At 38.1% G+C, this 72,089-nt stretch overlaps 1 protein-coding gene and 1 long non-coding RNA gene across 5 annotated transcripts; one reads left to right on the forward strand and one right to left on the reverse strand.

Annotated features, from left to right (window-relative positions):
* Positions 1 to 1,399: 1,399 nt before the first annotated feature.
* LOC309625126 lies at positions 1,400 to 49,318 on the reverse strand. Of its 4 annotated transcripts, XR_014242330.1 has the most exons (4): positions 16,328 to 29,556; positions 14,360 to 14,455; positions 8,519 to 10,084; positions 1,400 to 3,007 (listed from the first exon to the last, which is right to left on the reverse strand). It is a non-coding gene; the product is annotated as an uncharacterized lncRNA (long non-coding RNA). The 4 variants fall into 4 exon arrangements; XR_014242331.1 differs by lacking the exons at positions 1,400 to 3,007; positions 16,328 to 29,556 and adding an exon at positions 38,003 to 49,318 and having other exon boundaries at positions 6,062 to 8,594; XR_014242332.1 differs by lacking the exon at positions 1,400 to 3,007 and having other exon boundaries at positions 6,062 to 8,594; positions 17,646 to 29,556.
* An 8,426-nt stretch (positions 49,319 to 57,744) lies between these two features.
* Positions 57,745 to 59,729, forward strand: CLEC14A (C-type lectin domain containing 14A). Its single transcript, XM_082387652.1, has one exon. It carries the CDS (start codon positions 57,829 to 57,831, stop codon positions 59,302 to 59,304), a length of 1,476 nt encoding a protein of 491 aa, XP_082243778.1. The 5' UTR covers positions 57,745 to 57,828; the 3' UTR covers positions 59,305 to 59,729.
* The last annotated feature ends 12,360 nt before the right edge of the window (positions 59,730 to 72,089 follow it).

Genomic DNA, 72,089 nt, shown 5'->3' on the forward strand with positions numbered 1-72,089 from the left:
CATTTAATTATACAGATATTTACTGAGACCTTATGATGTGCCAGAAGCAGTTCTAGGCTCTAAAACTAGAAAGCACTTTAAATATCTTATGTGTAAAGACCTGTTTTCATTAGAAAGCCCTATTTAATAGTAACTCTTCTTTAGCTGTTAGTCTCAAAACATGTTTTTTAAATAACCTGTAGATGTTCACGACTTATAAAATATTATATCATCTATTGGATATAGAAATGGTTTTTCACTTTCAAAAGTCAGAAAGAACTCTACTACTTAAAAAAAAATACCTGTTTTGCTTCTCTTATTTCATGCAACATTCACAACATGAATGATGTTTGTAATGATTACATGGAACTTTCCCTGGAACTTCTACAACTTTATTTTTGTTTTAACTGCAGGCTAGTGATTCCTTAGGAAATTCCTATAAGGAAAGTAAAGGGTGGTGCCAGAATAACCCATTTACAAATGAGGAAGTGGTGGTTACTTATCCTACACTCAGGTTCAAATCGGAAAGTCAGCACAGAAGCATCTGAATCAGAGCCAATATAGCTCTAAAAAGGTAATGATTTCTTTTCCAGCATGTTTTCAGATTATTGATTGATTCCCAAGGTCATGTAATAATTTTTACAATTTCCCTTTAGCTTTGTGCCAGTGGCACTTGCTATTTGTCACTAGCTTTAGAAAGGGATTAAGAAGTTAGGAGGCATGTGGATATTTTAAGTGACCTGCAGGAATACTAATGATATAATTGTGTGTTTGTGTGTGTGCGCGCACGCACATGTGTATGCATTAACTAATCAAGAAGCTAAAGAAACTAACAAGAAGTTAAAACATTTACAATAAATTATATTAAATAGCTACAACAATAAATTTAGAGAACTGCTTGATTTTGTAATCTAAGACCTTTTTGAATTATTTTTTAAAAGTCATTATTAACATTTGAGGCTTGCTGCCTTTCTCTTTTAGTCACCCAAGGTAAAATGATACAAGATTTTAATATTAACATTAAATATTACCTTTAGGGAAAAGTTTTCAAACCAATAGCCTTTGTATCTATACTCCCCTGGAAATTTCTTTCATTTTTTTCCATATGTTCAAATTCCTGGCTGGAGATCTACTAAGAATAGATTAAGGAGCATATTCAGAACCGGGGATTATTAACAGAAACTTTAAGTCAAAAACTAGTGCTAGGTTGTGGGATTGCATTTTCAGGGAAGCAGCTTTTAATATTAAGGCATTTCACTAACTCAGTTGTCTTCCTTCAGTTTGCTGATACTCACTCTGTCAGTATTTAGCAACTCAGGTTTTCTAATATGGTTCAGAAATATGTGGTGCTGTGCTAAAGAAAGGACGTGGATGCTTTCGGGGGGGGGGGGGCCTTGGGAAAAGGGCTGTAAAGAGAACTTGGGTAGTTGTGATCTCTGGGTCCTCACTTTTATGGAATCACCAGTGTTATCTCCTCTTGGCCTCCCCAACCCAATAAGCACCTGCATTCTAAAAGAGATCTCTTCAATGATGTTGTCCATTGGTCCGTGAATCCCAGGTTAGGCCTGTGCAGGGCTGTCTCTGGCCTCTTGACCACATCCATTCCAGTTTTGGGCTTTACAGAATTTCATAGCCTCTCTTTTGTCCTAGGTTGTGGATAGAGCAAAACCTTGACTATAGTGAAAGATATAAAGGTGGCTTAGTGATCTGTACGTTAACATGGCTACCTAGAATCTACTCAGGAGTACCTCTCAACCATCTTTCCTGATCATTTGGGGCCAATCTCAATAGGCTGAAGCTCTGTAGTTCAATAGGGTGTTTAGAAACAGAAGCTCCTCAGGGGTCTGACTGCTATGTTACCACTGCCACCCAGAGTCAGGAGCTCCATCAGATCCCCAGCCTCCAGCCCAAGTTCCCTGCAAATGAGAGTCTTCCCAAAGATATTAATTTCCTATGTTCAAAGCCTTCTAAAACTACACTTTTAGTATCATACAACTCCCAGCCATTGGTACCATTTATCCTCTACTATTAGCTCTGTTATCTGATCTGCAGCTTGGAGGCTTGGCTGTTGTCAACCCACAGAGGAAAACTCAAAACTTATATAGAATTAGTAATTGCTTTTTCTCCACCTAGGAGAAACAGTTTTTTTGTTTTTGTTTTTTTCTAGGAAGTCAGTTATGTGTTGCCATGTGGATGAAAGGTAAGAAAAACTCTAACCAAACAGGAATATGACTTTTCATTTATGTATATAGCACTTTCACTTGCCTTGTGTAAAATTCATTCAACTCAACAAATATTTATTGAACCCCTGCTATGTGGCAGACATAGTTCTAAGTTCTTCATATTATCAGTGAACAAAAGAGTTGGACTACTTACCCTCATCAAGCTCATAGTTACTTCACAGGGGTGTTGCAGTAATTGAGACATGTAATATGTTTGGCATAGTGCCTGGCATTTAAAAACTACATAAGATGCAGATTATGTTTAAAAGAAAATAGGACAAATGGCAGTGTTCCAGGTAGAACTTAATTTAATCATAATTTGTCATTGCTATGATGAGTATTATAAAAATGAAAGATTTAGATTGATACTTTTTAAGTCAAAACATGAGAAAATATATCCTTCGAGTCAGTTGTAAAATGACATTAATCTAACAGTTGATATTCTGATTTTCACAGCAATATTCTAGTATGAGTATTAACTTAATTCTTGCATAATTTACAAAATTTAAATATTAGTTCTGTTACAGCTGCCTTTTTCCATTTTTGAATAATGCTGAGATCTCATCCCAAGGGTATGTTCTCTTTCCTGAGGAAAGACACACATTTGACGAAAAGATTTCTGTGAAATATTTTAATGTGCTTTAAAAAAGAGAAATTTAACAATACAATTTTCCATTATTAAAAAAATGCCTCAGTCTTTCAGGTAATACTTCTTCCGTTTTTTGTTTTTTTTTATTTGCTGCAGATGAGCCTTAGTTGAAAATCAGGTATTCAATTGCCTTTAGATTTTTCGAAGTTGATGATACCTAACAACATGAGGGATTATAAAGAGTTCCCTTTTTAAAAGTTTGACACTTTTAATAATAATCACTTTATTTTGTATTAAAATCCTCAATAGTATAATAAGAATATTATTCTTTATTATGGAAGTAAGCCCTTAAAGGAACTACAAAGGCCAGAAAGTGAATCATAGTTGAATGTTATAAAATTAGTAGCATTACCAAACAAGAAGAAAAAAAGAAGCCTAATAAAACTTAATTTTTTCCTAATGATTAGAATAGTCCAACTGCAATGCAATCAGAGGACATGCAATACACACATAGCAGGAAACAATCCACATTAAATTTTAAAATCTATTATAATATTAAGCATCAAGGAAAAAAATTCTTCATCAGATATAGTGTGACCTTATGAAACTAGCACTGGTACTATTTGGCAGTGATGGCAAACTTTCTTAAAATATTCTTCTTTTGAATGGATATATCTATCCATTAGGAAGCAACCTAATACAGAAAACTAATCATAAGTATTGAGACTTTCTATTCCTATGTGCTTTTCCTTTTGAGTTCCAGATAATACTTTTCTCAAAGATGATTTCATTTTTCTCTACATGAGTTTAGATTTGTTTTAAAATATCTCAACTCATTACAGACAATCTAGGATGACTCAGATTTGTGTTAAGGGCAGTGTCTTGAATTTTGGTGCCCAGGTTTCTAGACCTAGCCAGTGGTAGAGAATTTTGGTTATTCGTCAGAATCATTGCAAACCAACAGAACTTTCCTCCACAATCCATAAACCCTATGATGATTCAAAATGCATAAATGTGACACATATTTAAGACAAAACAGTTCCATTCTTTCTATTTATATCCAAACTCTTTATAAAGACTTTTGTAGTACGATGCAACATCTCATTAACCTCATTCCACAGATGGAGAAAAGGAGGAAGGAATTGTCTGTTTGCCTTTTTACTGTCTTCATGTTGATGTAATAGTTTGTGGTTTGTCTAGCAGAATCACTTCAGCAATTTAAAATAGGGTGTAATCTCTTAGACTCCTGTGAACAAGTACAAGCTGTGGTTAATGGAATTTCTTTCAAGGTAATTTGGGTGATCTAGCAAGCTTCTTCAGAGAAGCTTTAAAAAGTATCATTCTAGAAAGAGATGGTATTATAGCTAAGACTCTCAGATATTTTCTCTGCGATACCACAGTGGGGGTTATGATAATCATGAGGGCAGGAGGAATAATTTAGCATGTCTTTGGAAAGGTTTTCCTAGTCACACTGTCACATCAGGATACCTCAGTTCTCTGCATAGCACTTATTAACATTGATTTTTTTTTAATTTAATTAATTAATTTATTGTCTGTTTCCCTTTACTAAAATGTAAAAGGTGGCTGAGGAGGTGACATTTAAACAGAGATTTATGTGATAAGAAAGAGTCCAGGAAATATCAGAGGAAAGCATTTCAGCTAGAGTAAGAATAGCTCATCAAAGTCCTACTTGAAAATGAGTTTGGCATGTCTGAGGAAAAGAAAGGGCAGGGTATCTAGAGCCAAGCAGGATGGAATAGTGTGGAAAGATTTGGAGGAGGCAGACAAAGGCCAGGTCACAGGGAGCTTGGTAAGTCAGAAGTAGGAGGTTGTATTGTACTCTGAGTTAAATGGCAGCTCCTGGGGGCCATGGGAGGGGAGGGCATTCAGCTGGAGTGACACAATCTGGTCTACAAGATTTGACTTTGGCCCCTGTACTAAGAACAAAGTGAAGGAGGTGGGGCAGGAGTGGAAGCAGAAAGGCAGTTAGGAAGGCACTGGAATATTCCAGTTGAGAGATATCATTGGCTTGAACTAGGAAGGAAGTGGTGGGGATGGAGAGAAGTGGTAGAATTTAAGATATGTTTTAAAGGTAGAATCACTTTGACTTATAGATGGATTAGATATGCGAGATGAGGGAAAGAGACTACTCAATCTGCATTCCCCTCATTCTCTAGAAGCACTCTGTTGTTCTTGTATTAATTTCTTTGTACTGAAGTAAAACTTATTTCAGTAAAATAAGCAAATATTAAGTGTTCAGTCTATTGACACTTTGTATATGTATATGGTTGTTTAACCAACCACAAAACAAGATATACATTTCCATAACCCAAAAGACTACCTCAAGCCCCCTCCCAGGCAGTACCCTTAACTCTTATCCACTCTTGATATTCTTCCCCAACCCCTTTACTACAGTCCATTTTGCATATCTTTAATCTTCTTAAACTGTTGCTTTGTTCATTCCATTCTTCTATTTGGTAACTTTAATGGTGCCCCACTGTAACAAGATACCTAAATGTATTAACTTGTAATTAATTCGAATCCTTCCATTGACTCATCTCAACCCCTTTCTCCCACTTCTTCCTTTGTCATAGATAGAATATATTACTCATTACTCTTCCAGATAAGTCTTGCTTATTTCCATCTTCTAAAACTTTACATATATTAGTCTTTTAATCTAAAATATCTTTAGATTTAAAATCTTTCTCTCTTGGTTCTACTCATTCTTCAGGGCCTCAGTTGGCTTTCCATGAAAATACCAGGATAATCCTCCATTTGTCCAAGGTGTGTGGCATCTATGTTGCTTTAGTGTCTACACTGCAGTTTCCTTGTTTTTTGCTTTCTTAGGAAGTGTGGCATCTATATTGCTTTAACGTCTACACTGAATTCTCATATTTTGTTCTTCAAGAATGCATGGCATCCATTCTGCTTTAATATCTTCACTGCTGTCTCCTCTATTTTGTTCCTTTATGTATCCATCACCTCTAGCATAGTACCTGGTGCAAGTTTGGTGTTCGATATATATTTGTTGAATATATGATGAAAGAATTCATTAACATGCATCATTAGTTATCTTTGATGTATTTGTACTATCTCCTCATCTGGATGGTACGTTTTCTATAGCAAATTTCCCATGATATCTTTCATAATATCTAGCAAGGTAATCTAGAGAAAGTAATTGACTAAAAAGTTAGCAAACCTTGTCTTTCCTAAAATGCAACATTGCCTATCCTAATTGATTTCTCACCAATTCAGGTAACTTTGCCAGGTGTTATCAGTGGGTGATAATAGACATATCATCTGCACTCAAATTTGGTATCTCAGGTGTGGGGGATGTGGTTCAGATATCTGGTGAACCTTCTGGCAAACTCCAACCTAAATATGCATGTAAGAAATACTTTTTGTACCTGGAAATTTACCAAACCTGCTATGGTAAGTAGACTCTGCCTAGAAGCAAGAATGAACTATTTTTAAACACTTCTGATAAATGAGTATGTAATAGACATACAGATCATTTCTATGTAATAACATGAGATTAAGCATAATCAATTCAATGCTCTCAGAAATTTTGATGAGGGAACTAAATTGACTGCAAAGCAATTTGATTAAGTTTTTTTTAAAACTCAGTAGTAGGAAGCCAAGGTTTAGTGTAAAGGCAGAATATGAAACGGAGGACCTGAATTCAAAGGAAGTTCCAATTCTTTCATTAACTAGATGTGTGTCTTTGGATAAGTCTTTGGATAAATTATCTGAAATATAATTTTCTTATCTTTAAAGTGGATATGACCAGAAAGCCTTGAGAAGAGACTGAGATGGTGCATGCGAAGATCTTTTGTGGTCTACGTGCCATCTATTAATAACAAGATGGTAAAAACATAATTTAAGAGAAAAAGAAAATGTGTATATAGGTCCAGAAAATAATAACCATGTTGCATTGCTGTTTTCTGTTGCTTATCAGGCATTGCACCCCGCTAAGAAATTATTCTTTACTGTCTGGCTCCTTTCATATTGGCAATTGTTGTCATGGTTCTTGTCTCAGACTCCTGAGAGCTGTTCTGAATTGTCACTTAGATTCATCTGGGCATCCCTCCATTAGTGTTGGATTCCGGTAGTCATGGAAATTACAAGTTGTCCTGTTTAGTGTGGCAGCTGTTAAGCAAATAGCATCCTAAATTTTATGTCATAACTCGGTACTTGAGAATTGGCAGATTAAAAAATTCAATAGCATCATTCTCTAAATTGTCTTAACAACAAGCCATCAGTGAAGGGACCAGGAAGTGTACATCACATGCCTATCATAAAAGAGCAATTAGAATTTCTTCCTTAGAAAACAAAAAAATTTCAGTAAGTACACATTTGTTTTGAGTATGTGTAGAAAATAGGTTAGTAGAAAACTATGTTCCCAAGTATTAATTATATATATTAACTAGTAAATAAGATAATTCTATTAAGTTTAGAAAGGAGATCAAGGTTAATTTTATTACCAAGTACCCTTGGTCCTATTCATTTAATAGCGGAGGATATATAATCTATCAAAGTACAAAAAAAATTTTTAAAGCAATTTAAAATCTCTTTAACAAGGTCAGAAATTAAGTTTTCAGGCTTAACTCCAAGTAAGTATAATGTCATGACTTTAATAACAATTAAAAATAAATTTAGACTTTTGAGCAATTTTTTTTTTCTGAGGGAACACAGAACCTTGAAAATACCTTGGGGGAAATTACTACCTCTCTGGAAATTAATGAATCCTTATACTATCCCTGGAGGGTTATGGGATGTTTTCTAATTTTGCATTGCAGATGAGAAACCAAAGAGCCTGGCCAATAGTTTCTATTTTCAGGGATGGACTGACCAGGACTCTTGTAATGCTCTTCCCTCTTCGGTTTGTCCGTCGTTTGGCCTTGTCCTTTTTCTCTAATACAAAGTAGGCAGATAATAATATGTGTTCTTTGTTTTAGAGTCTTATTTCAATCTCTGAAAGCCCCAGGCATACTCTTTGGCCTATTTAGAGCTAAATGAAAAGCTTAGTTTCTAGTATGTAATATTGTACTTTTCTTTCCAATTATTTGAAGTCTAACCTATAGGATTATACATCCCACATATGGTCTTATGACACACTAACATCAGTCTGGGCCATGGGACTATTTGCCCAGTGGAATGTAAGCAGAAGTGGCATATAGTGTGTCCAAGCAGAAGCTTTGAGAACCACAGCATGCTTCAGCCATTTCTCCCTCCCTCTGCAATGACAGTGGCACGCCCAGATAGGCACTGCTCCTTTTAGCCTGGGTCCCAGAATGAGAAGATAGGTAGAGTGGAGCTGCAGGGGATCCACAGGTGACTCATAACATGAATAAGGAAAAAAATCTTTACCGTTATAAGTCATTGAGATTTTGCAGTTGTTTGTTAGTGCAAATAATCTAGCAAAATTTGGTAATACACAGTCCTTGCCACAGTGTGACAGATTTAAGATAAGTGACTCTCTAAGTACTAATGCACACAAGCAGGTATTCAGTTGGAAATTTACATAAAAACTTGATATTTGCATTTAGTTCATTGTCATTAGATTTTCATCATGTTAGTTACAGTATTGTCCAGGTACTTGAATAAAAGAAATGTGTCCCTTATAAAAGAGACAAAAGGTTAAGCTTAAGTATAGCACTCAACTATAAAAAGACAGAAAAAGTTCAGTAGACCCATGGCATTTATGGATTTAAAACTGACCACATACAGTGTTGTTAAATCTGTGACTTGAGGTGGTTTGTAGTTTTCTTGAAGCATCGGTTTGAATGGTGTTCTTGATGAACCTGTAGGGAGAGTTTGCCGCTGTGTATGTCACTGAGCTTGTGGGAGGGCCTCGCCCAATGCTCCTCAAAGCACAGTCCCTGGACAAGCAGCCTCAGAGTCACTTGGGACCTTGTTAGAAATGCAGATTCCCAGGCATCGCCCCAAACTTACTGAATCAGAAACTCCTGGGGTTGAGGCCTAGCAATCTGTTTACCCAACCCTCCAGGTGATTCTGGTGTTTGCTAAAATTTGAGAACCACTAGCCCTGTCATTTTCCATGAAGGCCTTTGCTACTCTCTATACCACATAGTGGTACAGGACCTAGAAATTGGCATTTTAAAAGCTTCCTTGTTATTCCTGATACAGGTGGCTTATTTTCACTGGCTTACATTTTAAGAGAGAATGTAGTAATGTTATTCAGAATATGCTTTCACAGTATAAGAGTAGACATTCAGGATAAAGAAATGGTGGTATATATATATATATATATATATATATATATATATATATATATATATATATATATATATATATATATATGCAATGGAATATTACTCAGCCATAAAAAAGAATGAAATAATGCCATTTGCAGCAACATGGATGGACCTAGAGATTATCATACTAAGTGAAGCAAGTCAGACAGAGAAAGACATGTCATATGATTATCACTTATATGTGAAATCTAAAAAAATGATACAAATGAACTTATTTACAGAACAGAAATAGACTCACAGACATAGAAAACAAACTTATGGTTACCAAAGGGGAAAGGGGGTGGAGGATAAATTAAGAGTTTGGGATTAACAGATACACACCACTATATATAAAATAGATAAACAACAAGGACCTGCTGTATAGAACGAGGAACTATATTGAATATCTTGTAATAACCTATAATGGAAAAGAATCTGAAAAAGAGTATATATATATATATATATATATATATATATATATATATATATACACACACTCTTTTATATATATATATATGTGTGTGTGTGTGTGTGTGTATATATATATATATACGTATTACTGAATCTCGAATCTCTTTGCTGTACTCCTGAAACTAACACAGCATTGTAAATCAACTATACTTCAATTAAAAAAAAAAGAGTGAACATTCAGAAAGAGCTTGGTATCCAGCAAATGTCAAGGATCTCATGTACATGCAATTTAAGGTAATAAATTGATGTTTAAACACTCATTATCATAACAAATATTGGCTTTTATAAGACATCAAACCACAGACATGTTTACACAGTGTCTCCTGACATCCACAATGAGGAGTGAAGCCACTGTAAAGAACACAAAGCATGAAGTTCCAGTCCCTGCTTTTTTCAGCTGCACACTTTACCTGCCTGCTCATCGTGTGGTGCTGGCGGCCCTGAGGAGGAGGGACTAGGAAGACAGGAGACTAGGAACCAGAAGTTTGGAAAATAGTTTCCCAAAGGCAGATGTCTTAAATTAAAACATGAAGGCAGAAATCTAAGTCAGATTGGGAAAGGTAGTCCTGGGTTGGGTGTGAGTCAGGATGAAGAGGAATATGAATAGGAGTCAAAAAAAAAAAAAAAACAGCAAGAAAGAAAAGAAGGAAGGAAGGAAGGCAGGGAAGGAAGGAAGGAAAAGCGTTGTTAATCAGCTTGTTTTAAGGTCTTACTCCACATCTTTTTTGCCAACATTATGCTCATATTAAGTCAACACCTGAGAACCATGACCTGCTGCTGATTTTAATGTAGCAGAACTGTTTCCTGTGGTTAGAATGTAAGTGCCATGGGATCAGGAACCATGTCAATCTTGTGACCATGCTACTCCAAACCCTGATCAATCAGTGAGACCCAGAGGCAGCTTTACTGTGAAGCTAAGCCTCCGGCTTCCTCCCTTGCACAGGTCACTTTTAATATACGTAATTTTATTTTTGTAATTTTTTATTATTTTTCTTAAAGAGGACCCTGAAAATGATATAACCTCCAGATCTCCTCAAACATGGATCCACCTCTGGTTAGGAGGTGAATAAATTGAGGTGAAATATGCTTGGACAAAGGTCAGTGAGAGCACGATGAGGGAAAAGATTAAATCAATATGTAGAAGAAAATCAGCTATATACCTGGTGATTGACTGGATTGTGGAAGGAGGAAAAAAAATAAAAAGTGAGCAATTCCGTTTCTTTCTTTGATGGTATTATTAAGTTCAAAGGTAAATCATATGTAACAACAGGCTATCTGGATATCAACTAATATATAAAAGTCACCTCAATGATTCAATTCTTGCCAAAATAGAGAAATAGCTAAATTCCACTATAATTAGGTGGACTACAAACTGGTTAAGTGACTGTACCACATGACACTGATAGAAGTTTCTAGGGGTGCATCAATTGCCTAGGTCTTTGTAACTCTTCTTTTCAATATGTTTGTCATTTGGACCTAATTATAAGCATATGACTAAATGTATTAGCATATGTTATGTGATTTGGAGAAGACCAGAAAATTAAGCTAAAATCTCAAAAGGATGCAGAATTAGACTCTGTAAATCCTTTTAATTGGAATACATGACTTGGCAGCAACATTGTTAAAACTGCCTGAGCTGACTTCATGTTGAGCATGTGATGTCCACCTATGAAGGCTAATGTCATCCTAGGCCACATTAATAGAAATGTTTTCTTGACTCTAGAATGAGAGAGGAGTGGTAGCCTCATTTGGCTTCACAATGTTCACTGTTGTCTTCAAACAGTGGGTTGTTGATATGTTCTATCTGATAAGACGGGTTCTATTTAACCCCTCTGAGGATAAAACTAGGGTCAGTATCAGTAGGTTTGATTTTTATTGTAATTACTTTTTAATAGAGATATCAAAGATAGAAGTGTGGTAGTGAGTGGCCCATTGTATGTGTTCAATCATAGGCTGAAAGACAGTCACTTAGTAGGCATTTTTAAGGGAGAAAAGCATTAGGTAGTCGGTTATTTCATGTAATTTAAGGTATCTTTTTAAACTCAATGTTTTCAAGATTCTGTTACTCTATGACTCCTTGATAATTTTTACTTAAACTCCATGTTGTTGGTCCAACTCCTTCTGAGTTGTTCTTTTAACTACTAGAACTGGCAGCAACCCACAGCATGTTCCTTTCTGCGTTTCCAGAGTTTCCTTTCATGGATCCAAAAGATAAATTCTTACTGAGAACTAATCTACTATTTATTTTTCTGTTCAAGAAGAATTCAGTTTATTCATCTATAGTAAGGCTTAATAAAGTGTTGTTTCTGGCAAAATTAAAAGGGTTAAATAAATTATCTTCACACAATAAAAACAATGGATAGACATCTATGGTGAAAGGCCCGTTCAGCTTATAAACTGTAACCTGATCGTTCTAGATTTTTCAGTTCAAGTATTTCTGAAAAAGACCTCTGTAGTCATATTCTCCAGAGTTCTCAGCCATGTACCTATTCAATTAGCATTAATAAAACATAAGATCAACTATCTTTTGCTCAAAGAGTTATGCTAGAAAATATTCTCTTAAAGATTATTCTTCTATTTGATGAATTAGCCAAATTTTCACAGTAAAAATATTTGGGATCTTGTATTACTTGGACTAGTAACACTTAGTTAATTCTCTTAAAGGTCAATGAATAAAAAGGACATTCAATAACAAAAGAGACAGTAGAATTAACTTTAATGAGCAGTTATCATTACCAAAGCATTTTTTTATAAAATAACAAAGAATGGTGACCAAATTTAGATTTAATTTTATAGTTTCCGTGAAACAAGCTAATTAATTCTTCAATATGATCACCATAATTAAAAGGGAAAAAACTCCTATTGATTAGTTGAACTTATTTAAATATCATGAACAGTCATGGGAAAAGGTAAAACAAAAAGTCAAGATGAGGAATCAATAATCATGTTCAGAAAATAATGAAATCAAATAGTGTATCTAACTGAATATAACCATTATAAAAAGAGATGAGAGAGAAAAGTGTTATAACAGTACTTGTATATTTTTTTGTCCCCCAGCATCTTTGTAAATTAGGATTTGCCCTATTGCTTCACTGAAGTCTTCACAGGAAACTTGGAAATATTAGACTGCAGTTGGCCTCTGGGTTACACCTGGCTGTTTATTCTTTGCAACTGAAACTATTCAGGAACACTTGCAATCTAACTGCTTTCAAAGAAACCAGTGGAGAAAGATATATTCAGTAAAAAGCAATAAGGTTGTACTTAAATGACTCAGTTTTAAAATTATCCATCATATATGGCATAGGCTGTTACTGAGCAGTGGTCTACCACGTTCTATTATAATCAACATGTGATAAAGTCTTAAGAAATCGATATTTACTTTTATAGAAACAATAGTAGGAAAATATGTGGAATTTTTGGTTCTTGTTTTAATGAAGTATATAAAACAAGAACAAATTCTGTACTTACAGGTTTTTAAATTTATCTTGAGTGCCTTTTATTATATCATCATCACCATCATCGTCATATACTATTATATTTAATTACTGTCGTGGAATCTAATGTTGACCTCACAATTCACCTGTAGTATTGCAAATCCAATAGGGTCTCAGTAATAGAAAGAAAGTCTTTTTTTTTTTTTCTTTTTTTTGGCCATGCTGCGAGGCATGTGGGATCTTAGTTCCCCAACTAGGGATCAAACCTATGCCCCCTGCAGTGGAAGCATGGAGCCCTAACCACTGGACCTCCAGGGAATTCCAGAAAGTCTTAATAGGTAACCTAAAAGACCCCTATTCGGATATAGAGCTTATGTTCACTATAACGCCATTAGCAGGGCGCAAGAATATCAGCTAGACAAATAAGAGCTGTAGGATTTAGTGAGTCATTCCAGAAAGAACCACAAATCAATTCAAGCACAAACTGGTTTCTCTGCTCAAATGCCACCTTCTTTGAGAAGCCTTTCCTGATCACCCGTCTAAAATAGCTCTTTCATAGTCACAGTCTAATCGTTTACATATTTTTTTCATAGCATTCATCTTTACCTGATGCTGTGTAACATGTTGATTTGTTTATTATCTCTTTCACCTGCTAGAATGTAAGCTCCATGAGGACCGAGATATTTAATTTGTTCATAGTCCTACAAACTGAAAAAATTGCCTAAAAATTGGTGACTTTCAAGAAATATTTATTAAATGAATGCAACTCAGGGGACGTCAAATATCTGCCAGTGGATGAAAAGTGAAATCCTTCAGTGAAATCCTTCTGTCTTGTAGACATTTGGGATACTGAACACCTTTTACCCAGACTAAAAGCTAAAAGCATAAAAATAATACAAATTTCCCTTAACCCAATTTTTCTCAGTGTGATAGTAGGATACATAAAGAGTCTAAAAAAACCTATAAAGCTTCCTTATGAAAAACAATTATACTCTAAATTTTGGTCATAAATAAGAGTCCAGATTTTTTGCAGTCTCCCTCTTCTATTGAACTGATTACGAGGGCACAACCACCAATGTTGAAACAATTGAATACACACAATCAGTACGTAGAATATTCTAAGCAATTAGAATGCAGTTATAGCCCACTGCTCTCAAGAGTAAATTAAAAAACAAATTTAGAAATATTCTGGGAATAATTAGTACCAGAGAAGTCGAGCTGAATGTAAAAGAAAACATTTATAATATATGAGATACTTTTAATATGTTCATGAAATTTCTTAGCATTTATGATTGTGTTGGGGTTAATTATTTTAGCAAAGGAAGGGATTTGAGAACTGTGGCAGTCAGATCAGTAAGCCACAGGAAGCTGTTTTACTCCATAACTTAGGGTTTTCAGTGAGTTTACCTAGTGCTTGTGGGACTAGCAAGCTTCAGAGATTTATCTCATGGGGTCCGGAACTGCTGGGAGAACCCACTGAGGAGAACTGTTGATTCTCACATCCTGTGTGGGAAGGAAAAAAAAAAAAAAAAAAAGACATTTAGCGAAAGTAGACATCGCACCAAACACAGAAAGATAATCTGATAGCAACTGAGGCAAAACCAGAGATATCCTTGCATTGAAGCAGCGATGTTTTTGGTAGCAGCCAATTTGAATTAAGAAATGGAAGTATCCGTACTTTCTTTCTGTGAAGGTAGTGGTACTGTTTTTGTTTTTCTTTCCCATTAGTTAGCAACCATAAAGCAGTAATTGGAAAAAACTTGGTAATAATCCTATGCTCTTAATTTTTATTTGAAAGACAAATCGCAAGTAATATGTCATTTTAAAAAAAACTGTGAGCAGTTCCCTGAGAAAAGGAATGTTTTCTCATAAGCAGTCAAATACCCTTAACGGCACAATTGCAGGACTCTGACACTATGGCCCATTTTGAAATTTCATGAAAATGGCAAGTTAGTATAGAGAATGTAAATTCCAATCAAATTGTCATTACTCTGTTTGTTTGGTTATGTTTACTTATGCCTTTTAGCTTTTTGCTGTTAAAGCACTGGTATTTTCATCCTTTCTTAGTTCCATTTAATATTTTCAGCACTCTGCCCTTTTGTTATATGCAAGAAATGCTCACTCCCCTCTCCCCACCCCACCAACCCCATATCCTATTTGCTTTGCTGTCTTATTCAGCACCGAATAAACAGCCTTGTTTGTAAAAGAAGAACCCAAATCAATGTTTGATACGCAATAGGCAGTTTCTCAGTTCAGATGTCCAACACTTGCTTCTAACATTCTTTTCTTAACATTCCCTATTTTATACAAAAATAAGCTTCAGCTGCATAGCACAGGGAGATCAGCTCAGTGCTTTGCGACCACCTAGAGGGATGGGATAGGGAGGGTGGGAGGGAGATACAAGAGGGAGGGGATATGGAGATATAAGTGTACATATAGCTGATTCACTTTGTTATAAAGCAGAGACTAACACAACATTGTAAAGCAATTATACTCCAATAAAGATGTAAAAAAAAAAAAACTTCATATTTAATATCAAATGGGAAAAAGAAAACCATACTATGGAATAGCATTATCATGAAAAGGCATTGTTATAAAAAGACATTATTCTTAGAGTTTTAACTAGAAAGCACTAATGCCTGCCCGTTTTCATACCCAAAGCCTGAAAAATACTCTGCATATTTAAAGAACATAGTAATAAAAATCTTGCTTTGATTTTCCTCCTTGCCTAATTTTTCAACACATTCTAACTGATTTTAGCATACTTTGTTTTCATTTTAGGAGAGTTATTTTAGTCCCGTCTTTTATTTGACTTCATACTTCATTCTTTTCCTCCCTTTTCATTTTCCTGATTGAAACTTGATATATTCAAAGCAGGAAATGAATAAGAATAGCCTTCCAGGTTATTTCCTGAAGATAAAACTCAGCTTCAAATCCAAGGAAAATAAAACTGAATTTCAATACCTAATTAAGGATTCTGAATAACAGAACGATTTGAAAAAATTTTTTTTTATCAAGTGTTTTACAATGCCTAATTATTCTTCAAGATTTGGTATCTGGCGACTCAACTAATGCTCTGTACTCTTCAGATCACTGAGTGACTTTTGCATTTTATCAACTGAAGATTGATAAAGGTTTTGAGCATTGTAATTTTTCTACAGCACTGCACTTTGGATTACGGGAACAGCACTATTTGTTTTGCCATGGGTTTCAAAACTTATCTTTCTTTTATTTTAATGAGGCGACACACATCTTCAAGCTGTCATGCTACTAAGCCTAGGTCAGCAGGCCACTGCTGGCTTTCCCTCCCTGGTCCTCAACTCCTCCCCATCCCCCATTCTCCCTCTCAGCTCCCTGGCAACCTCCTTCACTTACTCACAAAGCAGGGATTCAATATGCAGTGCTTTGATATTGGTTAAAGACCGTAACTTCTTGCTGTTGAAGACCACAATATTTAGCTTGTTCACACAGTGACATCAGGCTTCCTAAGGTCTTGCAGACTCCATGGGATGAAAGGGGGCAGCGGCAAGGAATATTAAGAGCCCTTATCCACAACCACTCAATGAAAAGGGTACATTCTTAAGGAAAAAAATGCTTCCTCTTCAAAGGGTTATGGGGTAACAGATAAAACACAGAATTAAAGGCTTGGAAGGATGGGGGATGGCAGAATGGAGAAAGGAACCAACCCTGAGAAGCTAGTCAATCTAACATGGTTCGGGAACATATACTATCTCCAATCCTTTTCTAAGTTCTATACCTTCTGGTCAAGAAGGGTTATATATCAATTTAACATAGTTATTTTCAAATAAAATTTTCTTTCCTGGCCTTAGGAATTATTGTCAACATGATTTCAGGGCCAAAATACTAAAATTATTGAAAAATATTAACATCTAGTTTGTTTTGTTTTATTCTAAAAAATATTGGACTAAGACAAGTTAGAAGTGTCTGAACATTACTGAAACATGAGATAATGCTTCAATATGTCTTAGACATTTTGAAACTGGTGCTTCTGAAATTATCTAGAGATTGAGTTGCCATCAGGCAAAATAAAAAGTCCAGGGCTATTTTATCCTCCAAGTGCAGAATTGTTTCACAACAGAAAAAAGGAATGTGGTGTGATTTGTATACTTAACAGAGAAGGCACATGTCAAATTGCTTTACCAAATTCTGGAAAATAAGAACCGTGTTCTATTTTTTTTTTTCCTCTTGCTAGGGTCTGGGAGAAATAGGTTCTGATTCATTCATTTATTCATTAATTCATTCAAAGAACCTTTGCCCAAATTATAGCTGCCTACCCAGTAATGCTTGTTGAGCAAGTGAAAGAATCAAGAATTATTTTATCATCTGAAAAATTCTTGGTAAATTTGGTAAAGGGCTTGGTAAAACACATTGCTGGGCCCTTCTCGTCGCTAAGTTTGAGAGGAGGCCAAGAATTTGCATTTCTAATAGTTCCCAAGGCACTGATACTGCTGCTCTGGGGAATCATACTTTGAGAACACTAGTCAACGCCACCAATGTTTGTTATACAGATTTTGTTTGAATTGGTGGAGGCATTTACTTGCTGTAACTGAATTTTAAAAAAACCAAAAAAAGTGTGGTTGTTTCTCCCAAAAGAAAAATGTCTATCCTTCTCCAGATAACAGTGGGGAGTAATCAGTCAAGTAGAACAATTCTTGTTAGCCTTTTAGGTTACCTGCTGTGGTAACACTTCACTGCAGGGGCTTCCCCAAATTTGGCAGATGCATTGGGATCTAGCTCAGGTGATGGATATAGGTGGAAAGGTCAGTGCCTTCAAGGCAGGAAGCTCTTGGGGAAATGAGAGTTCTGTGAATTTAAAGAAGTACTGTTAGATGAGAGCTGAGGGTTACTCTTCCCTAGTTTGCTGTTTTTTCACAATCTCTCTCACAGTCATTTTGTATTTCCCTTTCTTGTTGCTACCAGCATTCTCACTTAAATCTTAAACACTTAAACTTAAAATCTTTGCCTGGATAGTTGACTTCTCGATAAATACTCATAAAGAGGTAAATTTGTCTCTCCTCGTCCCTTCATGTTAGTCTTGGGCAAGTTCAACTCCTAACCTGCTTTTCTTCTCACTTTACATGTTCTTCCTGGGGCATCTCACTTCCTAAAGCAGCATCTAACATCTACAAGGTCCAGCACGCCAAGTCCACTTTCTCTGGCACAAATTCATTCTAATTTCAGGTAACTTTTAAACAATTTCATTTAGATGTCTCATATACATCTCAGCTGGTCAGCGGAAACCCCGTTGGTTGGCTGCCTAGATGTTTCCCAGGGTGGAATGGGGTGAATTTATCATAGTTCAGGTCCAGGCCTCAGCCTTTCAGGTTCATGAACCTGATCTTGTCTAATGCTCTAATGTCAGCTATAGATAGGGGAACTGAATGATTCCAGTAAGTTTACAAGAAACATTAAATTCCCAATTTTCTAATTTATAATACAAATAAAAATTTTCATATGGATCAGTGTATCTGCAAAAACACCCCCCCCCTTTCTCTCTCTTTCTCTCTCTGTCTCTTTCTCCAGATATCAATAAAAGAGGCCACATGATAAGCAGAACTAGAGCTCTGACCTCACTGGAGATATTATATCCAGGCCAAGAGAGACCACATCTATGCCCCTTTGAGGGGCTACTTCTCTAATAGTATGTTAGTTGCCATCTCCATATTCTGTCTTTCTTATCAATGGAAAGTGCTGAACACACATCACCACCTCTACTGTGACAAATTATCTTCTAAAGTTATCCTGTTTCAGACTGGCACAGGGAGTTGTTAGACTATCCCAGAGCAATTATATATATATGCTAACATAGCTTGACCTTGTCTGTACTTTACAACTCTGGTTGAGAAAATGTTACATCTAGCATATATCTAACTAATCTTATTCATGAAGTGTTACTTTACACATTGACTCTCAGGTTCTGGGGCATCCTTGTCTTACCCTTGTATTTTCTATCTTGGTTAATGGAATCAACATGTACTGTCACTTAGAATCTCAGAGTCATCCTTTTGACTTCTTCTGTTCCCCTGGCTACCACATTAAATCAAACACCTGCAAAACCTCCTAACTCTCTTCCTTTTTCCAACCTTTCCAATCCATTCTCAATACTGCTGACAGTGTCAAACACAGCCTGCCATTTCCTTATTCAAAGCTTTCAATGACCTCCTATATTTTTAAACTTCTTAGTATGAAATACAAGCTATTCTTCATCTGAATTCTATAGACTTCTTCAGCCTCATCTCCACCACTTATCCAGATGTGCATCCCATGCTCCAGCCATACTAAATTACTGTCAGTTCCCTGAATTGCCATAATCTTTCACCCATGCTTCTGTACCTGTGTTCACCCAGTCTGGAATACTCAGCCTCCCACTTTCTTTTTAAATCATGACAGAGTAGAGTCAATTACTTATGCAGAGCCCTTTTATTTATTTCTGTTTTATTTGCTTATTGAGGCAGATACCACATTATTTTTATTTTTATAACTATGTAATAAATTCTACTTTCCTCTTTGCTCTTCATTTAAAAATGGTTCCTCAGACTTCAGACTATACTCCAAAGCTACAGTAATCAAGACAGTATAGTACTGGCACAAAAACAGAAATATAGATCAATGGAACAAGAAAGAAAGCCCAGAGATAAACCCACGCACATATGGTCACCTTATCTTTGATAAAGGAGGTAAGAATATACAATGGAGAAAAGACAGCCTCTTCAATAAGTGGTGCTGGGAATACTGGACAGCTACATGTAAAAGAATTAAATTAGAACACTCCCTAACACCATACACAAAAATAAACTTAAAATGGATTAAAGACCTAAATGTAAGGCCAGACGCTATCAAACTCTTAGAGGAAAACATAGGCAGAACACTCTATGACATAAATCACAGCAAGATCCTTTTTGACCCACCTCCTAGAGAAATGGAAATAAAAATAAAAATAAACAAATGGGACCTAATGAAACTTAAAAGCTTTTCAACAGTAAAGGAAACCATAAACAAGATGAAAAGACAACCCTCATAATGGGAGAAAATATTTGCAAATGAAGCAACTGACAAAGGATTAATCTCCAAAATTTACAAGTAGCTCATGTAGCTCAATATCAAAAAAACAAACAACCCAATCCAAAAATGGGCAGAAGACCTAAATAGACATTTCTCCAAAGAAGATATACAGATTGCCAACAAACACATGAAAGGATGCTCAACATCACTAATCATTAGAGAAATGCAAATCAAAACTACAATGAGGTATCACCTCACACCGGTCAGAATGGCCATCATCAAAAAATCTACAAACAATAAATGCTGGAGAGCGTGTGGAGAAAAGGGAACCCTCTTGCAGTGTTGGTGGGAATGTAAATTGATACAGCCACTATGGAGAACAGTATGGAGGTTCCTTAAAAAACTAAAAATAGAACTACCATATGACCTAGCAATCCCACTACTGGGCATATACCCTGAGAAAACTATAATTCAAAAAGAGTCATGTACCACAATGTTCATTGCAGCTCTATTTACAATAGCCAGGACATGGAAGCAACCTAAGTGTCCATCGACAGATGAATGGATAAAGAAGATGTGGCACATATATAGAATGGAATATTACTCAGCCATAAAAAGAAATGAAATTGAGTTATTTGTAGTGAGGTGGATGGATCTAGAGACTGTCATACAGAATGAGGGAAGTCAGAAAGAGAAAAACAAATACCTTATGCTATCACATATATATGGATTCCAAGAAAAGAAAAAAACTGGTTCTGAAGAACCTAGGGGCAGGACAGTAATAAAGACACAGACACAGAGAATGGACTTGAGGACACGGGGAGTGGGAAGAGTAAGCTGGGACGAAGTGAGAGAGTGGAATGGACATATATACACTACCAAATGTAAAATAGATAGCTAGTGGGAAGCAGCCACATAGCACAGGGAGATCAGCTCGGTGCTTTGTGACCATGGATAGGGAGAGTGGAAGGGAAACACAAGAGGGAGGAGATATGGGGATATATATATACATATAGCTGATTCACTTTGTTATAAAGCACAAACTAACACACCAGTGGAAAGCAATTATACTCCAATAAAGATGTAAATAAATAAATAAATAATGGGTAAAAAAAATGGTTCCTTAGTTATTCATTAGTGTTTATTTTTATAAATATATTTTATAATTGTTTCTGGCTTCCTCAATAATCTTTATGAAACTTTTATTAAAATAACATCAAAATGGTAGACTTATCCTTTAAATGTTAAGTCATCTCATTCATACGCATAATTTACCTCTCCACTAATTCACATTTTTTTTTATATTGTTTAATAAAGTTTTTAAAAGTTCTCCATAAAGGTCTTTTATTCTTCGTGTTACTCTCCAAAAATTTTATACCTTTTTTGTTGCTACTATTTCATTTATATTTTAATTTACAGTTGGTTATTGTTGATAGAGGGAAACATGGTGGATTTTTTAAGTTGATATTTTATTCAATAAACTTGCTAAACTATTAACTAATAAGTTATCTATTGGTTTTGTTGGTTTTCTATGTGGATGGTCATACGTTTGCAAATAATAATGGTTTTGTCATTTTCCTTCAAGTGTCCTTTCCTTTTTTATACCGAATTGCTACACTATGTTGAAGTTTTGTGGAGACACCAAGTACCCTTGTCTTGTTCCCAAACTTAAAGGCAATGTGTCTAATATTTTTTTGTTGTAAAATTTACTGTAGGCTTTGGTTTAGAGGTCTTGTTAAATTAAGGAATTTCTCTTCAATTTTTCACTTTTGAGATTTTCTTCTCTTAGTCTCAAGTATTAAATTTTATCAAGTGCCTTTTCTACCTTGTTTTCTATATTGAGATACATTTAGTAAATGAAATTGATAAATTTCCCTCATGTTGAATCATCCTTGCATTCCTGAGATAACTCCTCTTAATTATACTGTGTTATTTTTAACATCCTATCAAATTCAGTTAGCAATAATTTATTTAGAATTCTCATATATGTTAATAAGTGAAATAGACTTATGGATTTAAAAAATTTTTATACTATCCTTATCTAATTTGGAAGTCAAGGTTATACTAGTCTCATAAAATGCTTGAGCGTCTTTCTCTTTTTTTAATTATCTGAAACAACTTAAAAAATATAAGGATCATCTGTCCCTTGAATGTTTAATGGAAATCATCTGCAAAACTTTCTTGGTTAAACGTATCTCTTTCTTCTTTCCTTCCTTCCTTTCTTTCCTTTTTCTTTTAAGAGTTGGCAACATCTTTGAATATTATTTCAAAACCTTTAATAATTACTAATCTATTCTTCAACTTTTATAATTTATTCTCATGCTAATTTTGGCATCTTTCCTTTTTCAGAAAAAGTACTTTATGTGCTCATATCTACTGAGGAATAGCACTATATCATATTCTCTCTTATTATATTTAATTCTACATTATCAATTCTGTAATATTTGTATCTGTGTTACTATATAATTGTAGCATGAACAGTGTTTATTATTAAATGGTCTTAAAGCATTTTTTTAGTTTCTCGTATTCCAACCATTGGATATGCCCTAATTTATTTAACCAGTCTGGTAGCAGATTGTATTTCCCAGAGGTAACCACAATCTATGTCCCATCCCACATGCTCTTGACACTCCTTCCTTTAAGAGACTAGGGTGACCCAATGGGTAGGGCTGGAATCTTCCACATTTTTCCTCAAAGGATTTCCTTTAGTAAAAGATACTCCCAAATTTGGCAGCCGTCTGCTTCATATTTGGGGTTCCCTACTTCCATATCCTATCTCTATGGCAATGTTAAGACTAAAAAATAGACAATGAAAACCTGATTTATCAATGTATCTCAGTGGCTGTTGCAGCAGAGGTCACAGAATAGAACCCAAATCAATGGACTAATTTTCTACTATCAGTGTCCTCTTTCAGGGCATAGTGGTTCCTGATTTCTTGCACCCAAACCAGTTCTCTGGCTTTTGATTTCTAAGAAGGAACTTTTCACCTAATGTTTGTCATGAACATTAACCTTATAAAATGCTTAAGCAGCTTTTCCTTTTTTTAATAATGTCTCTCTCCTTTTTGATATTTTGCTTCTCATCTGTAAAAGAATGTTAAACTGTAGGTATGTACTTCAGAAATTGTGAGGAGAGGTACAGTCTCATTTAGGAGTTTTATGGTCTTAGATTCCTATAACAAAGAGTATAATCTCTCATGCAGGATGCACTTAAAAGGGTTCTCATCTGAGGCAAGGAAAAGTTCCTTGAAATAAAAATTAGAGGATATGAACACTTTGGAAACTCTTATATAATTGTCCTTATAAAAGGCTGCTTCTATTACACGTCCTATCTAAAGGTCTAATTTTCCCAGAGACAGGTATTTAGAGCTGAGCATAATTATTTTAAGATGGGCCATGCTGCCATTTTTTCAAGAGATAAAAGCATAAAAAATCCTGCACAGAAAAAAATCTCCAGTTCAAAAGATGAAAGCTAATTTTGTTCATCCCATTGTTACACATTATTTTGTTATAAAGAATTTAAAGAAACAATCGAGATACTGTTTAATACTCATGTAAATTTGGACCTATATCATAAATAAATGCAGACTCTAGTGACTTTGAAAACAATGTACTTTAAAAGTGATATGATAGTTAAAGACAATATTCCAGAATGATTATTCAAGAAACAATTGTCTAATAAGAGTTGCAGTTATAGAATTCACACCAGCACATGCTTAGATTGACGAGTTACCGTAGTCCTAACCATCTAGTGAAAAAGTTTATTTCTTAAGGATATTCTTAACTCTTTCCAAAGTTACTTTGTTCCAAGATTTGTAATTTTCTTAATATCATATTAGAATCTTTGTCGTCATCATTAGCCAATGTGTTTATTCAGTCGTTGTTTGAATAGCTTTGATCTGAAAGTACCAAGATAAGCTTCCTGGAGACTTAACCTTCTCTCCTTAAAAAAAAAAAAAAAACTTTCCAGTAAACATTGAGAGTTGTTTTGGAGCATGATCCAACTGCTTTCCTCTCACGTACTCTGTGCTTTAATGACTCATAACACTCAAATAAACTGAAATTTAAACAGGAAAGTTTTATGAATTTAGAATAGTCTAGTCAGAGATCATAGGCAAATCTAAAATCATTACACATTCTGCATTTATTCTAATTTCTGCCCTGGTTTCCCATGAAATGAGAGGAAATGGATATGGATATGTGAATTTATTTTTCCTTTCTAAAGCATCTGCTCTAACTGGGTCAATGACAGGGTTACACCTGTTAAAATGGTGGGTTGATCATATGCATTAGCTTTCATTCCATCCTCAAATCCGAGTAACACAACAATAAAAGGATTTTTAAAATAGCATAACAAGGACAAAGATAATTGGCGAGAACGCAGTGGTGGCAAATTATGGGAGACTGGAAAGCAGATGGACTAGAAAGTTAAATCTTAAATTGGCAGTGGGTATTTGAAGAGCAACTTAATTTTATGCAGAAGAATTCTCAAAAGATTCAAATTAATGATACCACTAACCTCTGGGGGAAGGTTGGGGCTGAAAATTAAATTATAACTGTTAGTCTTTTTTAAAAAGACAGTCTCAAGTCCTCTCCCCTTCCCTGTGAATCTGGATGACAGCTCCTCCTCATTCCAGGAGTTTTAATCTCTGCAAAGTTAAAATATACTGTCTCCAGACTTGAAAGACTATACATTAAGATAGGGGATGAGCAGCCAGACATTTGCCCTCCAGGTAGGAGATTAGAAGCACCTTCTGTGAGGGCTCTAACTAGTCTAGTCCAGAGGAAAGAATATCAAATCCTGACTGACACTGGAGGTTCTACTGTAGAAAGGCCCTCAGATAGCAAGTCACATACTTACGCACACAGCTTTCAATACACTGTTTAGTTCATTCCTCCTAAATCCAAAAGAGCAGAACGGATACCTATAATATTCAGAGAATAGGTTTTAGAAGCCAAAGTTGGGGACAAAGAAGATTCTAAAAGTAAGCAAGAAGAAAAAACAGGTTTCATAAGAAGGATTAAGAAGAAGAATGTCTTGGATATCACAAAGACAACAGGAATGTAGAAAACAATTGAGTAATGCCTCACAATACTAAGGGAACATTATTTTCTTCCTAAAACTCCAGACCCAACAGATACCCACTAAATGCAAGAGTAAGCCAAAGTCATTGTCAGACATGCAGAGTCTCCCTGGAGGATGTGCTCCATAAAAATAAGGGAATAAACAAGAGAGAGACACAGACAGAGAGAAAGACACATACAGACAGAGAGACAGACACAGGTTCCAGGAGGCCAGAAAATAGCACAAGAGAGATACAATGGTGAAAGCAGTTCCCAAGACTGCAGAGCTCTAGCAGACTCAGAGATGCATCAAACTATGTTGGGGAACATTTAGACTCTAAGAGACCTCTTCAACAAGGAAAGGCTAGGACAACAGGGTACTTAATGAACAAAGAGCAGAGTTAATAATATGGGAAACGAGTGCAGGGTATACTTGAACTCTCTGTACTATCCTTGCAACTTTTTTGTGAATCTGAGGTGGAAGAGCCAAGTTCAGGACATTGGTCCACCAGAGACCTCCCGGCCCCATGTAATATCAGATGGAGACAGCTCTCCCAGAGATCTCCATCTCAACCCTAAGACCCAGCTCCACTCGACGACCAGCAAGCTATAGTGCTGGACACCCTATGCCAAACAACTAGCAGGACAGGAAAACAACCCTGCCATTAGCAGAGAGGCTGCCTAAAATCATAATAAGGTCACAGACACTCCAAAACACACCACCGGACGTGGTCCTGCCCAACAGAGAGACAAGATCCAGCCTCATCCACCAGAACACAGGCACCAGTCCCCTCCGCCTGGAAGCCTACACAACCCACTGAACCAACTTTAACCACTGGGGGCAGACACCAAAAACAACAGGAACTACGAACCTGCAGCCTGCGAAAAGGAGACCCCAAACACAGTAAGTTAAGCAAAATGAGAAGACAGAAACATAGCAGTTGAAGGAGCAAGGTAAAAACCCACCAGACCAAACAAATGAAGAGGAAATAGGCAGTCTACCTGAAAAAGAATTCAGAGTAATGATAGTAAAGATGATCCAAAATCTTGGAAATAGAATGGAGAAAATACAAGAAATGTTTAACAAGGACCTAGAAAAACTAAAGAGCAAACAAACAATGATGAAAAGCATAATAAATGAAATTAAAAATTCTCTAGAAGGAATCAATAGCAGAATAACTGAGGCAGAAAACGGATAAGTGACCTGGAACATAAAATAGTAAGAATAACTACCACAGAGCAGAATACAGAATGAAAAGAATGGAGGACAGTCTCAGAGACCTCTGGGACAACATTAAATACACCAACATTCGAATTATAGGGATCCCAGAAGAAGAAGAGAATAAAGAGGGACTGAGAAAATATTTGAAAAGATTATAGTTGAAAACTTCCCTAACATGGGAAAGAAAATAGTCAATAAGGTACATGAAGCACAGAGAGTCCCATACAGGATAAATCCATAGAGAAACACGCCAAGACCCATATTAATCAAACAATCAGAAATTAAATACAAAGAAAAAGTATTAAAAGCAGCAAGGAGAAGCAACAAATAACATACAAGGGAATCCCCATAAGGTTAACAGCTGATCTTTCAGCAGAAACTCTGGAAGCCAGAAGGGAGTGGCAGGACATATTTAAAGTGATGAAAGGGAAAAAACTACAACCAAGATTACTCTACCCAGTAAGGATCTCATTCAGATTCGACAGAGAAATTAAAACCTTTTCAGACAAGCAAAAGCTAAGAGAATTCAGCAGCACTAAACCAGCTTTACCACAAATGCTAAAGGAACTTCTCTAGGCAGCAAACACAAGAGAAGGAAAAGACCTACAATAACAAACCCAAAACAATTAAGAAAATGGTAATAGGAACATACATATCAATAACTACCTTAAATGTAAATGGATTGAATGCTCCAACCAAAAGACATAGACTGGCAGAATGGATACAAAACAAGACCTGTATATATGCTGTCTACAAGAGACCCACATCAGACCTAGGGACACATACAGACTGAAAGTGAGGGGATGGAAAAAGATATTCCATGCAAGTGGAAATCAAAAGAAACCTGGAGTAGCAATTCTCATATCAGACAAAATAGACTTTAAAATAAAGACTATTACAAGAGACAAAGAAGGACACTACATAATGATCAAGGAATCAATCCAAGAAGAAGGTATAACAATTGTAAATATTTATGCACCCAACATAGGATCACCTCAATATATAAGGAAAATGGTAACAGCCGTAAAAAGGGAAATTGACAGTAACACAATCATAGTAGGGGACATTAACACCCCACTTTCACAAATGGACAGATCATCTGCAATGAAAATAAATAAGGAAACACAAGCTTTGAATGATACATTAAACAAGATGGACTTAACTGATATTTATAGGACATTCCATCCAAAAACAAGAGAATACACTTTCTTCTCAAGTGCTCATGGAACATTCTCCAGGATAGATCATATTTGGGGTCACATATCAAGCCTTGGTAAATTTAAGAAAACTGAAATTGTATCAAGTATCTTTTCTGACCACAATGCTATGAGACTAGATATCAATTACAGGAAAAAATCTATAAAAAATAGAAACACATGGAAGCTAAACAGTACTCTACTGAATAACCAAGAGATCACTGAAGAAATCGAAGAGGAAATCAAAATATACCTAGAAACAAATGACAAAGAAATCATGACGACCCAAAACCTATGGGATGCAGCAAAAGCAGTTCTAAGAGGGAAGTTTATAGCAGTACAATCCTACCTCAAGAAACAAGAAAAATCTCAAATAAACAACCTAACCTTACACCTAAATCAATTAGAGAAAGAAGAACAAAAAACCTCAATGTTAGCAGAAGGGAAGAAAACATAAAGATCAGATCAGAAGTAAATGAAAAAGAAATGAAGGAAACAGTAGCAAGGATCAATAAAACTAAAAGCTGGTTCTTTGAGAAGATAAACAAAATTGATAAACCATTAGCCAGACTCATCAAGAAAAAAGGGAGAAGACTCAAATCAATAGAATTAGAAATGAAAAAGGAGAAGAAACAAATGACACTGCAGAAATACAAAGGATCATGAGAGATTACTACAAGCAACTGTATGCCAACAAAATGGACAACCTGGAAGCAATGGACAAATTCTTAGAAAAGCACAATGTTCTGAGACTGACCCAGGAAGAAATAGAAAATCTAAACAGACCAATCACAAGCACTGATATTGAAAGTATGATTAAAAATCTTCCAACAAACAAAAGCCCAGGAACAGATGGCTTCACAGGCGAATTCTATCAAACATTTAGAGAAAAGATAACACCTATCCTTCTCAAACTCTTCCAAAATATAGCAGAGGGAGGAACACTCCCAAACTCATTCTACGAGGCCACCATCACCCTGATACCAAAACTAGACAAAAACGTCACAAAAAAAGAAAACTACAGGCCAATATCACTGATGAACATAGATGCAATAATCCTCAACAAAATACTAGCAAAGAGAATCCAACAGCATATTAAAAGGATCATACACCATGATCAACTGGGGTTTATCCCAGGAATGCAAGGATTCTTCAATATATGCAAATCAATCAATGTGATAAGCCATATTAACAAATTAAAGGAGAAAATCCATATGATCATCTCAATAGATTCAGAAAAAGCTGTTGACAAAATTCAACACCAATTTATGATAAAAACCCTCCAGAAAGTAGGCATGGAGGGAACTTACCTCAACATAATAAAGGACATATATTGACAAACCCACAGGCAACATTGTTCTCAATGGTGAAAAACTGAAACCATTTCCACTAAGATCAGGAACAAGACAAAGTTGCCCACTCTCACCACTATTATTCAACATAGTTTTGGAAGTTTTAGCCACAACAATCAGAGAAGAAAAAGATATAAAAGGAATCCAAATCAGAAAAGAAGAAATAAAACTCACTGATTGCAGATAACATGATACTATACATAGAGTATCCTAAAGATGCTACCAGAAAACTACTGGAGCTAATCAATGAAATTGGTAAAGTAGCAGGATACAAAATTAATGCACAGAAATCTCTTGCAATCCTATATACTAATGATGAAAAATCTGAAAGAGAAATTAAGGAAACACTCCCATTTACCACTGCAACAAAATGAATAAAATACCTAGGAATAAATCTACCGAAGGAGACAAAAGACCTGTATGCAGAAAACTATAAGACACTGATGAAAGAAATTAAAGATGTTATAAACAGATGAAGAGATATACCATGTTCTTGGATTGGAAGAAACAACACTGTGAAAATGACTATACTACCCAAAGCAATCTACAGATTCAATGCAATCCCTATCAAACTACCAATGGCATTTTTCACAGAACTGGAACAAAAAATTTCACAATTTGTACAGAAACACAGAAGACCCTGAATAGCCAATGCAATCTTGAGAAAGAAAAACGGAGCTGGAGGAATCAGGCTCCCTGACTTCAGACTATACTACAAAGCTACATGTAATCAAGACAGTATGGTATTGGCACAAAAACAGAAATATAGATCAATGGAACAGGATAGAAAGCCCAGAAATAAACCCACACACATATGGTCACCTTATCTTTGATAAAGGAGGCAAGCATATACAGTGGAGAAAAGACAGCCTCTTCAATAAGTGGTGCCCAGAATACTGGACAGCTCAAGTAAAAGAATGGAATTAGAACACTCCCTAACACCATACACAAAAATAAACTCAAAATGGATTAGAGACCTAAATGTAAAGCCAGACACTATAAAACTCTTAGAGGAAAACATGGGCAGAACACTCTATGACATAAATCACAGCAACATCCTTTTTGACCCATCTCCTTGAGAAATGGAAATAAAAACAAAAATGAACAAATGGGACCTAATGAAACTTAAAAGCTTTTGCACAGCAAAGGAAACCATAAACAAGACGAAAGGACAACCCTCAGAATGGGAGAAAATATTTGCAAGTGAAGCAACTGACAAAGGATCAATCTCCAAAATATACAAGCAGCTCAATATCAAAAAAACAAACAACCCAATCCAAAAATGGGCAGAAGACTTACATAGACATTTCTCCAGAGAGGATATACAGATGGCTAACAAACACATGAAAGGATGCTCAACATCATTAATCATTAGAGAAATGCAAATCAAAACTACAATGAGGTATCACCTCACACCAGTCAGAATGGCCATCATCAAAAAATCTACAAACAATAAATCCTGGAGAGGTTGTGGAGAAAAGGGAACCCTCTTGCACTGTTGTGGGAATGTAAATTGATACAGCCACTATGGAGAACAGTATGGAGGTTCCTTAAAAAACTAAAAATAGAACTACCATATGACCCAGCAATCCCACTACTGGGCATATACCCTGAGAAAACCATAATTCAAAAAGAGTCATGTACCACAATGTTCATTGCAGCTCTATTTACAATAGCCAGGACATGGAAGCAACCTAAGTGTCCATCGACAGATGAATGGATAAAGAAGATGTGGCACATATATAGAATGGAATATTACTCAGCCATAAAAAGAAATGAAATTGAGTTATTTGTAGTGAGGTGGATGGATCTAGAGACTGTCATACAGAATGAGGGAAGTCAGAAAGAGAAAAACAAATACCTTATGCTATCACATATATATGGATTCCAAGAAAAGAAAAAAATGGTTCTGAAGAACGTAGGGGCAGGACAGGAATAAAGACGCAGACGTAGAGAATGGACTCGAGGACATAGGGAGGGGGAAGGGTAAGCTGGGACGAAGTGAGAGAGTGGCATGGATATATATACACTACCAAATGTAAAATGGCTAGTGGGAAGCAGCCTCATAGCGTAGGGAGAGCAGCTCGGTGCTGTGTCCACCTAAAGGGGTGGGATAGGGAGGGTGGGAGGGAGACGCAAGAGGCAGGAGATATGGGGATATATGTATACATATAGCTCATTCACTTTGTTATACAGCAGCAACTAACACCCCATTGTAACGCAATTATACTCCCATAAAGATGTTAAAAAAAAAAATGAACCACATTGGCAGAGGAGAGTTAGGACAGTATGCACGTATGTAGTTGGTGGTGGTTGAAGAAGAGTTAAGCCTTCATTTTTCTTCAGTCTCAAATCAGAATATCAAGAAGTTAAAATATAAACATATTACTTAAAGATATGGAGGTCAATATGAAAATACAAAGATGTGGGAAGTGGGATGTGGGAAATAGGGATCAGTGGTCAGAGGAGTGCTATCTTAGTAACAAGTCTTGCTTCACTGTTTGACACTAAGTCATATGCATGTATTACTTGATAAAAATAGAAAATAGATTTAAAAGAAAAAGGCGTGGTCCACATATATTATCCAGATTTTCCAATGCAATTTTAATGTCCAATGATCTTTCCCATTCCCCCTCCATATTCCCTTGTTAAATCATAGCTATGATGCTTCAATTAATAATTTGATTTGGAAAACAGCCACTCTAAGAGGAGAAACACACCCAACAGTTCTGTGTAATTTGCATATTTATTATTTGGATATAAATAACACTACTGAAATTATGTCCAAAAGTATTATTCTATGTCCTGAGGTTAAAGAAAATTGTTTATTTTTTACACCAAGTACTTACTTCCATTTTCTAAAAGTGCATGTTATATCATGTCCCATTTTGTAAAAGCAAGGTAAAGTACAAATTAAAGAAGTTTTAATGTATCTTCTTTATTTAATCAGATAGTCCGGGATACATGACATAACTTGTGTTTATACTTTTCCAAATACTTGCAAATATAAATATTCTAAAAATACTTGAAGATGGATCAAGGAAATGTTTACAGTAACAATATTTATTCCGTAGCTATTGTGTCACCTTTTGACTATCATTAAATTATTTACATATGGCTAAAAGTGGGGATCTATTTATGCCATTTCTCCTTCATAAGCAGCAGGGCGTATAGTTGAATAGGTCCTACTCATCTTTAAAGTATCTATGATGCTTCTAGAAAGAATCAAGTCCTCATCTATATATATTGCACTTAGAATTTTTTCTCTGGTTGGTATAACTTGAATCTTTGTCACTTTTATGCCAGAAAATAAGATGTTTCTGTTGAAGTGCCATTTTTCTATGTCAGTAGGTTCCTTCATCTATTCAATGGGTCTGGTAACAATATGCATATGTCTCACATTGATTCAAATGTGTTTCAGTAGTTGTGCCCTTGAAGTGTTTTTGCATTATCTCCAACATGCCTGTCCCCCTTCAGTTCACACCACACTGCATCTGCCTTGATATCCTGCTGTCATCCATCCACCTCATATGACTAAACCAGCAAGACTGAATTGTAATGGGTGGATAGAAACTGGGTGGGATAAAATGGAGATGAATTTTAAGTCAAGATTAAATTTCATTCTAGGACTGCAAAGGAATCAATGGGTCTATGACCTTAAGATTTTTTGTTTAAACATCTACAAATGAACTACTTTGATTGAACTATAAATTGTGCATAAGCTTGTGGATAATTTTTGGAAATAAATTTTTATTCAAATGATAATTAACAAGAGGGTTTTGCAAATTAATTTATTTCTCCAAATTTTCTTTCCTTAATGAGAAATTTGACAATACCTGAAAAGAAATGCATCTAGACTATTTTCTAGACCTCTCAGAATACAATCATGCCCAAATGATTGTGGTTCCCTCTTACTGTTTCCTTTATTATTAAAGGAGAGATTTATCATGAATCTGGATCACATATAAAACAATCTCTGTCCGAAAGGTTCAGCTATTGAGAAAGGAATAAAGGTATTTAGTTTAGTCATCTTGTTCTAGGCCTATAGACTCATGAAATCATGTAAGAGATGGGAAAGAGTTAGGAGAAGCCTGCCTGAAGATCCAGTTTTGGATATAGCCTGCCAACCCCTTACCACTGCCTTTCCCCACATTCAGCCCAGATCTTTCCCTCCATACTCATCTTACACTCATCTATGTCTCATAGAGGAGCCCTCATTTTGTTCTGACCAAATTCTCCCATATTTAGAATGTTTTTCACTAATATTCACTAAAACTGGTAATCAAAAATAATAGCTATAACTTATTAGGTCCTGACTTATATGCATTATCTCATTTTATAACCCTATGTGTACTATTATTATCCTATTTTACAGTTGAGGAAATTGGGTCTTGAGAGATTAATCAAATTGTCCAAAGTCAGACCACAAGCTGGGGCCTGATTCAATGAATGTCAACACCTGTGCATTTAACTTCCATGTGCTAGGCCTCTGGTCATCCCAAGTCCGTACTCCTCACTCACACCACTGCTTGCTTATTGCCATTGTTCTCTGAGAGCCAGGTCAAAGCTCTGAAGAGATTTTATCTTTTGGGGAAGACTCTTCTCTTACCAGCATCTTCAGGGGGACTCTTTTGGTCTGATTGCCTAATCTCAATCTCCTCAATTTGAAGCTCTTCCTTTGACTTCCATGATACATTTTAATGGAATCTTGGCTTTCCTTCCCCTTTGACTTTTTTTTGCCTAGATTATCTTCCTTCTCCTTTTTGCTATCTGTAGGCATTCCCCTAGGTTTATCCTTAGCTCCCTTTCTCTGGTCACTACATTTTATTGCTTCCAGATGAAACTTACATAAGCACTGAAGACAGATCATTTCACATCTGATCTTCTAATATGTTTGCTATCTTTTTTGAGAATATTCAATTCTGCTATAAAAACCTCAAAACAAACAAGATGGATGAAATGCACAAGAAGTGTTAAGTATAGAGAGTAAGTTGGTAGCTTATGACATGCAGGGAAAACTCGTGGCATATGCTACATATGGGTAATGAGTAAACAAGTAGTTTGTGAGACATAGGCAGAATGCATACAAAGTTAGTCAGTAGCCTGTAACACATACTAACCATAGAGTTAAAGGAATTTATAATGGGACAAATGAGAGTGTTACGAATAGACAAAAAAGGATGAGTAAGCCAAGTTATAATCATGCCCCACCCACAGCTCCAGCAGAAGTACTGATATTCCTTTGGAAGCTTTTAGCATTTTATTTGAACCTCATGTTTGCTACCTTTCCTGCCATGTACACATCCTATTTCCACATCTAGACTGAAAGCTCCCAGAAGGCAGGCCCACTGACATATGCATCCTTTAATATGGGGGACATTTGGCATCCAGAGCTGCTGCCTAATACAGTTGAATAGATGATAGCATAACCTGGACACCTCGGCTAAAAGTTAACTCCTTCTCTTTTATTGTCATTTTCATAAAACTGTCCATCTGTGAAGTAATTGATATTTTAAAAATGATCATTTTATCAAGAGTTAATGTTTGCCAGTTTTCTCAGTAGTTAAATATGTGTATCACCCAGGTAGAAAGAGTTTCTTTTCCTTTTACTGAAAGTAAACAAGTAAATAAATAAAAATAATTTACACACACATATGCTGATGCATTATACATATACCTTATTTTGGATGTAATAATAATACATAACACAGAGGCAGTACAGTATAGCAGGAAAAAGCATTGACTCTGGAGTTCAGTGCCGGGTTTTGAGACCTGGATTTGTAACTTCCTATGTCTGCAACCTCGAGTAAGCTTATTTTTTACCTACCTTCCCCAGTGTCCTCATCTACTAATGCTGGGAAAATAGAAATGGTACCTAGTGCATAGGGCTATTGTAAGGAATAAATGAGCTAAAGCAGGCAAAAATTGCTTAGAATAGTGTCTGGCAAGTGGTAAGCTGTCAATACATCATAGCTCTTATTATAAGAGCTACAAATCCTACAAAGCCATTTTAAACAGACTTCTTTCTCTATACTCTGTGTGAATAACCTTCCAGCCAGAGCTGTTTGCCTTTCAAAACCAGATTCCAGTGTCACATCCTCCCTAGATAAGTGAATACATGCACACTATTATCAAGGCCAAGAAGAGCTGCAAATAATGCTGATGGTCATTAACTCTAATAATACTCCCTTTAAGTTTGTTTTTTCCTGTTGAGTTTATGAGCCATTTCACATTCACCACATCACTGGATTTTCACAACACCTCTGTAGCAAAAGCTGCCAGCTATTATTTCTCATTTTTGAAAAATAAGAAACTAAAGCACAAAGGGGTTAAAATGGCTTGCCTTTGGTTACCTGGAGGATGACCATGAACTCAGGGCATTGTAACTCCTGACCATGGACCTTCTTTCTGCCCAACACTGGTAGAGTGGGTTCTACTGACAGATCTTAAGAAGTGGAATAGCTTCAAGCCTACAATCCGTGTCCCCCACACTCTTTTTCTTTTCTTTCTAAAAGAAAAAGAAATACCTTATTGTTTGTTTTACTCAAGAATTTTGCTACTAGGGTCCTCCTTCCTTCAAGATGATCTTCAAGTTCTGAGAAAATGGAAAGTAGAACCTCCTCACAAAAACTGGTGTTTCCCTCATTCATATCATGCTGCTTTTAAGCCTAGTGGCTGCATAACAGGAATTTGAGCAGCACTTACTCAGAGATGCATTGTCTGGGTTTAACTCTTCTTTGCCACTTACCAGCTTCATGACCTTAAGAAAGTTACTTAACTTCCCTATGCCTCAGTTGCCCCATCTGTAAAATGGGGATAATGTATTACCTACCTCATAGGGTTCTTGTGATGATTGTAAGAAATAATATGTGGGCTTCCCTGGTGGCGCAGTGGTTGAGAATCTGCCTGCCAATGCAGGGGACACGGGTCCGAGCCCTGGTCTGGGAAGATCCCACATGCCGCGGAGCGACTAGGCCCGTGAGCCACAACTACTGAGCCTGCGCGTCTGGAGCCTGTGCTCCGCAACAAGAGAGGCCGCGATAATGAGAGGCGCGCGCACCGCGATGAAGAGTGGCCCCCGCTTGCCACAACTAGACAAAGCCCTCGCACAGAAACGAAGACCCAACACAGCCATAAATAAATAAATAAATAAAAATTTAAAAAAAAAAAAAGAAGAAATAATATGTGTAAGGTACTCAAAAGAGCACCTGACAAAATAGATATGTGCTCCTGTTATTATTATGTGTGAGAAAATAGTCTTTAATTCTTTCTCCTTTTGGCTGGTATTGCTCCAGCTATCTAATGTAAGAGCTGTCATTGTGTGAACCAAAACAACCAGATCCTATAATGCTCAAATGCTAAACCAGTGCACTGCTTTGCACCTCTCACCTCAGATCTTTGACTCCCCCAGAGCTGCTCTCCCTCACATACCTTGAATTAAAATATCCGTGATCTCATATTGCCCCAAAACCTATCTCGACAACTCTATTTCCTGACTTTTACCCTCATCGCCATGATCACCCTCCAGTTTTACCTAAGGAATATGTTGCTGTAGCAACACTCACCACCCACAGACAACAGTCAAATTTCATTTCTCAGATACAACTATTAGAAAATAAATGGTCCATGTAACAGTCTTTGTGGTTTGTTTCCCTGTTCATTTGTGAAATCTCCTACCTGTTTGAGGCATTCATAAATGTAATAAAATACCCTTTTAAACATTTGAGCAATAATTTGTTAATTCAACCAAAACACTATTCAGGTTCTCAATGTTTTAAAAGTAGCTTTCTCTCAACATAAAGTAAAACAAAACAAAGCAAACAAACAAAAAAAAGCACAGTCATAAGCTACTTCAGTCCTAGATTTTGTTTAGTCAGACTGCTTCTTATTTTGTAACAGAAACATGAAATGAATTGTAACATATTATTTGCTGAAAAGAATTCTGCCTCTTTTATTTTTACACCCCAGGGCAAAAATGATTTATTTAACTGTTTCAGAAACAAGAAGAGGATGGAGAATTTCTACCTCTCTTCAATAGCCTCCCCACCAAATCCATTCTTATTCCCCCAATCTAAGACAAAGTAATAACACATGGTATGTGTACCAGCAGTGGCCAACACCACACATCTCTAAGATACTTTTCCAGGTGCATAGTCAGACAAAACCCAGTCCAGGCCCCAACACTGGGCTGTCACGTGTCAGTAGCAACCCTGTTCAAATCCTTTCCCACTCTCCAGCCTTCTTAGGATGATTCCTTAGTAAGTGATGATTGCAGTTGAGTCTGCCCAACTGTGGAGGCCTGGGAATGGAGGTAAGGAGGAAACATTGCTCTATCAATGCCATCTCTCCATCCTGTTGGGAGATAGAGCAGCAGATGAATAAGCAGAACCCCACCCCCACCCTTCCCTTTATTCTCCCACTTTTCCCTATCTCACAACCTCCTCCAATTCTCCTCTCCTATCTCTGATAATACCCCAAACTGATGATTATTAATCATAACCAAAACAGCATTTGACAAGAATATATATAGATATAATATCACCCGAAATTTAAGAAAAGAGTAAAGCTAAGAAAGATTTAGGACAATGCTCTTATAAGAACTTTTTAGAATAAAACTCTCAGGAATTTTGATCACGTGCCATTAAAAATCAGTGTATAGGGGCTTCCCTAGTGGCGCAATGGTTAAGAATCCACCTGCCAGAGAGATTGATTCAAGATGGCAGAGTAGAAGGATGTGCACACACCCCCTCTTGTGAGAGCACCGTAATCACAACTAACTGCTGAACAGTCATCAACAGGAAGACACTGGAACTCAGCAAAAAATATACCCCACATCCAAAGACAAAGGAGAAGCCACAATGAGATGGTAGGAGGGGTGCAATCACAATTAAATCAAATCCCATAACTGCTGGGTGGGTGACGCACAAACTGGAGAACAATTATACCACAGAAGTCCACCCACTGGAGTGAAGGTTCTGAGCCCCACGTCAGGCTTCCCAACCTGGGGGTCTGGTAATGGGAGAAGGAATTCCCAGAGAATCAGACTTTTAAGGCTAGCAGGATTTGATTGCAGGACTTCGACAGGACTGGGGGAAACAGAGACCCCACTTTTGGAGGGCACACACAAAGTAGTGTGCGCACTAGGACCCAGGGGAAGGAGCAGTGAACCCAGGGGAGACTGAACCAGACCTACCTGCTAGTGTTGGAGGATCTCCTGCAGAGGCAGGGGGGCAGCTGTGGCTCACCGTGGGGACAAGGACACTGGCAGCAGAAGTTCTGGGAAGTACTCATTGGTGTGAGCCCTCCTGGAGTCCGCCATTAGCCCCAGCAAAGAGCCTGTAAGCTCCAGTGCTGGGTGGACTCAGGCCAAACAACCAACAGGGAAGGAACTCAGCCCCACCCATCAGCAGATGAGCAGATTAAAGTTTTACTAAGCTCTGCCCACCAGAGCAACACCCAGTTCTACCCACCACCACTCCCTCCCATCAGGAAGCTTGCATAAGCCTCTTAGATAGCCTCATCCACCAGAGGGCAGACAGCAGAAGCAAGAACTACAGTCTTGCAACCTACAGAACAAAAACCACAATCACAAAAAGATAGATAAATGAAAAGGCAGAGGACTATGTCCCAGATGAAGGAACAACATAAAACCCCAGAGAAACAATTAAATGAAGTGGAGATAGGCAACCTTCCAGAAAAACAATTCAGAATAATCATAGTGAAGATGATCTAGGATCTCGGAAAAAGAATGGAGGCAAAGATCGAGAAGATGCAAGAAATGTTTAACAAAGACCTAGAAGAATTAAAGAACAAACAGAGATGAACAAAACAATAACTGAAATGAAAAATACACTAGAAGGAATCAATAGCAGAATAACTGAGGCAGAAGAATGGATAAGTGATCTGGAAGACAGAATGGTGGAAATCACTGCCGCAGAACAAAGAAAAAAGAATGAAAGAAAATGAAGACAGCGTAAGAGACCTCTGGTGGGACAACATTAAACACACCAATATTTGCATTATAGGGGTCCCAGAAGAAGAAGAGAGAGATGAAGGACCTGAGAATATATTTGAAGAGATTATAGTCAAAAATTTCCCTAACATGGGAAAAGAAATAGCCACTCAAGTCCAGGAAGCACAGAGAGTCCCAGGCAGGATAAACCCAAGGAGAAACACGCTGAGACACATAGTAATCAAATTGACAAACATTAAAGACAAAGAAAAATTATCAAAAGCAACAAGGGAAAAACGACACATAACATACAAGGGAACTCCCATAGGTTAACAGCTGATTTCTCAGCAGAAACTCTGCAAGCCAGAAGAGAGTGTCATGATGTATTTAAAGTGATGAAAGGGAAGAACCTAAAACCAAGAATACTCTAAACAGCAAGGATCTCATTCAGGTTCCACAGAGAAATCAAAAGCTTTACAGACAAGCAAAAGCTAAGAGAATTCAGCACGACCAAGCCAGCTCTATAACAAATACTAAAGGAACTTCTCTAAGTGGGAAACACAAGTGAAGAAAAGGAGCTACAAAAACAAACCCAAAACAATTAAGAAAATGATAATAGGAACATACATATTGATAATTACCTTAAATGTGAATGGATTAAATGCTCCAAACAAAAGACAGAGACTGGCTGAATGGATACAAAAACAAGACCCATATATATGCTGTCTACAAAAGAACCACTTCAGACCTAGGGACACATACAGTCTGAAAGTGAGGGGATAGAAAAAGATATTCCATGCAAATGGAAATGAAAAGAAAGCTGGAGTAGCAATACTCATATCAGATAAGATAGACTTTAAAATAAAGAATGTTACAAGAGACAAGGAAGGACACTACATAATGATCAAGGGATCAGTCCAAGAATAAGATATAACAATTGTAAATATATATGCACCCAACATAGGAGGAGCACCTCAATACATAAGGCAAATGCTAACAGCTATAAAAGAGGAAATTGAAAGTAACACAATAACAGTGAGGGACTTTAACACCTCACTTACACCAATGGACAGATCATCCAGACAGAAAATTAATAAGGAAACAAAAGCTTTAAATGACAGAATAGACCAGATAGATTTAATTGATACTTATAGGACATTCCACCCAAAAACAGAAGATCACACTTTCTTCTCAAGTGCACATGGAACATTCTCCAGGATAGATCACATATTGAGTCATAAATCAAACCTCCATGAATTTAAGAATATTGAAATCGTATCAAGCATCTTTTCCAAATAAATTACAGGGAAAAAAGTGTAAAAAACACAAAGAGATGGAGGATAAACAATACACTACTAAATAACCAAGAGATCACTGAAGAAATCAAAGAGGAAATCAAAAAGATCCTACAGACAAATGACAACGAAAACAAGACAATCCAAAACCTATGGGATGCAGCAAAAGCAGTTCTAAGAGGGAAGTTTATAGCAATACAATCCTACCTTAAGAAACAAGAAAAATCTCAAATGAACAATCTAACCTTACACCTAAAGGAACTAGAGGAAAAAGAACAAACAAACCCAAAGTTAGCAGAAGGAAAGAAATCAAAGAGCAGAGCAGAAATAAATGAAATTTAAAAAAAGAGAACAATAGCAAAGATCAGTAAAACTAAAAGCTGGTTCTTCAAGAAGATAAACACAATTGATAAAGGTTTAGCCAGACTCATCAAGAAAAGGAGGGAGAGGACTCAAATCAATAAAATTGAAATGAAAAAGGAGAAGTCACAACAGACACCACAGAAATACAAAGAATCCTAAGAGACTACTACAAGCAACTCTATGCCAATAAAATGGACAACCTGGAAGAAATGGACAAATTCTTAGAAAGGTATAACCTTCCAAGACTGAACCAGGAAGAAATAGAAAACATGAACAGAGAAATCACAAGTAATGAGATTGAAACTGTGATTAAACATCTTCCAACAAACAGAAGTCTAGGAACAGATGCCTTCACAGGTGAATTCTATCAAACATTTAGAGAAGAGCTAACACCCATCCTCCTCAAAGTCTTCCAAAAAATTGCAGATGAAGGAGCACTCCCAAACTCATTCTACGAGGCCACCATCACCCTGGTACCAAAACAAGACAAAGATACTACAAAAAAAGAAAATTACACACCAACATCATTGATGAACATAGATGCAAAAATCCTCCACAAAATCCTAGCAAACAGAATCCACCAGCACATTAAGAAGATCATATACCATGATCAAATGGGATTTATCCCAGGGATGCAAGGATTCTTCAATATATGCAAATCAATCAATGTGATACACCATATTAACAAACTGAAGAATAAAAACCATATGATCATCTCAATAGATGAAGAAAAAGCTTTTGACAAAATTCAACACCCATTTATGATAAAAACTCTCCAGAAAGTGGGCATAGAGGGAACCCACCTCAACATAATAAAGGCAATATATGACACACCCCCAGCAAACATCATTCTCAATGGTGAAAAAGTGAAACCATTTCCTCTAAGATTAGGAGCAAGACAAGGATGTACACTCTCACCACTATTATTCACATAGTTTTGGAAGTCGTAGCTACGGCAATAAGAGAAGAAAAAGAGATAAAAGGAATGTGAATTGGAAAAGAAGTAAAACTGTCACTGTTTGCAGATGACATGATACTATACATAGAAAATCCTAAAGATGCCACCAGAAAACTACTAGAGCTAATCAATGAATTTGGTAAAGTTGCAGGATACAAAATTAAGGCACAGAAATCTCTTGCATTCCTATACACTAATGATGAAAAATCTGAAAGAGATATTAAGGAAACACTACCATTTACCATTGCAACAAAGAGAATAAAATACCTAGGAATAAGCCTACCTAAGGAGACAAAAGACCTGTACTCAGAAAAGTATAAGACACTGATGAAAGAAATCAAAGATGGCACAAACAGTTGGAGAGATATACCATGTTATTGGAAGAATCAATATTGTGAAAATGACTATACTACCCAAAGCCATCTACAGATTCAGTGCAATCCCTATCAAATTACCAATGGCATTTTTTACAGAACTAGAACAAAAAAATCTTAAAATTTGTATGGAGACACCAAAGATCCTGAATAGCCAAAGCAATCTTGAGGGAAAAAAACGGAGCTGGAGGAATCAGATTCCCTGACTTCGGACTACACTACAAAGCTACAGTAATCAAGACAATATGGTACTGGCACAAAAACAGAAATAGAGATCAATGGAACAGGATAGAAATCCCAGAGATGAACCCACACACCTATGGTCACCTAATCTATGACAAAGGAGGCAAGGATATACAATGGAGAAAAGACAGTCTCTTCAATAAGTGGTGCTGGGAAAACTGGACACCTACATGTAAAAGAATGAAATTAGAACATTCCCTAACACCATACACAAAAACTCAAAATGGATTAAAGACCTAAATGTAAGACCAGACACTATAAAACTCTTAGAGGAAAACATAGAAAGAACACTCTATGACATAAATCACAGCAAGATCCTTTTTGACCCACCTCCTTGAGAAATGGAAATAAAAACAAAAATTAAAAAATGGGACCGAATGAAACTTAAAAACTTTTGCACAGCAAAGGAAACTGTAAATAAGATGAAAAGACAACCCTCAAAATGGGAGAAAATATTTGCAAACAAATCAACAGACAAAGGATTAATCTCCAAAATATATAAAAGCTCATACATCTCAATATCAAAAAAACAAACAACCCAATCAAAAAATGGGCAGAAGACCCAAGTAGACATTTCTCCAAAAAAGGCATACCGATGGCCAAAATGCACATGAAAAGCTGCTCAACATCACTAATTATTAGAGAAATGCAAAACAAAACCTCACACCAGTCAGAATGGCCATCATCAAAAAATCTAAAAGCAATAAATGCTGGAGAGGGTGTGGAGAAAATGAACTCTTGTACTGTTTGTGGGAATGTAAATTGATACAGCCACTATGGAGAACAGCATGGAGGTTCCTTAAAAAACTAAAAATAGAATTACCATATGACCCAGCAATTCCATTACTGAGCATATACCCAGAGAAAACCATAATTCAAAAAGACAGATGCACCCCAATGTTCATTGCAGCACTGTTTACAATAGCCAGGTCATGGAAGCAATCTAAGTGTCCATCAACAGAGGAATGGCTAAAGAAGATGTGGTACCTATATACAATGGGTATCACTCAGCCATAAAAAGGAACGAAATTGGGTCATTTGTAGAGACGTGGATGGACCTAGAGACTGTCATACAGAGTGAAGTAAGTCAGAAGGAGAAAAACAAATATCATATATTAACGCATCTATGTGGAATCTAGAAAAATGGTACATATGAGCCAGTTTGCAAGACAGAAATAGAGACACAGATGTAGAGACAAATGTATGGACACCAAGGGAGGAAAGCGGGGGCGGGAGTGGTGGGTGGGATGAATTGGGAGATTGGGTTTGACATATATACACTTATATGTATTCAGTAGATACCTAGTAAGAACTTGCTGTATAGCACAGGGAACTCCACTTCACTGTACAGTAGAAACTAACACAACATTGTAAAACAACTATACCCCAATAAAACAAAAACAAATTCATATGCAGAAATACAATATAAATATTTTTATAAATGTGCATATGTAAATATGCACAGAGATTATGCATCAGAATGTTTGTTTTGAGAACAATAGAAAAATAGTTTGTTGAAGTCTTATAAAACCTACTTTTTAATAGCCAACCTTGGAAAGGTAGTGTCAGCACTCTTTGAAAGTCTAAAAATATTGCTACTGCTATTAAATAAACATGTTCAAAAATTAAAAAAAAAAGAATCCGCCTGCTTATGCAGGGGACATGGGTTCGATTCCTGGTCGGGGAAGATCCCACATGCCACGGAGCAACTAAGCCCATGCGCCACAACTACTGAGCCTGCACTCTAGAGCCCTCAAGCCACAACTACTGAAGCCCGCATGCCCTAGAGCCCGCATGCCATAACTACTGAGCCCACACACCACAACTACTGAAGCCTACACGCCTAGAGCCAGTGCTCCACAACAAGAGAAGCCACTATAATGAGAAGCCCGTGCACTGCAACAAAGGGTAACCCCCGCTCACTGCAACTAGAGAAAGCCCACATGCAGCAACAAAGACCCAACGCAGCCAAAAATAAATAAAAATTATTAAAAAGAAAAATCAGTGTATATAAATATAATAGGTGGTTTTTATTTCTCTAAACCACCAGGCCCCTTTGGTATTTTAACTTTACTAGGAAAATTCAGTTGAGTCCCTTAAAACAATAAAAACTCATTTATATATGTGGACAAAGGAGACAAGGACAACTTGCAGGGGCATATAAACTAGAAGACGTTTGAAAAATCTGGCCTTATGAGATTATAAATATGGTATAAATAATAAATGTGCTGATTTAGTCTGATTCTGTGTTAAGAGATGCACTCTGAATTTCAAAGGCAGATGCTTTTTTTTATTTTAATTCAGAGAAATGACTTAGGGATTCTTCCCAAAATTCTAAATATCAGACAAGTCCTTCCTGCCGTACTGACATTCTCTATTAAAAGTGAGTAAGTATTACTGCCAAAAATTGAGAAAGTAATTCCTTTTGAAGAAGCAGTGTAGGTAGGTGGTAGAGAGATGATGGGTATATATCAGGAAAACAGACATCACAATAGACAGCATAGGGCCGAGGTACGCCAACTGCATGGAATGAGATGATTCCCTATTGTGGAAAGTCTAGCTTTCCAGTAATGGAGGTTAGTGGGTGGTTCCACTATAATTGGGAAAGAACAGAAAGATTTCTCGTATTGAAAGTTGTTTCAAGGGAATTTTTTAAATACTAGGTGAATATAATTTTCAACCTGTAATAACTGTTTCTTTTATTGTATCTAAGGCATTATATCCTCTGGTAATTATAATTTTAAGCAAGTTAAACAGCAGTTAAAAGAGATAAGGGAGGGAGTTCCCTGGTGGCCTAGTGGTTAGGATTCTGGGCTTTCACTGCCATGGCCCGGGTTCAACCCCCAGTCAGGGAACTGAGATTCCGCAAGCCACACAGTGTGGCCAAAAAAAAAAAAGGAAAAAAGAAAGTGAGATACGATTTAAACATAATGCAAAGAAAAAATATTTCCTCCTCATCTTCAGGTTGGGAAGAAACTGAAGCAATTACCTGAGAAGAGGTTGTATATCTATAAATTAAAGGGAATTTCCTAATGGTGAAATTCAAGCTAAACCCAATTTTAGCTAAAGAGTATCTTGATTGTTATCCTAATGAGTCTCAGGTGGAGATAGTTGTTGCCAAATTCAGTAGTTCCTAGTATTTGGCTTTCCTTGTTTAAGACTTCAGAATATTTGAAATTAATAAAAGGTATTAGTACAGTATACCCCTGATGACTATTTAAGATAGAGTGTGGAAATTCACCAAAAGCTTTGCAGGCTTGGAATTAAGCCCTCAGAGTATGTTAGTGGAAAGAAGAAAAAAAGCAATTCTCTCTCTCGCCATGTCAATGGAGGATATGTTTTCCAGATTCTTCTTGTGTCCAGCACTAATAAGAGGGAGCTCCACTTGAATTCCTTTGAGAGCATACACAGTTTAAATCTGGGCTCATGTTTAAGTTGTCTGCTTTATACTCAGAGAACTAAAAGATTTACACCTTGAGGCTAGCTTTCGTCCAGTTGCTTTGAAAGGAGAGCACGTTAGCGCATTGAACTCTGTGAGCAGTGTCTGATGTAATGAATGGACGATTTAACATGGGATTAACACTTTCCTCACAAAAATACCTCCAGTGTGTACAGACCAAGGTCTCAAAACAAAGGCAGCTAGCCTCCACAGGCAACCAGACATTCTGATTGGTCAAATAAAGCCAGTGTTTATTATTTTTATTATGAAAGGGAAAATCATGGTTCTGACCAGCCTCTAGCAATAAAACAGGACCCACGAGCTTCCTTTATTAGCTTTTGATATTAATCAGACAACCTGCTTATTGCTATTCTAGTTGCTCTGGAGGGTACAGATTCAGTCCCAAGTATTCAAGACTTCAAGAAATGCAGTTGGGAAACCAGGACTATCACACAGGAAACAACAGCAAATAATATGAGGCGGTATGTTCATATAGCAAAGGCTTCTGGTTCTGTTAGAGAGAAATAAGAAGCCACGTAGAATTTTTCAAATTGAGAGCAGGCGTGGGGAGAGGAAGGTGACCTAAGTGGATCTGTGCTTTGCGATAACCTTGGAGGGAGTGTGGAGGGCAGAGTGTAACAGGAGTAGAGACCAGGAGCCTGGTTTGGAGGCTGTTACAAGAGTCTAGGTGATGTAAAGCAGAGGTAGTGGGAACAGAAAGAGCACAAAGGATGCATTCAAGAGACATGTCTAAGGTGGAAAGAGTAACCAATTGTTCATGGAAGAGAGAAAGAGGAAGGTTCAAGGATATCTGTGGTTTCTCCTTTGGAGAAGGATGTTAACCTGAAATAGGTGGTTTTGGGAATTTTGGCATGAAACGGTGATAACTTCGGTCCAAAAACAGGATGCTTTTGATGTTAGAAAACTCAGGTAAATATCGTGACTGTAGGTCAGACTTCTGATAGAACTCAGGGCTCCATTGACTACAGGTGATATACATATAAAATGGAAGTTGGTGCTGCCTACAGTGTTCTCACCACTCAACACCCCTGAAAAGGGAGCTCTAACATTCACACAGACTTGATGCTAAGCTACCATTCTCATTCACTCCTCCAGTAGGATTTGATCCTATTTCTACTTTCACTACACCTGCTCACCCTTGAACCTCAGTTTGAATGATGCATCCTCACCCTTCCAGGACCAGCAAGTCAAGCGTATGTTCTCTGAAATCCTCTTTTATAGCTCGCTATTACTTTTCTTCATAGCACTTAGCACACTTTGTAACTGTCCATCTGTTAATTTACTTATTGTCTTTCATGAGATCATAAATTCCTTTAAAGCAAAGACATGTTTCTATTTTATTCATCACTGTATTTCCAGTATGGGGCTCAGTGCCAAGGATGTGGGAAGTGCTCAGTAATATACATTGAATGAATGAATGAACTCTCCATTTCAGTTCCATTGCCTTTGATGCTTTGGGTACCGCATGGATGCTGTCTCCATGAGCAGAAATTTGATAGTCAGTTGTATGTGATTGGAGAGGAAGTTAAAGATAAAAGCATGATGGAAAAATATAAGTGGATTTAATGTCTCACCAGATACAGGAGACGAAGAAGGGAGATGTCAGTGACTCAAACCTGGGTGAATGGAAGCTTTCTCTCCCTCGTCTCATGCTCTCGGAGAATGCTACATTACAGGCCAGGAAAAAGTGCTTTATTTTGGCAGTTAAGTTGGAGTTGTACTCAAATTCAAAGTGCTGAATCGTATGATAATTCTATTTTTGATTCTTTGAAGAACCGCCGTACTGTTTTCCACAGCAGCAACATCATTTTGTATTACCACCAATAGTCTACAACTATGTGAATATGCTTAAGATTACTGAACTGTGTGCTTAAAAATAGTCATGATGGTAAATTTTATGACGTGTTTTTTACCAAATTTTAAAAAAATGTGAGGTGTTCATTGGGTGCCTACTGGTTTCCACTGAGCACGTTGGCAGCATCTCAGCTGACAGATTCCTTGTATGATACTGGAATCTGTAAACCCAAGTGTTTCAGTGGAGAGCCTGGGGGGGAGAAGACGGAGTGTTAGATAATAAACCCATTCTAACCTTATCGCTACCCTGAGTTTTCATCCAGATGGATTAAGTATTCTCATTGTTCATAAAAGCCTGAATATCAGTTTTATACTGACTATGAAGTAGTACGAAAAAAAATTAGGAAATTTAATATATTTTATTTGGCCTTCTTTCTAGCATTTACTATTTTGTTTTCATTAAGCCACCCCAAGCTGAACTTAAGATGATTTCATTTTCTTTCATCATTTGATCTCCCCTTCAAGCCTCCTGTGCTCTAATTATTAATATTGATGGGATGTCAGTAACTCAAAATACCCAAAGGATATTGGCCTCTAACACCTCTCTCATACTTCTGTGCTCTTTTAAAAGAATCCAGAGTATTCTCTTTAACAGTTTCAAAAACTGAAGAGAACAAATTTCCTGAATATAAACATAGTCTCAACAATAAAAATATTGTATTCATTCCCTGTTGACTAAAATATATATATTTTATAGATAAAGTATATATCTTTTATTTTATGTGTATCTATAAAATGTCTCAGATGGAGAAGATTTGGAGAGGGAAGACGGGAAGAACCTATTTGAGTCTGAGAATTAACAAAGGTAAATGTTATTTATTCCAAGAGAGAGGCCGGCAAATTGAATTCTTATCCCTCATCTTTAAAGAGGGAAAAGACAGAGCTAATATTCTATAACACGACGAGAGAGTCAGAAAAAGGCCAGTGGGGTTGCCCTCTCACTTCTGGGTTGATATCCCCAGGTGTAACAAAGTCGTGGTGTGTGTGTCTGAGCAAAAGGAGACCCAGCAGAGCCTCTACTGAATTCTCTCAGTACAGAGAGGGGGAGAGGATTTCCTGCTCTGCTGGTGAAGCCTTCTCTGTGCTGAAATCACCTTTCCTCACGGTCCTACCATTCCTCCAGGAGGCTCAGGAGTCAGTGGGGAGGGATTTACACAGCCTTTTCCCTGACCGAGAGTATTTCTGCTGGTTTTCCATGCCATTGGTCAGAAGACCCAGTAAGAGGCACACTGCACCCTCCCCCAGGTCTCCCCCTCCTCGTTCTGAAGGCACATTCAGATACTAACCCAAGAATGCTGCAGTTGTTCAAGACTACCCAGCTTGTAATGGACAGAGCATTTCTAAATCCCTTCCTGGCTCTCCACTTGCATCTCCTAGGACTCGGGGTGACCCTGCTAAACAGAAGACCAGGAAAACGATCATTCTCAAGAGGATTCCCCAGTGAGATTTCCAATTAGCAGCTGCCCAATTACACAGAGAGTGTGTGAGGAAGGGTTATTACTAAACAATGACATATTCACAAATACATTTAAAACTGTGAATTCCTATGCTAAATATGAGATAGTGAAAGAAAGTTGGTACAAAGTATTCTAATCTTCCAATAACTGTAAAGCCAAATCCACAGTAAGACCATTCACAAAAGATATAATTTAGCAAAAATATAATAATGATGATCTTCAGTATTTCATAGATGTGTGTGTGTGTTGTAACTATAGTGTAGCAAGCGGCACTCTCCCTCTCTCCCCACTATAATAAATCATGTCATATTATGTGAATTCGGTACAAAACAAAGAGGTAGAGTACCAAAAAGATATATGGCATCCAATTTTATTGAATAGACTTGCCTAAATCACTGCTATTTTAAAACAAAAATTCCTGATGCTAAATCTGAAGGTCAAAAATCTTCTGAAGGTATCAGATTTGAAATGCCATATAATAGTAAGAATAAATCACATTTCTGGAATAGACAAGCCAATATAGAATCTGTTGTGCAGGGGTGTGTGAATTTATCCGATACACAGACCTTAAAATAGGCCAGATAGTAAGTCTGGCTAATAATAATTTCAAGGTCCCTGCCTCTACAAGGTAAGGGCTAAGGTAACTGCTGATTATCCCTAGTACTTACAAAGTGATAACAGATAAGCCTAATAGGATTTGAATTTAAGTAGCTGTGATTCTTTTCCCTCCCTCTTCCAGCTCTGTGAAGTGGAAATTCTGTAGGCACCAATAGAAAAGGCACACTTTCAGACTTAAGGCATGCCCTGATGATCAAGCACACTTACCATACAAATCCTTCCAGACCAGATCAGAGCATGCAACTATGCACCACAGTAAGCTGTCCAGAGACCTAAATTAAAATGCTGGCCACTTTGTTATAATAAGAATTTCCTAAAACAGGAATAGTAGTACTTCTGATCAATTTATTAGGAGACACACTAACCAATGGGCCTGGAACTGCTGGCCCCATGGAATAATGATCTGATTCATGACAAAAAGCTAGAAAATTCCATGTGTTCAGTCATTAATATACAGCATTTTTGCTAAATCACTGGCACTTTATGCGTGTGCCTACACACACGTGAACCATGTGTGTGTGTTATTTCTTTAGTGCTTACTATAGACCAGCTACATTACTAGGGACCTGAGATAAATGCTGAAGAAAAGAGACATAACCGTTGCCTCCAAGAAAATCCAGTCTAGTGGAGCAGTGCTTCTCAAACTTTTAACATGCATTCAAATCACCTGGGGATCTCATTAGTATGCACTGTGTCTGGGGTAGTGCTGAGATTCTGTGTTCCTAACTACTCCCTTTTAATGCCAATGTTGCTGGCATTTGAGTAGTAAGGTACTGGAGGGCATAGATACTACATTCCACAAATAAACAATTATATGCTTACATTTGTGAAAAGTGATATGAAGGAAAAAGTGCAAGGATCCATGAGATCAAATAAAGTGGGGGACCCCATATATACTTCAGGGCTTGGTGAGGGGTTGTTTAAGCCATAAGCTGAAGGAGTTTAGAATGTGGCAGACTAAGTTATTGAGACCTACTGTAGTGAATGCCACATGCACCTTTGGTGTCTTTGTGTCTGAAGGTATTTTCCTGGACACCAGAGTATGCATGACCTAGCTCAGGAATTGCTGGAAGTGCCTAAGGCCAAATACCCTGGAGCTACTTGCTTGAGGGACAGGAGTTTGTAAATAAATACTGCAGCTTCCCCACCCATTGGTGGGACACATTTAGTTGGATTTCATAGATTCTCAGATGGTTCCCTGCAATATTGGCCCCCAGTTTCCCATAGCTATAACTCATATTAACTTCCCTGTCTCATTCCTTGCCAATGACTTCTGCCTCTCCTCCAAATAAATTAGTAGCTCCCAAATCCTTGTCTCAGGGTTTGCTTTTGAGGGAACCCAAATTAAGAAATCAACCCTTTCAAAGAGGACAACAAACAGTGATGAAATATACATGCACTCGTCCATGTCTATATGTGTACATACACACACACACACACACACACACACAACTAGGTTGAAGTCTAAGGGGGAAGAAAGAACACAGAAACCTAAAATGAGCACTGAGACTACTTACTTTTGAGCTTGGATATTTGCCACCAATCCTGTTGATCTTGAACTTTTGTTTTTATAGCCTCATGGGGCGAGAAGAACAAATGTCTAAACCTGACCCCACCCCAGGAAACCTCCTACCAATCAGCTGAGCTACATCCTCAATGTCAGGGTAAACTAGAAGTAAAACTATCTCTCCTAATCTCAGAGAACAGCAACAGATGTTACCTTGGGATTGAACAGAGCAGGGAGGAAATACCCTAAAGAAGTAACCATAAGCTGACCCTGTTTCCTGACTCAGATGGTGGCTTCATGGTTATTTGTAAAACTGTACGTAAGTATTTATGTACACTTCTATACGTACATTTTACTCCACAATTTTTAAAGATGTAATTTAAAAAAAATCTAACAGACAAGAGAGGAATGATTTTGGTAAAGGGAAATCGTGTAAGAATTATGAGATGTTTTGGAGGAACAGAGAACAGGCCAGTGTGGCTGGACCATAATCAACAAGGGGGAGAATGGTGGTGGATTCAATGATACATTCATTTACTCACTTGTGACAAGCCCTACCTTATGGAGCTTACATTGAGTGAGAGACAGGCAAGACAATCAAATAAATGAACATGATAATTGCTATGAAGGAAAAAAAAAAACACGTTGGTATCATAGAAAGAGACTGGGGCTAGAGAGTTATTGGTGGGGAAATGGAGATTGGGTTGCCTTGAAAGATCTCACTTAGGTGCTGGCAACTGAACTGAGACCAGAGAGACAAGAGGATAAACTAGGAAGAGGCATGGGAGCCAATACTTTGTAGTTCTCAGTAAGGATTTGAGCTTTATTTTAGGAGCAATGGAGGTATATGCAGAAGAGAGACATAATCAGACTAAGGTTCTTGAAGATCTTCCTGATGAGTCTATGAAGAATTGATTCCATGGGGTCCAGAATGATGCAGGCAGAACAGTGAGAAGACATTTGACAGGCGCCGACTAGGATGATCAAAGTGAAACATAAAACTACATCTATTCAAAGTACACTTTAGACTTAGAATTGAATATTCCTTACATATAACTCTGATAGAGACTCTGCCCCCAGAAGAAAATCACTAATCACTGGGTCCTATCTTTTTGGCTACAATGATTGAGCAAATGACTGGCATATTACTGAAGCTTGATCAATCAGAATCTTTTCTTGGGGTTTTGCTCTGGAGCTAGAGGAGAAGGCTCTCCTTTAGTAGAATGTTATAAGGGTATAACATGAGAACTGCCAGTGGTCTTGTTCAGGTCCTTTGAAGAAAGACAGAAGGAAGCAGGAGAGGATGCAGCCATGAAGAGAGACGAGAAAAGGAGAGAGATTAAGACAAATCCTGGTGTGATTGAATCTCCTGGCTGCTGTGGTTTGGGCAGTATTCTATTCAACTAGTGGAACTACTCCAGGATTTTCCCAGTTACGAATCATATAATTCCCTTTTGCATTTAGCTAATTTGAGTTGGATTTCTGTCAATTACAATTAAAAAAATAAAACCCTGACTGGTATAAGAGGTGAGGAAGGTGGTGATGAGCATCTTAGGGGCTAGATGTACCATTTACTAAAATGATGAAGGCAAGTTGAGAACCTGGCTCAGGAGGCAGGAACCAAAGTTCTGTTTAGGAAATGGGAATTTGAAATACCTATGAGATATCAAATATTAAGTACATGGTGGATATATGAATTTAGAGCGTAGCTAAGAAGGGAGTGTGGATACGTTTGGGCATCACTGGCATACAGATGATACCCGAAACCATAGGATGAGATGAGATGAGATTACATGAGAGAGAGCATCCAGTGGAAAGAGAAAAGGGCCCAGGAGTAGGACCTGAAAAACTCCAAATTCTATGGACCTGATCAGATAGATGCCAAACTTTAACTAAAGAAAAGGTCTGCAACTCATGCACCATTCCCCCACCTCCATACAACTGTAGTTTAGTTTGTTTGCTGGATGATGTTAGCTAACCCTACAAGTTTCACCTTATTGTGATCGGTCAAAAAATAAAAAGTCTAGGTGAGAGGTGTGAGTGTGTGTGTGTGCATGTGTGTGTGTAACTTTAAAGTAGTAAGGCTGATTTTCAAGTGTAGTTCGTAAACTGGCTCTGTAGGCAATTTTGAAAAAATATCTGAGTAGTAAAATAAATATTTATACTTTAGAACTTGGTAGGCATTTGGATTATAACAAGCCTTTTGTGTGCATGAGTCATTCTTCCATTATTTCTTGATTATAGACTTGGCAATGGTCACATGTACTAATTCTGTAATGGCCACCAGAGAATCATTTTCTATATTACCTCCAGGGCCCATGGAACATGATTAGCACTGCCTCTGTTTAGACAGCAGTTTAAATGAAGGAGCTGAAATTTTAATGTTTTTTAAAGTTTCTTGTTTCTGTACTAAACCAAAAGAGTACCTGTCATTGTGACATACATTTCTGAAATGACTGACTGTATATAAATGTATGCAGATGACTTAAAGACAATGCCACCTAAAAGAAGTCTTTACCTATTCAGGTGTATATGAATTTGTTAGGTTATGAGTCTAGATGATCTGTTGGGTTAAGGGTCAAATCATATATCCTGATTAGTACATGTACATAATGATGATCAGAAGTTGTGTTTTCAGAAAATAAAATTACCAAATTTTATCATCCGTTAAGCACTTCGTGGACACTTGAGACTTAGAATTTAAAATTTACTCAGTTAAAAATATAAAGATATTGATCACTGATCATTTTGTTAAGGTCCAATATAGTTCTAAAAGGCAAAGAATCTTCACAATTCTTGGTCTCTATCTTAGATTAGCTTCTGAACGCCATGTTCTCCTGATGGAATGTTGTCTCCTTTTCAATTTTCTCTGAAGTATTTTTATATATCTTTGGTGAACTCAGAAATATGCTAAGACCCAGATGTTGTTTTCTTTCAACAATAAAAGAATTTATTCAGTGAGGATCGACAACTTTATAAATTTATGAGATTACTTGGGATGTGATTAGTGAAATTCTATCTTTCTCCATATTTGTTTCTGACATTTTAAAATTAATAATCAAATGAAAATGTGAACTAAACTTATTTTCCTTATATATCCTCTCTAGTTCTTTGGATGGGATGACCTTGTATAAACGAATGAACAAATAAATACCATACATGATTCTTAATAATAATACACAGATTGTCTGAAAAGTCTAGAAACATAGGGAAATATTTTATTTATTATGCTTTTTCAGATTAATAATTGGCTTAAATTTAGAAATGTGTTAACCTGCAAAAGAATCTGGGGATCAAAGGGAAATATACTGACAATATTTCTTAAAACTATAGCTAGCATCTTAATTTTGTTTATATTTTACATTTTGGAACTCAGCGGCTCAGTCAGATTAATTGTAATTTTTGATTCATGTCATTCTCTCATCATTTGTCTAGATAAAGCCACTTTATTTTGTTAATTATGCAATTATTGATTTTTTAATATTGGAATAACCACCTACAAAGCCACCATCCAAAACAAAAGCTAGAACTCTAACAACAGCCCGCATCAAATACTATTTCTCCTACTAGTCCATCCTCCTCCTCCTCCCACCCACCCAAAGGATCCATCATCACCCATTGTTCCTTTTATCTCACTGTAGTAACTATTTTTTCCTAAAAAATACACAAATATATATTTAATAGTTTTTTGTTAATTCTACCAAAAGAATATCAGAATCTGTATAATTTTTTGGAACTTTTGTCACTTAACATTGTCTTGATAAGATTAATTCATATTGCTACTTGCAGCTATATTCCATTCATTTTGATTGCTGTATAATATTCATTGAGTGAATGTACCACAGGTTATTTATCTATCATCTGTTGCTGGACCTGTGGATTCATTCTGTTTTTTAATATGAACAGTGCTGCTATCAACATCCTTTTATATATCTTCCCTTGTACGTGTGTAAGTTTCTGTTGAGTATGTACCTGGGCATGAAGGTCATAATGGAGTAAAGAGTATGTAAGTGTTCAATTTTAGGAAAAAAGAGCAGGCTTTTCCTAAGTTGTCACTCTCATCTGTAACATATAAGAGAGACTGTGGATCCACAGGATTGTCAGCATTTCAAATATTTGGAATCCAGTGGAGATAAAATGGTATCCTATTATGATCATGATAGCATTATTTAAAAATAAAAACATTCTGGGGATAAGGTTTACTTTTGAGGTGATCAGAATGTTTTAGAACTAATAGAAGTGATGATTGCCTGACATTGAGAATGTATCAATACTAAATACCACTGAATTATACACTTAAAATGGTTAATTTTATGTTATGTGAATTTTACCTCCATTGGAGAAAAAAAAAAAAAAAAGGAACACAGGCTTTGGGTTCAGATGCCTGGGTTCATCCTTGCTCATTTGACCACAGGCCAACTACGTACATGATCTCTAGATTTCAGTTTTCTTATCTGATAAATAGGTACATTAGTAACACTAACCTCCAACGGCAGCCATGAGCACTAAACCCACAACTGCCAGAATAAATATTCAATCAAGTGAGCTGTTAATAAAAAATAATAAATAAAAGAGTAATAAAAACAAAAACATTCCTTCATTTCTAGTTTTCTCAGGTATACTATACATTTCAGAATATGTTAGTGGTATATAAGTCAATACAAAGTAATTAATTACAAAATGATCTATGTGTTACTTTGAGCTAATTTTTTTTCTAACTCTTCTCTCACATCACTACAGGCATGGCCAGGACTATAATATGCAGTCATTATGGCCACTATGTTCTCTTCTAATATCCTACCTCCCTATAGGCAGAATGCCAGGAGGGGAGATCATGTATTTACTTCAAGTTTTTCAAGCATTCATTCTTTCTTACTCTGGAAACCGCACCTCATTTCAAGTGATTTTTAAAATATCTAAGAGGTTTCCATTGACTGCTTAGATTTGTAGAAGGTTTTATTTTATTAAAATATACAGTACCGCATAGACACATTTACAACACATAGTCATTACATTGCAAAGGTATATAGAGCTGGCCCAAGTAATTAGGTATTTTTAAAATCCATTTAATTAGATTTCTAGATTTTCATGTTCCTTTTTCATAAGACATTAACTTAATTTAAATGCAGAGTCATGTTTAAGGTGATTCTCCGGCATCTGTAATGAAGGACTAATGAATGTCGTTTAAATTGGGAAACAGCAAGGGTGTAGGAGAGAAATCCTGCTGCAGAACTCCACAGTCAGCAAAAGCAGGGTAAATGTGATGATAATTCCTGGTGTTTACTGTCATCTGTTAAAATACATGGACTTTCCAAGAGGAAAAGAAGAGTGAGAGTAGTGGTGAAAATGAGGTAGGAGCGTACAGATGTGATCCTGAATGAAACCTTCCTTCCCACCCCTCCTCACTAACCTGAACAGTCCAGTCCGTACAAGGGAGTTTAAAAGCGTGGTAGGCATTACCCATGGAGTGGCAACTTTCATTCTGATTACAGATATTTAAAAGCATCATGCATCACTAAGAGGGCTTAGCTGAAACTTGATGTATATCTGATTGCAACTTATTTGGTCACTGTGAGCCAAGGTAGATAATAATTTTCTAAAATGGTGCATATTGTCTAAATTGCTAACAAGAAAATCCTTTCATAGACAGTGCAGTGTTTAACTTTCCTTCCTTTATTCACCTTTAATTCCTCACTGCTTCCAAATGAGTTGAAGTGTTTGTATTAAAACAAAACACCCATTGGAACTGAAGAAATTGACTCACCTGTTTTTTAAGTTGCAGGGTATTTTTTTTTATGGTATACAATACGCAGTATAATGTAATAAATATTTTCATTTCTTAAGGATATTGAACTCTTGTGTCCCTTAGAGGGGACTTACATACAACCTACTGCTACAAACATTGGCACTTAATCATAGAAGAAAATGACATTAAAATAGTTCAAGGATAAAATCACACGTGGGGTGCTTGTTCTCAAACAGGCCATGATCTCATTTATATATGACCTAGAAGCTTGAAGAAGTTATGAATCAATATAGTGGTAAGGAAACCTAACATAACAGTTAAGATCTGTGGCCATTATTTTTCATTTAGGCCTAGAAATACATTTCCTTCCCTGAATGAACCAATAAGGCCATTTCAAAGAGAAAGAAATGGAAACGAAAAACAAACGTATAAGGCGAGCATTGACCTCAGAAGCAGGCTCTCCCTTTTAAGATACCGGAAAGGAACTGTAAATTCTTTGACCAGCAATTAGCACGCCTGGATCTCCTTCGACAGCACAGAGGAGCAGAGCCAGGAAGAAACTGGTGGTTACGTCGTGCTGCCTCTGGTGGCAAAGGGAGTTGCTTCTACTTCTCACAAGGTTTTTTTTACCCCCCCACAGTCGCGGGTCTGGCGAAGGCTGGAGCCTTCTACACATTGCTGTGAGGCCAACTCCACCACCGCTCCGGACGAAGCACAATGGGCGGGCGTGGGCGCTCAGCAAGTTCCTCTTCTCCAGCCCTTCCTGCCAGTGTTCACCAAAGTGCTTTGGGATCTGAGGTTGTGAAACTCCCTGAGCAGGGAAAACGATACACTTCTTCCCAGTGGCGACTTTTCTTTCTTTTTCTCCCTCCCTAAACAGGGTGTTTGACCTTCTGGGCGACTGCGTTCGCTGTGCCCTGGCGCCAGCTGTGTTCCTGACGGCAGGGCTGCACGGGGCCTGGCAGAGCTCCGGACACATTTCCTGTTGAGGCCTAAGGGAGGGAAGCTGTTTGCTGCCAGGACCCTGACAGGAATTCTTGGAGATTGAGGGGACGGGCGCGGGGGAGTGGGGGACGGGTGGGGGGGCGGGGAGCCAGCTGTGGGGGGCGGTGACCGCGCTCCTGGGACAGCTCCACGCCCTCGGGCGGGTCAGATCCAAGCTGGGAGCAGCCGTGGGCGCTGGGCCTCCAAGATGAGGCCGGCGCTCGCCCTGTGCCTCCTCTGGCAGGCTTTCTGGCCGCGGCCCGGCAGTGGAGAGCACCCCACCGCCGACCGCGCGGGCTGCTCGGCCTCGGGGGCCTGCTACAGCCTGCACCACGCTACCTTCAAGCGCCAGGAGGCCGAGGAGGCCTGCAGCCTGCGCGGCGGGGCGCTCAGCACGGTGCGCGGGGACGCCGAGCTCCGCGCGGTGGTCGCGCTTCTGCGGGCGGGCCCGGGGCCCGGAGGGGGCTCCAAAGACCTTCTCTTCTGGGTGGCGCTGGAGCGCAGGCGATCCAACTGCACCCTGGAGAATGAGCCGTTGCGGGGTTTCTCCTGGTTGTCCCCCGACGTCGGCGGGTCCGAAAGCGACACGCTGCAGTGGGTGGAGGAGCCCCAACGCTCCTGCACCGCTCGGAGCTGCGCGGGAATCCAGGCCACCCGGGGAATCGAGCCCGCAGGCTGGAAGGAGATGCGATGCCACCAGCGCGCCAACGGCTATCTGTGCAAGTACCATTTCGAGGGCTTGTGCCCCGCACCGCCCCCGGGGGCCGCTTCTGACTTGAGCTACCGCGCGCCTTTCCAGCTGTACAGCGCGGCGCTGGACTTCAGTCCCCCCGGGACCGAGGTGAGTGCGCTCTGCCCCGGGCAGCTCTCCATCACGGCCACCTGCACCTCGGACGAGGTCGGCGCGCGCTGGGACGGGATACCCTCCGGGGCTGTGCTCTGTCCGTGTCCCGGAAGGTACCTCCGTGCTGGCAAGTGCGCGGAGCTCCCTGACTGCCTAGACGACTTGGGAGGCTTTGCTTGCGAGTGTGCGGCGGGCTTCGTGCTAGGGAAAGACGGACGCTCTTGTGTAACCAGTGGGGAAGGGCAGCCGGCCCCTGGGGGGACCAAGGTGCCCACCTGGCACCCGCCAGCCCCTACAGCCAGCCCCGTGCCGAAGGGAACGTGGTCACCCAGTGTCCGGGAGAAGCCAGGAGAGATACCCCATGGCCCTGGACAAGGCAGTTCAGCAACATCTATTCCCGAGATTCCTCGGTGGGGAGCACAGGGCACGACGATATCTACTCTTCAGATGTCCCCTCAAACAGAGGCAAAGGCCGACATCAACTCTTCAGGAAGCGTGATTCCCAAGTTTAATTCCACGTCTTCCTCTGACAATCGCCAGGCTTTCGATTCTTCCACCGTGGTCTTCATACTTGTGAGCATAGCGGTAGTAGTGTTGGTGATATTGACCGTGACAGTGCTGGGGCTTTTCAAACTCTGCTTCCACAAGAGCCCTTCCCCTCGGCCAAGAAAGGGGCCTTTGGCTTCCCCGGGCGCGGAGAGTGATGCTGAGGCCGCTGCTCTGAGCTCCAGTTCTACACATTGCACAGACAATGGGGTGAAGGTCGGGGACTGTGGTCTGCGGGACAGAGTAGAGGGAGCCTCGTTGACGGGGTCCTCTCTTGGCTCTGGTGACACATAAGGAAACGGGACAGCGAGCACTTCTTGTGAGCAGTTTTTCACTTTCAGTGAAAAGGGAAAAGGAAAAGAGGAACTTACTTATGGGACTGACAATTCCTAAAGAAACTCCCCTTCCCCTAAATTCCCTCTTCTCCACTGAGGAGCCACATCTGAACTGGACACGCCTTCCCTGAAGATGGAGGAAGTGGAAGTGCCTAAGGGTGGTAGTGCGGGGCCTGGATCCTACTGGGGAGAGGTATTTTCTTCTGTTTATTCTGGGGAATTTGGAGAGGTGATTGAACTTTTCAGGACATTGGAAGCAAATAGAGAATTTTTTTTTAATTTTATTTTTTACCAAATGGAAAGGAAAACTTCTGTCTACATTGTTCAGGCTGGGAGTATATTGGTTTGAAATTCCCAGGCAAAAAAATAAAGGATTGTTGATAACCCAGACTCAAATATCATTGGTTTCCTGGAGGAGTAATTATTCAGGAAGAACTGCCGAGGGGCATGTTGGGAATAGGAACAAGAGCACCTCCTGCTTTTAGGTGGAGCGGGAAAGTCCTTGGAATGAGGAGTAGATCTTTAAGAACTTTTTCCTTGGTTCTTTTATACTTTACTTTCAAAGTCATTGTTACTTGTGTGCCCTGATATAAATCCAGACTGCAGTGTTGCCAGAGTTGCTGGCTCTAGAAGCAAATTATAGTTGACCACCAATTCAAGTGTTTACTGTGTGTCCTTGCTTAAGGAAGCAAATGATTTGTGTTTTCCTCTTCCAGGGTTTCTGCTCTCCAGTGTAATGACCTCCCCAACCATATAGCCCTCTCCTAAGCATCAGCGTGCTGATCCTCACTCCCAATTATGGCGATGTTAATCTTCAATTAAAACATTAATGCTAAGTACTGATTTGAAATCTTCTGGGTACATTAAAGCAAAAGTAAGCTGGATTTCCTCCAGAGTTGCTAGGTTCTTGTGCACTGTTTAACCCATGGAAAAATTTGAATTCCAAACGATTTCCTTCCCCCCGCCCCAACCCTTAATGAAAGTGTGTGCAGTGACCATACCTGCCCATCCTGGAATAATTACCAGTTCACAAGATTCTACATGGGCAAAGGCATTAGGTAAACAGCTTTCCATAGGAATTAATAGTGTAAGAAATAAGTGGGAAATACAAATATCTATCATCCCGTTATGACTTGGGGTATTAGAAAGTTATCTAAATGGAGCATTCTTCTAAAAAACAAGACATAATAATAATCACTATCTAGTGGGACTGAGACCCCCTAGAAAATATCCCACTTCTATTAATATGCTTACACTTTAAAACTAAATGCTTGGGGGTTGGTGCATAGATAGAGATAGAGAAACAAGCTGAGTAACCGGGAAGATTGGAAACAGGAAGAAGTTTACACTATGATTTTCATAAAATCATTTTGATGTTCTTGAGTATATAATGTATTATATATATATAAATAATATAAGGTATTGTAACATTAAAGGAATAAAGTAACAGGTGATTTGCTTCATATACTAAATATATGTCTAAATAGTTAAATTTAAATAAAATCACAAGTGAATTAGAATTAACAACCTTCAAAGGAATTTTACGTAAAGTCATTTCACAAACAAAACTAAAATCAGGTAAGTAAATGGCTTACCCAGTGTCCCCAGCTTGTTAGAGTGTGTCTCAGTCCACCTCAGTTATGGTGTTAATCTTTGCTGTTTACCACATGACCTCTCCATAGAGAAGGTAACTATTTGAATAGAATATATGGTACTTTCTTTTGTAAGTTGAAAAATAGCCTATCTGTAACTGAACCGAACTGTAAATTATCTACATCTAGAATTATCTAGAAGTATTTATATCTATCTCTGTGTATGTGTGTACACACCCTTTGTCTTAAGGTAGGGTGCCCTTGTATCATTGTTACAATACAATAGAGCAGGGGTCCCCAATCCCTGGGCCATGGACCCTACCAGTCCATGGCCTGTTAGGAACTGGGCCGCACAGCAGGAGGTGAGTGGCAGGCAAGCAAGCAAAGCTTCATCTGTATTTACAGCCGCTCCCCATCGCTGGCATTACTGCCTGAGCTCCTCCTCCTGTCAGATCAGCGGCAGCATTAGATTCTCATAGGAGCTCGAACCCTACTGTGAACTGCGCATGCGAGGGATCTAGGTTGTGCGCTCCTTATGAGAATCTAATGCCTGATTATCTGAGGTGGAGCTGAGGCGGTGATGCTAGCACTGGGGAGCGGCTGCAGATACAGATTATCATTAGCAGAGAGGTTTGACTGCACAGAGACCATAATAAATCAATTGCTTGCAGACTCATATCAAAACCCTATGAGTGAGTGGCAAGTGAGAACAAGCTCAGGGCTCACACTGATTCTGCATTATGGTGAGTTGTATAATTATTTCATTGTATATTACAATGTAATAATAATAGAAATAAAGTGCACAATAAATGTAATGGGCTTGAATCATCCTGAAACCCATCTCCCCACCCCGGGTCCATGGAAAAATTGTCTTCCACAAAACCAGTCACTGGTGCCAAAAAGGTTGGGGACGGCTGCAATAGAGCATGCACCATTAACTTATTGTGCAACATGCCACTGATGGCGTTACAAATCTTGGGGTCCAAATGCCCTAGTGAAGAACAAGTAGGTGTCAGCTCAATTACTTAACTACTCTTCCCTGTTATTTCCCCATGTAAGTAGATCAGAAAAGAATTACAGAAAACTATATGTTTTCACATCTGACTTCCTGACAGATAGCAATTGCAGACCAAGCTCTGTATAATTTCCTTTGATTTCTGGCTGTGACGTTTTTCATAAAATTTTGAATCCATGGCAGAATCAGGCCAGCCAAGCATGATCTCTTAAGAGCTATCAGGTTAGTGTTCTTCCTCTGAATACTTCTCTACTATCGCTTCTTCATTATTTCTCCAACCTCTTTGAGGTTTATCCCTTTCTAACTTAAAACTCTTTGCCCCTGCACTCATCTCATAGCTGCCTGTTCAGTCATTTCCTTAAAAGGAAAACTTGGAACCTAAGTTACAGTCTTTCTCTCTAGCCTAAGTCCTGCTATCATCTTACACAATCTCCAGGTCCTCCTGTATGACTCTTCCAATGCCTGTGCATTGCCGTTCCTTGACTTCCTCACTTCTAATGAGCTCCACTGTATTTCAGCCTCCACTCCAACAGCCACACCTTAGCCTTTCAGATGTTTCTGAAACTCCTCTACATCTGAAATCACAAATTTAGACATTTGTGTCTGTGCACGCACTTGTTAAGAGATCTACTAAATCAGTCTTTAGAGATTGGGCTTTGAAATCTCTCTCTATAGATATGTTTTAACTTCAACCAGGTAATTCTGATATTAAATAAAGTTTACAAACCACTCTATGCAATTGTATGTATATACCTCAATACAAAAGTTTAATATTCTCTTCTCTCCATTCCCACTATCTGGCAGTGTCTGGAGCATAGTGGGTGCTTAATCAATGAGCAGAAGTACAGTTTTTTTATTTCAGCAAGTCTCAAAGGGATATTGAAGTGTCCTGTTGTAGCCATGTCCTCTTGACAATTTTGCTATAGTCTTGTTCTTCCACTTCTATGACACTTTTGCTTAAGCTTGTCCAGAATAGGATGAAGAAGAACAACTGTAAAGCTATGAAAAATGGTGAGGGGAGAGGTGATAAGAGCATGTCCCTCATTTAAAAGCATATTGTAGTGGTTAAGCCCCTTGTGGTGGGAGAAATTCTGAGCTATTAACAGAAATTTTCTCTTTACTACCTATTTCCCTAGAGGACCGCTTCTAGGACCCGCCTTTTATTGAGTCAATGATATTTATATCACTAAAAGAGGCTGTTAGTTTAGGAGCAAAAAGTGAAATTATTGCTTTTGAATTTCAAAATAGGTTTTTGACATCCATATCACAGAGAAAATCTTGAAAGCCAAGGCATATTTTTCTGTTTCTGTTTTTTTATTTGTTTGTCTTCATAAAATAAAATGCAGATACAGAGAGTTACATAAAACAAACATATAGCTCGGTGAATTATTATAAGGGGAACACCCTTGTAACCATCAGACCCCCAGGGTCAAGAACAGAACTTTGCCAGCCACCCCAGGAGCCTTTCCCTGTGTCCCATCCCAATCACGGCCCCTTCCTCAATTCAAAAGTAGCCTCTATTTTGATATTTGTAGAAATCATTTTCTTACATTTGTATGGTTGTATTATGCAAGTGTGCATCCTTTGACATTGTATTTTAATCTTGCACAATTTATCTTTTCTTTTTATTTTAATGTTTTTAATTTAAAGTTTTCCATTCTGAAATCATTTCAGACTTACAAAATTGTTACAAAAATAGAACAATTCCTAAATACCCTTTACCACGATTCCACAAATGTTAACATCTTACATAGCTACCATGCTATTATCAAAATCAGGAAATTACCATTGATATAATGCTATTACATATATATATAAAACCTACATATATATGATGAATGTCTTGAAAATCACTTCATATCATTAGTTCATATAGATCTTCCTTACTCCTTGTTACAGCTGCATGGTATTCCACTGGGGGGATGTACCATGTTGTATGCACATCCTATGTATTTTTTAAAAATTTTTATTGGAATATAATTGATTTACAACACTGTGTTATTTTCAGATGTACAGCAAAATGAATCAGTTATACATATACATATATCCATTCTTTTTAAGACTCTTTTCCAATATGGATTATTACAGAGTATTGAGTACCATTCCCTGTGCTATATAATAGGTCCTCATTAGTTATCTATTTTATATATAGTAGTGTGTATATGTCAATCCCAATCTCCTAATTTATCCCTCCCCCCCTTCCCCCTGGTAAACATAAATTTGTTTTCTACATCTGTAACTCTGTTTCTGTCAGAGTATCATACTAAGTGAAGTAAGTCAGACAGAGAAAGACAAATACCATATGATATCACTTATATGTGGAATGCTATGTATTTTTTAACTTTATATTTTGAAGTATCTTTTGATCTATAGATATGCTCCCCTTCCATCCCATTCCTTCTTATAATTTTCATATTGAATAATTTGGGGTGTTTGACCTATAAAGATTACCACAGTCTACTGATTTCATACTCATGATGCAGTTTGACATTTTCCTCTGTCTCCTGTATTTCCTGAAAATTGGTACTTAGATTCAGAGGCTTGAACAGACTTATTTATCATACCTTTGACAAGACTATAGGTTGCAGTATGTTTTTTTAACGAGAGCACATAATGACTGTTTTATACTATTAGCAGCCATTGATGCTTAAAGCTTAGGTACATTAATTCATTGGGATTACAAAGTGGTGCTATTTTTTTTCATGAATTACCTGGGCAATTTTATAAGGAGACACTTTCCTTCATTTACTAGTTGGTTATCAAATTATACACTCCATATGTAAGAAAGGCAGGATAAATACTTATTTCTTATATTTATCAATTTTTAGTTAATTAATTTTCCCTATAATCCTCAAAAGATTATCAATTATATTTTTTACTATTAATATACATTTACAGGATTAGACATATTTGATGGGTTCCAATCAATTGCCATTCATATCTTTATTGAAGCTTAAAGTATCCTATCTTTGGCCAGCGAGAGCTTCCTAAGTTGACTCCTGAGTCCTTTTGACATGGTTCTAGTGTCCTTTGATGATTTCCTTGCCATCTGGTATTACAAGACTTTCCAGGCTCATTATGTATCTTTCCTGCCTCAGATCTGGAATTAGCCATTTCTCCAGGGATTCCTGGTTTCTCTTAATGGAAGATGATATTTCAAGACTGCAATCTGGGCTCTAAGGATTCCACTGCTATAGAATTGATCATTGTTTCTAGGCCTTCTCAGAGGAAAGATCTAGAAAGTATAATGATTCCTGAAATAAGATAGAATTCTACCAGCAAGAGACAGAAAAAATATGTAGAAGTGAAACAGAGGTATACAGGTAAGTGTCCCTAAGTGGGCATTTGCTCACCTTCTCACTGGACATAAGCACTGGGGATGGGGGATATGGTCATAGAAATTGGACAGATTGGGGGATAATGAGTATGAAGTGAATTGATAACTTACTTCCTAGGGCATGGCCCAGGGAAACTGAAAACCTCTTAGAGACACCACAGTCAAACTTGGTGCTAATGTTGTAGAGCAGCAATGTGTAAGGGAGGTATCTAGGTGGATAGACCTGAGGGATGCATTATAGAATGGTGTGAGAGGGAAGCTAAGATTTCTTTTGTCTAAGAGTGGGCCTGTGGATCTTGTGAAACCTTAGGGTTGGAGCAATCATGATACTGAATAACCTGAATAGACCCAACACACAAAAATCAAAGGGGAACTTGTACCTTACATCCACAGATATAGATATCCAAAAAGCACTGGAGATTGTATGTCCCACTGTAAACCAGGCTGGACAGATCTAGTGACCATAGGACTAAGCATCCATCCCCCAATTCCAGGGCAATATGTATACTTCCTAGAACTTAGGTTATCCCCATGGATACATGAAGAAATGAGAGGAGAGAATCCTAGCGTGACCAGTTAACCAGGAAACACTAATAAAAATCAGAAATAAGTGAATTTACCCTAATGGAGCAAGATTAAGCTTCCTGTCGTCAACAGAAATGGAGTTCAAGAACTGAGTTCTGCTACTGAGAAATAAAGAAATTTCTATTTGTATGTACATTTTATTAGCTGTTTCCTTAGAAAAAAAAATTGTACATGCTTTTAGCTTTTTAAAATAGAGGTACTGTTAACTGCCTCACAAAATTGTTATGAGAAAATGAATATAGAGTTGTATTACAGTGACCTGGAGTAGAGTCAGCACTCATCAAACGACGTAGTGGCAGACTGATGAGGGAAGCTATGAAATACCCTTATCATGATATTTATAAACCACTCAGACCACACCTATTCAGGGCTTTAGGAAGTCTTACTTGTGTTGTTATAAACTAGCAAATGTAATTCAAGAGTGCTGAGAACCAGAAAACGAGCCTACTGGTCTCTAACTCTGAAAAAAAAAAGGCACTTAAATATGTCCAAGGATAGCAAATGACGTGCCTAAGATAAATATATTTTTGTTCATTTTGCCAAGTCTGCTAACTTGTTACATGATATGAGGACATGATGGGAGCTAGTAGTAATCCTCATAATTTTAAAAATGATCCGTTTCCAATTCTCACATTTCTCTCTTTCAAATGGCAGAGCTGGGAGCATGGAGTATCAGCCAATGGCTACTGGATGGGCAGATACTTAAAGTGACCAGAAATCCTCTTTCTGAAAGCCTTGGGTAGGAACATGTCCTTTAAATGAGCCACCTCAGTAGGTAGGTTTTCCTAGAATTACAGCGTCTCAGGAGGCAGTAATTATAGTTTAGCGCCCGGACGAGACCCAGATGGCCTGACTGTCCAGTGCTGGGATTGTGGGCCCATCAACAGTGTCCAGAGTGTCTGTTTGGCCGACCCCATTATTACCAGGGCACTGTGCTTGGTTTAAAGTATTTTCTTTCCTTCTACTCCCTTCATCAACATGTATAGAAAGCTCTTAAAAATGATAAACCATAAACAAACTCCTTTACTTTCTTTTTGCAAGAAAGTCAAATATAAATTGAGAAGAACAAAACAAAATAATTCCAGATTTCTCTGATATGTTGTACTATCCACGTAGTAATACTTTTTTATAGACCTATAATTTCCACACAGCAACTTTTTGTAGACAAAAAATATTTTTACATGTACTATCATGTTTTATTTATTCTCACATAATCCCTGTGGAAATGGGGAGGGATAGATGAGTAGAAATCTGCAGTGTCTGTGACAATTCTTCCTAAGCTGAGACTTGACAAAGTATTGCAACTGTTATCATATAGCAGATCCGCCAGGTTTTTCATTTTAACAAGATCCTCTTGCTTGAAAAGGTAAGAAGTTAAGGAGTTTCGTATGGATTAAAATTTCTATGTTCCTAAGGCTGAGCCACATCTGACTGAGCTTTTCAGGTTTATGTGAAAGCCAAGTCAGGATTAAAACTTCTTTTTCACGCTTCTCCTGTATTTGGCAGGTGACTCAAGAGTCATGGGCCAATGCTGGGGAATCCTTGCTCTCAGATGTTATGGTCTGGACATTCCTCTCAATCATTTGAGACTGTCTCATTGTTAGCTTTAATTTTCCTCTCTGCACTGGTCTTCCCTTTAGATTATTCATCCATTAAGCCCGCCCCATCCTAAATCACTACCACAAACAGAAGACTTATCACTCTGCTTTTCCCTTTTGCTCTTCATCTCTCTCCTCCTGGTGAGTTACCCCAGCCTGTTATCAACTTTACCTTCCTAATGCTCTACTGCATCATTCAGCTCTGCAGCTCAAAAGGATCCCAGGCTTCCCCATTGAAATCCACTCTCCTGAGTCTCACCCAGGGCCCTCCAAGACCTTACTTATCAGGTTGTCTCATGTTGTACCCTGGGTTTTTGCCAAACTGAATTACTCAGTGTTGCTTTATTACAGCTCCGTAATTTTAACACGAATTTCTTCTATCAATACCTGGAATGCCAACCGTTACCAGCTGGCATGCTGAAATGTGTCCATACTACAAATCCCAGTTTAAATGCTACCTCCTCCAAGATATTTTCTCCAGTCACCTCAGACTCAAACCAATTCTCTGAAATCTCTCATCACTTTATTTGAATCACTCTTATTATAGCTACTGGTATCCATATTTTTCATCGCCTCTACTGTATTGCATGCTGTTGAAGTGAGGAACTACACCTTACATGTTTTGTAAAAAACAAATTGCCTTTACATTGCAAGCTATAAATAGATGTTTTCTAAATGAATTCTAATTAGGCAGAAATGATAATAAATTTGTTTAAATGAATATTAACTTTATACTGAATAATCAAGTTTCTACAGTTTTTAAATCCTTAAAAATAATTTAGTAACTATATTATGCATTATTATTTACTAAAAGCTCTCCTGGATTCCTTATACAAGTTTTCACTTCATGATATATATGCATTAACCTAGACAACTTTGAGACAAAGTTCTTTGATCTGTATCCCTGGAAGTCTAACTTTCTTTGTATCCACACATACCCTCCTGCATGGTTAAGAACTGAGACACTCTTTCTCCCCAGACCATCTCTTTTCTTACAAAGACGTGCCTAAATAAGACATCCAGAGGGGATCTGTTTCTCTTAAAATCCTCCAACACCTGCCTGCTCCGCCTACCCTGCTCAAAGTCCACCTCTCTGAAGATCAGTGTCAGATGTCCTGACAGCTCAAAACAGCAGTTGGATTTTCCGGGATGCCACTGTTTGGGGGAGTAAAGGTGGGGAGAAATCCAAGGCAGGCAGTGAGCCTGAAGCTAAAGGATACATGGCAGTGGGCTTGGTCCCTGGGGATAAAATTGCCTGGTACAAGGAACTAGCCAACAGGACAGTCCCCCAGCTGTAACTTGGGGAGAAGAGGGGTCTCTGGGCACACAGGTTTCACTGCTCACGAGTCTATGGAACTAGGATCTTTAGTGCTTCCAGCCAGCAACACCAATCCAGACTCTATAACTCAACAAATCTGTGATCCAATGGTTAGAAAAGAAGGAGAAAATACAAATTAAATTTAAATTTAAATACTACTACATCTGTAGTCCGTTTGCTCTTACCCAAAGCCTCCCCTATTACTACTCTCTTCTTGGTAGTCCATGTCACCATCCTTATGTCCCTTGTTTCGTTTCTTGAACCCAAAGACAGACCTACAGACTGAAATTGGAAGCAAGTGAGGAAAATGCTGGATAGATATTTCCAAGCCTCCAAAGCTGAAGGCAGACCTCTACGCTCATTGAGATTGCCTTTTGGTCTCAATGCCAGAACTGCAGGTAGCGAGTGAGGCAGCAATGGCTCTAAGTGTCACAGTCAGACCCTCCTGTCCAGACCAGCAGGCTAGTATCTTTGCAATTGAGCTATTTTCAGAGTGTGATCTGACTCAGAATTCCTCCTGCTTCTGCAGAGCTCTGCCTCCTCTCTTACTCTGAGGCAAGATTGATAGAATTAAGAGCACGTAGTTCTCTCCTTTTCACTTTTTTAGTAAATTAATTAATTTGTATGTATTCATCATCAATATCACCTTTAATATATAAGTCCTGTAAGGGCAGAGACCACGTCTGACTGGTTTTTTTCCATGTCCACAGTGTCTGGCATGTAAATGGTACTAATCCCCTATTGAATAAGTGGAGGAATAGGTAGATGGTTTGAAATGCAGCTAAAGGGCAGGGTTGGTGGGCGGAGACACATTTGCTGATCTTTTCTGAATACATATGCCTTTGACTATATACACCCATGTACACACACAGATACACACATCTTTTATCTCTTTAGACGTTGCCTATGTGCCTCTGCTCTAGCCCTCTGCACTTCCAACCACGCCATTCTCTCAGGGATGCATTCCTTCTACCACTCTCTAGCCCTCCAGCTCTCCTCCACCTTGCCCTCCCTTTGGGTGATCTGGCATCTTCCACTCCATTATTATACATTAGCCCTACAGACAGTCCAGGAGCTCCACTGGCACAGGAAGAGTCCACGAGAGGGCAAGGCCCACTTGTCAATTGTACTGAGGACTTGTCCTGCATATCCCGTAACATATGCTGGAAAATATCAAAGCTGAGCAGAGGTCAGTTCAGGTCTTGCCTGACCCCAGAACGTGGCTCCTGAGGCTGTATCTTCATACTGACAACACCTGCTCTCGGGGCCCAGCTGCCTGCTCAGCTCCCCACATAGATTTCCTCCCCTGGCGCAGATACAACACGCCTCAAACTCAGCTCGTCACAGGTGCCTTTTGTAACACTGATCTCTTTAATGACACAACTCTCATTCCAGAATTCCCGTCTGGAACTGTCAATTGCTCTTTTTCAATCCATTTTTTTTCTTTAACCTTTATATTCTCTGTCTTCAATTCCTGTTGATCCTCCCTTTGACTTCTCCATGAGATTTGCCCTTTTGTGTTGAGGTCCACCATTGCCATCCCAACCTAGGTTTTCATCACCATAGTCCTCACTTCCTCATCTTTAATATTTATATCTAAACTCACTTGGCAAGCCAGTTGAATCTTTCTATGGCTCCCCTTTTAAAAACAAAAACAGCTTATGCTTCTCATTTTCTAGCACACGAAAACCCAAAAATCCATGACTGACCTCTCAAAAATCTGGTCCCACCCTATGTACTGGTCTAATCTTATGTCCCAAGATCCCTCAAGACACCCATCAGGCCTGCCTCACAGTTCTCCAAGGAAAGAACAAAAACCTATTAAGCATGTACTTTGTACCAGGCCCAGTGATCGGCACTGGAGATAAGGCAGAATCCAAGACAGACGTGATCCCTGTCCTCATACATCCTACAATCTACCTCAGGATTTCCTCCCTTCTTGAGTCTGCCAATAGTGCGCTGCCACTTAACATTTACACACATGCCATCATATTGCTGACTTATTCATATATTCAACCAGAGAGTATTTATTAACCGTGTCATTGGATAGGGCACCGTCCTAAGCAGGTGGAAACTTCAAGTCTGGGAGTTAGAGATTACGTCGCCAGTAGAGACCCAACACAATGCCTAGGGTGGGTAAGTAGTCCATAACCCTTTTTAAATGAATGACTCACATAATAAAAGGTTATAAACATTGAGCAATCAGAATTTAGAGGAGAGAGATATCAGAATGTTGAGGAGTTTGCAGAAGGCTGTGCTTTGGAGGATGTGTGGGCCGTGCACAGACTGAGAAGTGGGAGGAGGGCATTCCAAGCAAGTGCAGCACTGGAATGTGAGGCAAGGAAGTGGGACCCACTGCCCCCCGCCCCAACACATCTGCTCCTGTTGTTTCCATAGCGATGGAGCATACACAGCCCTGCTAGCCCTTGAACCAGGCCTATCCATGCACTTATGTTCTCATCCATAACATGCGAGCAGAAAGAATGTGTACAGTGTCCACATCATCTGCTGTAAGATTCAGAACAGGACAGGTTATGTTGTGGAATAAACAGCACAGTTTTATTTCTTGCTCACAAAAGTCTGCTGCAAGCCCAGGGGACTTCTTCACATTCATTCAGGATTCCCGCAGGTTTCCATCTCGTCACATCTCCACATCAACGTGTTTTGTGGTCATCGTGGCAAGGGGAACAAGGGATGGAGAATCAAGCCCCAGCAATGAAAACCTCGGCACGCAGGTGACTCATGCCACACTGGCTCCTATCGCTTTGGTCAACACTGGTCACATGGCTGTGCCTAGTCACAGAAGGTGAAGAAGTGTAACCTTCCATGTGCCCATAAATAGAAAAGAACTGGGTACTGGTAAATATTGTTATGTCTGTTACACTTAACACAAAATGAAATTGCGTGTCATAGACGTAATCTCTACTTTCTGAAGGCTGAGACACATACGTGTATCGACCAGTCTTTGACCATAAAAATGAGGAAAATGCCCTAGGGGATGGTGGAAACACAAGATGAAAGGAACCCGAGCCCCTGAATGATTTCATGGAGCGGAGCCATTACACCAGCCTGGAACTCCCACTTCCCAACTATCGTGGAAGAGAGAAATAAAATTCTATCAGGTTCAAGCCCCTGTGTCTTGAAGTCTCTCTCTTTCAGTAGCTTAGCCTAAACTCCAACTAATCCAGGAAGAGTCTAGAGAGACAATGGCCTTGACTGGAGTTAGGGTTTGTGTAAGGGAATAGCACTGTGGCATTAAAATAGATAAAAGGAATATCAACACACATCTGGTTGTTTCC

This window comes from Balaenoptera borealis (genome assembly GCF_965194805.1).
Source record: "Balaenoptera borealis genome assembly, chromosome: 3".
Lineage (NCBI taxonomy): Eukaryota > Metazoa > Chordata > Mammalia > Artiodactyla > Balaenopteridae > Balaenoptera > Balaenoptera borealis.

What these genes read in the sequence shown, in the direction of transcription:
- CLEC14A (XM_082387652.1), top strand. Translation starts at nt 57,829, where the DNA reads ATGAGGCCGGCGCTCGCCCTGTGCCTCCTCTGGCAGGCTTTCTGGCCG.